This window comes from Rattus rattus, chromosome 16 (assembly GCF_011064425.1).
Source record: "Rattus rattus isolate New Zealand chromosome 16, Rrattus_CSIRO_v1, whole genome shotgun sequence".
NCBI classification, from domain to species: Eukaryota; Metazoa; Chordata; class Mammalia; order Rodentia; family Muridae; genus Rattus; species Rattus rattus.
In genome coordinates this window covers 4545283-4617003 of record NC_046169.1, presented here as the reverse complement: position 1 = coordinate 4617003, position 71721 = coordinate 4545283, and the positions used below count along the sequence as shown (strand labels likewise).

The following is a 71721-nucleotide window of genomic DNA, read 5'->3' as shown; positions in this document are numbered from 1 at the left end:
AGAGAGGGAAGGGACTAGGATCGTAAGCCCCAGGGACTTGAGGGAGGAGACTGTGGTAGGACAGGCTGATCAAGTGACATTGGCATTGAGAAAGAGGAAGTGTCAACATAACACACTGTCCTACAGACCTGACAACAGGGCTTCCTCTGCATGGTACACGGAAGTGAGGCAATGTTGCAACTCCTGTCCTGATACACTGTGACAACCCTGACTCCACAGGTAGATAAATATACTTACCCTCACCCCAGGTAGCAGGGAGGGGAAGGCTGGGGGTAGACAGTGCCCTCAGGAATGGGCAGGCAATGGTGCTCTCACGTGGACACAGAACAGGCAGGTGATGCAGCTCTGGCACAGATCAGGGTGTGGGAGCAAGGGTTCCAGGTACAGAGTAGTTCTGTAGCCCCTCTCTTCAACCTCACCACCACCACCACCATCACCACCACCACAACCACCACAACCATCACCATCACCAACACCACCACCATCAGCACCAACACCATCAGCACTACCACCACCACCACCATCACCATCATCACCACCATCACCACCACCATCACCACCACCACCACCATCACCACCATCACCATCACCACCACCACCATCATGACCACCATCAGCAGCACCATCACCACCATAACCACCACCATGACAACCATCATCATCACCATCACCACCACCACCACCGCCATCATCACCACCATCACCACCATGACAACCATCACCACCACCACCACCATAACAACCATCACTACCACCACCACCACCAGCACCAGCACTACCACTATCACCACCATCACAACCATCAGCACCAGCAGCACCACCACCACCACAACTTGTTGCTGGTTTTTTTCTTTCTCTTCCTCCTTGTCTCACTCCCTTCTCTCCCTGCTCCTCTCGGTCCTCCTCCTTTCGCTCCTGCCTTTTCATTAGTTCTCTGTGAATTCCACTCACTGCACTTCAACCATATCCACCCCTCCCAAAACTCTCCCCAGACCCACCTCTTGCCCTCCTCACTCAACTTTGTCCCCTCTACCCATCAAGATCAATTTGTGATGCCCAAAATCTCTTGGTGTGGCTCCACTGGAGCATGAATGGTGGATTGACTTGTCCTAGGCTACGTCTCCTTTCTTTTTGAGACAGAGCCTTGCTGTAGTCCGAGCTTCCAAGTCATGATTGTCCTACCTGCCTTGGCATGGTGGAATTATAAGCTCGTGCCACCACGCCCAACTGGAAACCTCTGAACCAAGGAAACCTTACACTGAGGAGCCTTGAGGATGCATGAGCCATCGGTGCTGTGATGAGTGGATTGTGTGTGTATATAGATGTGTGTGTGTGTATAGATGTGTGTGTGTGTGTGTGTGTGACATGTGGAAACTGTGTGTGCTTATGCATATACATATTCTACTATGCCTCCTACACAGTCCAGTTCCAAGGCCTCACACAATGGCTCTGAGGGCACACTCTCCCAGCGGCAGCTTTTGCCAGCCGGAATGCCAACAGACCCGTTTCCAACTCAATCTACTTCTGAGCCAGGTTTCTGAATTCTGGGGTCAGACTTCTAGTAAGCAGCCAACCAATTCCTCTCTGTCTTGAAGGAAGTGACAGATCTCACTGAATGCCCCCCGTGGTGTTAGCGCCCTTTTTGACTCTGCAGAGCACACAGGCTGAGTAACCTTGAGATGGGGTGACGGGGTGATGGACATGCTAACCTGCAGGGCAAAGCCCTTTGGCAGGACGTTCAGAATCCCAGCCAGCTTTGAACACCTCTCTGTTTAATGGGAAAAGCTGGCCAATGTTTTCTGCTCCCTTTTGAAAATGACACACGGTCGGGGGAGGGCAGCCCTCAGTCTCCTCATAGTGGGGCTTCCACAAGAGAGCAGATGTAGAGCAGTGTTTACCGATGACACTGAGTCCCTACCGGTGTGAGCAGCACTCACGGTGTTGGTTTTCAGCCCACTGATGGCTCTCACAAGGCTTCCAGTGGGAGAAGTGTGAGGACTGGAAAATGTTGACAAGTGGTTCTTGTCTTTTTTTTTACAAAGATGGCTACTTCTTGCCTCCAAACTTGCCACCAGGCCCTGGGTTTTTGGTGCGATGTCTCCCTGCAGCGTCTGCTGTTCGCTTCCTGTTGGGAGACTCACTTGACTTATTGGGGAACCCCATTCATGGCCACTTGTTGGCCACACATTGAAGTTCTGGGCTTTCACCTCCAGTTGGACTCCTGTCACAGTCAAAAGGGGTCTTCCCTTGCGGGGGGAGGGGATAACACCTGGCAGATCCCTTTGTGATTGGCTCTGGTGTGTAACCATTGTGTGCGGGTGGGCTCCTGGGCTCCTCCCCACATTGCTTTTTATCCAGGTTGCGTGGCATCGGATCAGTCACTTAAACCCCACTCAAGTCTGACAGGTGAGGTGTTGAGGGCCATGCTTTGTAAAGTTGACTGTGACTGTTCCCTAAAGTGGCTGTGTGAGGAAGAGGGTAAGTAAGAGCACCCACCCTACTGAGACTCTGAACTGTGTGACTCTGGCCATAAAGTACTAGGTCCTGGCACATTCACCGTGCTTGGTAGATGTTACCTTTATTATTATTCTAAAGGACGCTCCAGGACCCTGAGAACACAATTCAGTCATATTTCATGGCCAGAAGATAGTGGGCGTCTTCAGGGACGTTGGGAGCCAAGATCTCCTTGCCATTCTTGCGTGTTCCTGAGCTTAGGTAACTGTCAGTTCACTCAGTGTGGGAAGGCGGTACAAACCCAAGATCCACAGGTAGGCTGGAGTGTGTGGGATGTGGCCTAGGACACTAACTATGGTCCTGCACAGAGGTCCCATTCATACTGAAGCCTCGCAGAGGGCACTGTCTAGTTAGGAAGGGTCCTCCCATCACAATGTGTTCAGATGTCTAGAACCTTCTGAAAAATCCTCTGTCCAATGTCCTCACGTGCCTTGGGATCTTAGGGTCTTTCAAGGGTTTCCATTTAAGCAAGTGCCCTTCTGAAACCCAGGGTGATTGGTCCCTCGATGGCCATGAAACTCAGCTTTCAAAATGAAAAGAAAAGAAATATTCATAGTCAGATAAGAGCATCTGTCCTCAAGAGCCTGCTAAGACGTTACTGCAGGCCCGAGTTCGGGATGACTTCTGTCTACTTCTCCTGCCACAGGCAAATCAGCTGACTTTGTCATTCCTCCCTTCACAGTCTTCTTAGGCATGTACAAACCTGTCAAGCCAACCTGTTGTTGGCTTGGATTTTTATTCGAAAATATAGTTTCATGTTGGTCATTGAAACCTGCCCATTCCCAAGCCTTGGTTTACTAAACCCATCAAAGAAACACTAAACCCCAAGCCGCTAGGGCCAAGTCTTTCTTCCTGGTCTATTAGCCTCGGGTGTCTACAGACAGCATTTCTCAAAGTCGTCCACCCATCAGAACCGCCTGAGCAATATTAAACAAGAAGGATGCCTGCGTCCTACGCTTAGATACTCTGATTTGCTACATACGACGTGCAGCTGGGCGTGAGGGTTTGTTTTTTTTTAAAGCCCTCTGGGTGACTTTAACATCCACTGACGTGTGAGAACCATCACCGAGAGTCCTTCCCAGCACATGGGCCCCGCAGAGCAGTGACATCAGTTTATCAGAACCCGCTTTCTGTCAGATCCCATATGGCCACACCACATGCCTCACCCCCCAACAACCATCAAACTGAGACAGTGGTGTCTGTTCACGTACATCTCCAGTGCATCGGGGCCCAAAGAATGGAAGAAGGCAGAGCCATTTTGGATGTAAGTTAAAATGGTGTCTTCAAGTGGATGTCTTTAAGGAGAGTTTCCTGTCTACCCATTTATGCCTATCCCCAAGTAAGCATACCTATGATTAAAACTGGACGTGTTGTGGGAAGAGACATGAGTGAAAAAAAAAATGACCATATTGAGAAAAATGTCCAATCGAGACAAAGAGCCACCCTCGCTAAGCCCCTTAGTTGCCGCCCCACCCCCACTTCCCTTGAATCCCACAGTAGAAAGCTCCAAGCAATAATTGGGTCCAGTCTTGTGGCCTGTTGCCCTCTGGCAGTGTTTTCTGATCTCGCTTTATTTTGACTACAGTTTTCCTTGTTGCTTTCACCAATCTGGGTGTGTTTTTGTTTCATTCTTGAGTAGAGTGCAAGTAGCCTAGAACCATGCAACCCTGACCCCCGCCGTCAGCAACAAGTTCTTTTTGTTCACTTGCTTGTTTTGTTTGTGTGTTTTGAGGCAGAGTTTCTCTGTGTAGCCCTGGCTGTCCTGGAACTAGTTGTGTAGATCAGGCTGGCCTCGAACTCACAGAGATCTGCCTGCCTTTGCCTCTCGATTACTGGGATCAAAGGTGTGTGCCACTGCACCTTTAAAACGTGGCTGCAGGGGTTGGGGATTTAGCTCAGTGGTAGAGCGCTTGCCTAGGAAGTGCAAGGCCCTGGGTTCGGTCCCCAGCTCCGAAAAAAAAAGAACAAAAAAACAAAAACAAAACCAAAAACAAACAAACAAACAAAAAAACACGTGGCTGCAACTTCTTAACCCCGTCGTTTCTTCTTCTAGCTGTGTCCCCCTCCTCCCCACCCTACCCCCTGGGCAGTGCAGGCTTAGTGATCTGTAAGGAACGGAGTCCAAGTTCTCTCTCCCTAGTTAGTTATAGAATGGTACCTAAGGTTTCCGAGCCTCGTGGTACTTGTCTGTGGTGCGGTGCAGTCAGAGGAGCTTGGCTTGAAGACCTATGTAAAAATCAAGGGTTAAAATGGATGTAAGGTGCTCCGTGTATGGCAGGCACAGAAAACATTCCGTGGATGTTAGCGATGGCTGCCACTGCAGTGACGTCACTCTAGGATGTCGGCTTTACCGCATGCTTTGTGTGCTCTCGGCATCCTCCTTTATAAAGTAGGGCCAACCATGGCCTCACACAGGGCTGTTGTCAACATCGAAGCAAAATGTGTAAGATCAACTGCACTCGGTTGGATTCCGTGTACGTTCCCAGTGCTCAAAGCTTTCTGCTTTGTTTCGCCTAAGCTTTTCAAGAACCCATGCTGGTCCCTCACTATTCGTCTTAAGGTCCATATCTCAGTGTGACGGTCCACTTGCATTTGAATTTTAATTTTACTCATGTCTATGCATGTGTGGTGTGTGCACAGGAATGCTGGTGCTCTTGGAGGCTAGAGACAGCTGCTCTCCCTGGGGCTAGGTGGTTGCGAACCATCTGCTATGGGTGCTGGGAACTGAGTTCAGGTCCTCCGAGAGAGCTTTAGGCACTCTTTACTGCCAGGCCACCTCTCCAGCCACCGCATGCTTTTCTTATTTCTCCCACTTTCCAGCTCATCATCGGCTGCAGGTATGGAACTTCTGTTTGCTACAGACCTTTACCCAGTGCTGAGGCTCTTTGGGGCACTTCCAGGAGTCAAATGCTGTTAAGCGTGTTGCGGTAAAAATATAAAAGACAGCGGAACCGGTTCCTGCTTGTACCCTGGTGGTTGTGCTCTCTTGCTAGTTCTGGCTCCAGCGGGCCATTGGAAGTAGGGCTAATTCATCTCGGATTAGAATCTCTCCCGGCAGCTCTCTGGTTCCAGCCACCCGGTAAAATCAAGACTCGACAAACCGTAAGGCAACCATCAAATTTACATGTTAATTTCTCAACCCACAATACATCCACACAATAAACTTACAGCCAATTGGTAAGGATATAAACCTCCCACCTAGATAAGATACAATTTGCCCATCTAGGCACCACAAAATCCTGTACACATCCATCCCTTAAGAATAGTCATAGCAACCTGTAATATGTGCAGAGAGGAATCTTAACATCCACCGCCATGTTCTCTCGGCTGCCTCCTCCTTGCTCCCAGCTTCCTCTGCCGCTCTGAAACTTTTCTCCCGCCCATCCGTCCTTCTCATCCACTGACAGGCCCCGTTCTATCCTGTACTTGCCTCCACCTGCATAGTGACATCATCCTACATTAGTGAATTCTATCTTTAAATAGATTTTGAAAGCACATCTCGATTCCCAGCACTGAAATGTTGCTTCACAACCATCGGTGGCTCTGCTCCAGGGGATCTGATGCCATCTTTGAACATCACAGGCATCAAGCACGAGTGTGGTTACAGAAGGCTGTGAGCTGCCATGTGGGTGCTGGGAATTAAACCCGGGTCTCTGGAGGAACAGGCAAAACATTCGCACACAAAATAAGATAAATACATATAATTTAAAACTCACACACACACAAAGGAAGCTCAGGGCTGTCTTTTGCACAGTTCATCTTGAATAACATAGCTCATTCGTTCTGGATCAGAGCTTCTCAGTCTCTGAGTCATGACCTCTTTGGGGGCGGGGTCAAATGATCCTTTCACAGGGCCATATCAGATATCCTGTCTATCATATGTTTACATTGTGATTTCATAACAGTAGGGAGATTACAGTTACGAAGTAGCAACAGAAATAATGTTATGTTTGGGGGCTCACCACAACACAAGGAACTGTATTAAAGGGGTGCAGCATCAGGCCAGGAGGCAGGTTGACAACCACTGCTCTAGATGGATGTGTTCAATAGAAGTGATGGATAAGCTTGGGGCAGCCGAGGTGACTGCTAGGGGTCTCTGCTGTACACAGGTTCTTGGTATAAAAGCCTGGCTGCTATTTATGATGTAGGCCAGACTGGCCTCAAACTTGCAGCAGCAATTTTTTTGCCTCTGCCTCCCAAGTGTTAAGTATATCACCTCTTGTGGAGTTTGAAAATACTTTTGACGTATATGGTGGCCTTTGGGATTGGGACTGTCACTTCTTTTCAATTCTACGGTGTCATGCACTGCAGGGCTCTGTAGTTCACACCCCCCCACACCCTCCCTGATACCTAGCATAAACCTCAGTGGTTCTTAACAAGCTTCAGGTACAATAAAATCATAGCATCTCTCCAGATATGCAAGAACATCTTCTTTTCTAATGCAGTAAACATACGAGGCCCTCAGGAGACACACTTTAAATAGACCGCACACCATCGAGGAATAACCAACAAACTATAATTACAGGCGTAAAACAATGTGAATGTTCCAGAGTAAAAGCATGGAGACCTCATGTTTAATGCAGTGTCAGAAGTTGACAATTAAGCATGGAGGAACCAGGAAGTTCAAATAAATTATTTCAGTGCTATGAATTTAGCCACATCCTGAATTAGTTATGAAATCCATTAGCACCACAAATGGTGACATCTTCAGCTTATTCAGGAAGAAACTAGGAACAAGAAATGCTTGAATGCTGAATGTATTCTATTCATGTGGTCAGCTTTTTTTTTTTAAGATTATTTTTATAATCTGTGTCTGAGTGTTTTGTTTGTATGTATGTGCACCATGTGTGTGCAGTTCCTGAGGAAGCCAGAAGAGGGCGTAATGTTCCCAGTAACTGAAGTTACAGAGAATTGTGAGCTGCCATACAGGTGCTGGGAATTAAACCTGGGTCCTCTGGAAGAACAGCAGTGCTCTCAATGGCCGAGCCATCTTTCCAGCCCGATCAAGTTAATTTGTCGTATAAGTACCTTGCTAACATCTCTCCTCATTTTCTATGTGCACACAGCCTCCATAGGAGCCGTTGCCTGGTCTGCAGATGAGTCGAGCACGCTGAATCTGTCATTGATAGCTGAGAACTTTTTCCCCCTTTGAGACAGGGTTATTCTGTGTAGCCCTGGCTGTCACCCCATTTGGGGAGAGGGGGGCACTTCAAACCTAACAGTTTTAAATGCAGATTAAATATAATATAGCTGCTAAGAGAAGTTATTAGAATGGGTGTGGGCTTTTTTTTTTTTTTTTTTTTTTTTTTTTTCAGAGCTGGGGACCGAGCCCAGGGCTTTTTTCTTTTTAGGGAAGCGCTCTCCCTCTGTGCTAAATCCCCCACCCCTTTTTTTTTTTTTTTTAAGATTTATTTATTTAATGTGTGAGTACACTGTCACTGTCTTCAGACATACCAGAAGAGGCCACCAGAATAGGGCATCGGATCCCCGTTACAGGTGGTTGTGAACCACCATGTGGTTGCTGGGAATTGAGCTCAGGACCTCTGGAAGAGCAGTCAGTGCTCCTAACCGCTGAGCCATCTCTCCAGCCTGGTGTGAATAAGTTGTATTCAAATGTGTCCACAGCAGCTATACATACGATTTTCATGTAATCCAAAGCTTGCTCCCCCCCCCGTGTGTGTGTCTATTCTCAATAACTGCCAAGCCTTCCAGTGTCTATCCAGCTACCTAACAATTCTTTATTCCCCGTCCTTTTTTGCAGGTACTGTTAGTAAACAAACCTCAAATCCACAAACATCTCCTCAATGACTCTATGTCAATAGACACAGTTTATAGAACTCTAGGAACTCCCTCTCCCACCACCCACCCACCTGGTGTCCGTGCTGCGTCCTTCAATTCTCATTCAGCACCACAGTCTGAGTAATAGACGCCAAGCCACCTGTGAGACACCTTCTCCCAAGTCCTCGGGCTCCTGCTCTTTGCCCCCAAGGGCATTTAGAAACCCCTGCTGTGGTTCTCCAGCTTCCTCTCACACCATACTCTTTGGTTTCCAGCTACATGGAGATTTTTTTAACGCTCCCCAACAGTATCATGATGTTCTTTTACTGAGGATATTTGAATATGTCATTTCCTCATTTCTGACACCCCACTCTCTCCCACTCCCATCCCCCCAGGAAGACTTTCCATTATCTCCTCTGCAGAAAAGTTGGGGACAATTGTTTACCCATTACCCATCGCCATGCACTGCAAACATTACTTGGGCATACTGTGCCTGCCCCGTGGTGAGGTCATAGAGTTCTCTCTGTAGCTAGGGACAACCATGCAACAACATTCTGGACACTAAGAGAGGAATCCCAATAAGAAAGCCTGTGGGTGGTGCCCCCCGTGGGTGGAGCTTCTCATGGGCTTCCTGTGGATGGGGCTTCCAGGGGAGCTCTTTGGAGGGGCAAGTTCCTCTTCTATCTTTTTCTATTTCCTAAAAATGGAACAGAGGGTGAACACTCCAGAACCACCTAGGTCCGTGGGGGTGAAGCTAACACGGAAGGGTCATTTGTGAGGAAGAACAGGAAGAGGAAAAGCCCGTGGGCCATCAATGACCTTGGTATGGTTGTACTATTGGGATGAAGACGCAGTGCCATACAGTCTAGGGCAGCAGTCCAAGAAGTGCCCTTAGTCTTTTAGGGGCCTCCATTCATATTAAAACAACAAATCCTGATCCTTGGATTCACCTCAGAAAAGAATTTCAGGATGTGCCGGTCATTTTAAATAGAGATTTTTAAGCTCGAGTGTTATGACAAGGGGAGGCGTGGGTGACAGGTTAAGACACACCTGAGATCGGGGGTGTGGGCTTCTCTAAGGTACACTCGTCAGGTGAACCTGACTGGATCTCAGTGGACAAGATGGAGTCAGGGGAGCTCCACTGTAAACAAAGTTTATAGTCTGCAGTGCAAGATGCTCAGCTCAGTCAAGCTTTTGAGCTTGACAAAAAAAGCATATATATTCAGGGCTTGAGTCTGTTCTAGCTGGCTTTTCTGTTGCTGTGACAAATACCTTGGCCAAAAAGCCTTGGGAAAGGTGTCAACACAAATGTACACATGCGCTTATACCATGCATGCATGCATACCTGCGCTTGCACCACATGCACACACACGCACACATGCATGCACACACGTGTGCGGGCACGTACACATACGCATGCACCATGCACACACCAATGCATGCATCCCCCACTCACGCACAATGCACCTGTGCCACGCAAGCACTCAGGTACCCACCCACCCAACCCACCCGCACACGCATGCATATGTGCCTGCACCATGTGTGCACCCACGCACACACGTGTGTGTGCATACACACAGGCACATGCACACGCAGCTATGTGCACACCCACACAAGCACAAAGCCTTTATTTCAAATGGTGTAAGAGTATATTTTTGAGCCAAATCTGAGTGACCATGGCCTTGGAACCTATACTCAGCTCTCACGAAATACAACATTCCAATGTGGAAGCAGCTTCATGGAGTTCTTATAGGAACTGAACACAGGAAGCTATAAATCAAGGCATTTTAGACATGTGTGGGTGGGAATGTTAGGACAGACAGAGGAATCTCAGCTCTTGGCCTCAGATGCAGCCAATAGCATTCTTAGCTCTTCTATTGGTGGAGACGAGGGTTTTGTTATTAATATATTCTAAAGGTTTTTTTTTTAAATCTGTTTATATTAGATCTGATACAGATGCGGGCCAGGAATAGCTTCCCCCCCCCCCAAAAAAAAAGTATTTAGGCAATTAGGCTCTCAGGTCAGCAAGATCCCAAACTTTCCATGCTCACCGAAGTTTTTATCGGCCAATCGGACCAACATGAGCCTCAAATTCCAGTCTCCAGAGGAAAAGGTTTATTTTTGCTTATGCTTCTAGGTGACCGTCCATCACCGAGGGAAGTCAGGGCAGGGCAGGAACTCAAGAAACCCGATCTGAGGGGCGTAACACGCAGTATTTCAACAAATATGTACGTTCGTAGTCATCACCAAAGTAACGACGTCGAACATTCCTGTTTTAAAAGATTCGGCGCCGCCACGCCCAGTGACATCACCCCCAGCCCCACCTCCCGAGAGCCACAGAGCTTCCTGCCTCTGCGGACCGCTTTCAGCTTTGGGGCGTCTAGCACATGGAACCCTTTCTTCTTCGGACCGGCACAATGGTTTTGTGGTTTGACTCCTCTACACTGTGACAGCTTCTGGTCTTCTCTGTTTTATTAGTGAACAGCCCCGCTGTAAGAACACACCGCAGTCTGTTTACTTATTTGTTTGCTCACGGATATTCGAGTTGTTCCCACTTTGGGTTATTTTGAATAAAGCTGCTACGAACACAATGTGGGTCTTTGTATGGACGCGGGGTGGATTTGTATCACATTAAAAACTCCGAGGGCTGCTTGTTTTATGAAAATTTTCAGGAATCCAGCAGTCCCGAGAGCCATTGCAAATGATTCCTGCCAAGGTAAAGAACGAGCTCCTGGATCTAGCTCCTCTTACCACAGAGGAAAAGACGTAATTCCTAGGCTCGAGGGGCAGCACGTACTTTATTTGGCCATGACACGGCAATCCAGTTAGTGAGTTACCTAAAAAGGAGCCGGGTTTTTATTGAGAGCCAAAACAATGAGGGCTTCACACACAAGGTCAGATGCTGCGTAGCAGTTGCTACACTCCTTGGGCCTTCTGGACCGAATAGAAACGACCAGACTTGAAGTGTGGTGCACAGCGGGTCTTGGGGTCTTCGGAGGATGACTCTGGAGAAGCTCAGCCTGGCCCCTAAGGATTTTATGACTGAGGCCCTTGAAGAAAGCTGACCTGTGACCCATGATGAACATCTGCTGCTTCACCACGGGCCACTGTCAGCTCCCGAACCTGAGTTTTCCGTGACAGACGCCATCTGACAAAAGCCAGAGATGTGGGTCCACAGAGCAACATTTTAAAATTTTCTTGAGAATTTCATACACAAAGGCTATGAAATATGATCTTATCCCCCTGCTCGCCCCTCTTCTAGCTCCCCCCATGTTCTAACTCACCACCAACATGCCCTCTCACAACTTCATGCTCTTTTTCTTTTTTAAACAAACCAGTGGTTCTCAACCTTCCTAACGCCGTAACTCTGTAAGACAGTTCCTCACGTGGTGGTGACCCCTAACCACAAAGTTATTTCCTTGCTACCTCATAACTGTGACTTCGCGGCTATCGTGAATCATAACGTATGTAAATCTCTGTGTTTTCTTTTTCTTTTGGTTCTTTTTTTCGGAGCTGGGGACCGAACCCAGGGCCTTGCGCTTCCTAGGTAAGCGCTCTACCACTGAGCTAAATCCCCAGCCCCAATCTCTGTGTTTTCTGATGGTCCTAGGCGACCAGGTGACCCAAGGTGGTTGAGACTCACACAGGTTGAGAATCACCGCAGAAAAGCCAGACTGTAGTGCCCATGTGTGCATGAGTGGGCGGCCATCCACTGAAGCGTGGGCTCTGGCACACTCTCCTTCTCCAGCAACTTTGCACAGCCAATAGCTCCTCAGTACAGGGCTTGGCTTGGGATCATCTCCCACAGGATTCTGTCCGGCTTGATCTCGTGTGGGTCTTCTGCAGGTAACCACCACTGCAGTGTAAATTGACATTTGGATTGGTTGTTGGTTGGTTGGTTTTAATGAGACAGGGTTTCTTGGTGTAGCTCTGGCTGTCCTGGAACTTGCTCTGTAGACCAGGCCGACCTCGAACTCACAGAGATCCATCTGCCTCTGCCTCTGCCTCTGCCTCTGCCTCTGCCTCTGCCTCCTGAGTGCTGGGATCAGAGGCATGTGCCATTACTATCCAGCTGGGTTGTTTGTTTGCTTTTTAAAACAACGGGCATGGACTATTTAGAACAAAACGTGTCTGGTCTCTTTTATCTCCTAGATTAGTATTGGTCTGAATATTGAGCAGCTAAAAATGGAAACAAATTATTTCATAACCATATCTAATTTGTACCTATAGATTGAGCCTGTACCTCTCTCCCTACCCTGGGACTGACCCTATCTCCTGTGCCTTGTCCCTCAGGCACACGTGTGTCCCTGTCCATTGTATGCTGGCTGGTGCTTCTTTTAATGAGTGTGGAGGCAGCCTTGCAAGAGAAGTGAAGGGCAGAGATGCCGGAAGATGGCAGCTTGCACCCTGAGGTGCTTGTGGAGGACACATGAACGCTGTTCCCCCGGCAGCCAGGCAGAGCGGGGGCCCCACGTTGCCATGGCGATGGAAGTGCATCGATGCTAAATGTCTGAACAACCCCCACATTTTTAAATAGCAGCTGGTCAGCGCCACCGCCATCCTTGAATTGCTCTCTCTCAAGTCACCGCTTGGCCCCAGCTGTCTTGCTCTCTGTTGACAAATGGTCGTCCTTCACAGTCAAACCACTAACAGCACTCTAATTAATGAATGTGCTAATTACCCTACCCAACTCTCAGGACATTTGTCTAAGTGACCTGTCACACGGAGTGACGCAGCTTAGCGCTGAGTCCCGAGGGTCTGGGAGTAGGGGCTGGGCACGAGGTGGTGGCTTCATAACCTTGGAGCTGTGGGGTACTTCTGGTGAAGTTGTCTGAACCAGAAGGCAGGTGTCTTGGGGACATGATATTTCCTGCAGTGAATGTCTGTTTTCCTTTGAAAAAGAATCTCTCTTCAGAGGCAGAAAGGCATGGCTCAATTGGCGAGCCTCTGAGGAATGCTAAAGCATGGATTCAGAAAGACCAGGAACTCCCATGGTTCCCAAGTGATTCCGCAGCAGTTCTTGGAATTGTTGGACCAAGCATGGTGTGTGTGTGTGTGTGTGTGTGTGTGTGTGTGTGTGTGTGTGTGTGTGTGTGTGTGTGTGGTGTGTCCTTGGTAAAAGTAGGGATTTATTTCTTTTTAATTATGTGTACATCTGGGTGGAGGCGGGTGCACGCGAGGGCTGGAGCTCAGATATCAGATGTGGATGCTGGAGATCAAACTCGGGTCTTCTGCAAAAGCCATCTTTCCAGCCCCTGGCGATAATTTGTTCCCTGGAGGTCTGCAGGGAAGGACAGCTGTGGAAGCTTTTGGCAGAGCTAGGCCTAAACCAGGTCCCGGGACACAGCGGTCCAGTGCCTCGCGCTGCTAGCACTTCAGTACAGACAGCGCGCACGCGCAGCAGCGGTGTGGCCTGCTGCAGGTCACTCTGCCCTACCGGGAATCCAGGACCCGCTCGCTCTCCCTCCTCCCCCCACACCCCTGCCTTTTTGTTCCGTCTCAGCAGCCCTATATTGAGATAAATGGCATTTCCAGAGGCTTCACCTCTGGTAAGTGCTCCTCTGCCGCCCGCAGCCAGAATCTTAATGTGCGCTCTGTGATTTAATGGCTATGTAGGCTGGCTATTAACACACTCTTCTTGGTTGGAGTGGACTTATGTCTCTACCACGGGCTCTTCACGCTCATTTGGTGACTCTGGGGAGCTCAGAGGAGGGCGTTTCTGAGCCACTTACCAAAGGTCTTCTCAGCCTGTTTTAATGTAAGCGGCTTCACGCTCTGTTCCCTGTGTAGGGGTCTGGAAGGTTTAGGAAGCAAGCGCGATCCTCCCTTTCCTGTCTCCCACAGAGCTGGGAAGAGCTCCAGCGAATACTATCCTTGCTGTGGGCACACCGAACGCCCCTTCAAACACAGCGAACGCAGCCACCAGAGCAGCGGAGAGATGAAGGTGAACTTTAAGACAAGGATGGGATATAGAAACATTTAAAATCAGGAAAGCTGGCGGGCTGGAGAGATTGCTCAGCATTTAGGAACGTGTACTGTTCTCACAGAGGACACAGGTTCAGTTGGCAGAACCCACATCTTTCGCTCACAACTGCCTGTAATTCCAACTCCACAGGGATCAACGGTACACACACACACACACACACACACACACACACACACACAGGGAAGGAGGGAGAGGGAGAGAGGGGGAGAGAGAGAGAGAGAGAGAGAGAGAGAGAGAGAGAGAGAGAGAGAGAGAGAGAGGGCCCTCACATGTGCAGGGATAGAACAGATGGTTCAGTGGTTAAGAGCACTGGACGCTCTTGAGGAAGAAGACCTGGGTTCTATTCCCATCACCCACATGGCAGCTCACAACCATCTTTAACTCCATTTCCAGGGCATCTGATGCCCTTCTTCTGTTCTCGGTGGGCACTAGTCATGCCGGTGGTACACAGACACGCACCTACATATAGTCAAAAACCCTATATATATATATATATAATTTTAAAAAATTAATAATAACTCTCCTGGAAATTTGTGGGTTTGGATGTTTCAGTGGGTTCTGTTCTAGTCACATAAAAACCAGGACCCCAATTTGACCCCCATAACAGAAAATCCGGTGTGTTTGATTACTGGCCAGCCAGCTTACTGTAATCATTAAATTCTGGGTCAGTGTGAGGTCACATTACAAAATAAAAAAACAAAATAAGACTTATGGGATAGGGCTGGTATACACCATGCTCTCCCAGAGGATCCGGGTTCGATTTCCAGTACCAACGTCAGGCAGCTTACGGTTGCTCAGGACTTCAGCTCTAGGGGATCCAACACCTCTGGTCCCAGCAGGCATAAACTTGGATACATGTGATCAAAACAAATCTAAAACAAAACCTCAAGGCAGACTGTGTCTGAGGAATGACACCCTAGGTTCTCTTCTGGCTTCTACACGGACACTTCCCCTTCCCCAGTTCCCAAACCTGGAAACTTTTACTTTTCCATTATAAGAGGCTGGCAGTCACAGCCCGAACGTGTGTCACAGCCCTAATGTGTGTCACAGCCCTAATGTGTGTCTGCCAACTTCCTATTGCCTTAGTTTCTAGAGTACGTTGCTCTACCTGGATTGTTCCTCTGCTTGGCATTTGCTTAACTTCCTGGGAAGAGACACCCCACCAGTTTGGAGCATCGAGATTGCCCTAAGAGCACAGAATAGCAGCGTCTGCCCTTGACAGGTGGCAGGTCCTATAAGCTGCCTAAAGTCCCATGTTGAGCCAGGCGTGGGGGTGCTCACCTTTAATCCTAGGATTAGAGAGGTGTAGGCAGGTGGATCTCTGTGAGTTTGAGGCCAGCCTGGTCTACATAGTGAGTTCCAGGAGATCCAGAGCTACACAGTGAGACCCTGTCTCCGGTCTCCCCCACCCCCACTCCAAAACAAACCCAAGAAGTAGGCAGGAATATCTTCCACTGCGTGGAGAGAGATGCTCTACACAGAGAGAGAGAGAGAGTGCAGCGTGCATGGGATGCTGAGGAGACAATGAGTGGAGGAGGGACAGGGTTCCAGGTGAGAAAGCAGGATTTCAGAACGAGCGAGAACCCGGCCAAAGTCCAACCCCATTTCCGTTCTTTTCTAAATCAGTTCTTCAGTCTTTGAGCCTAAATTCTTCCCTTTCCACACAGTTCCTGCAGAGGCCAGCAGAGGGCGACAGATTCCCCGGAACTAGCGTTACAGATGATTTTGAGCTGCTATGCGGGTACTGGGAACTGAACTTGGGTCCTCTGGAAGAGCAACAAAGTGTTCTTAACCACTGAGCTATCTCTCCAGCCCGTGGCTAACACTTTATCTTTACGGGCTCTCAGGTTTGCCCTCTGGGGTCTTACGCACACACAAATCTTGCTGGCATTGAGCCCATAACCAAGTGTGTTGTAACTCTGTGATCGTTTGTTTAGGTACGAGCTCCCTGGCGTAGGGATACCGGGAGAGTTGACAAAACATTGTTTCTGGGTGAGTCTGTGAGGATGTTTCTAGAAGAGCCCACTGAATCATGGGATTAGGTGAAGAAGATCTGCCTTCACTGATTTAGTTGAGATCCAGTCTATTGAGGTCCAAGAAGGACACACAGCGAAAGAATGAATCCGCCCCCTCTAATCTCTGAGCTGCATCTTCTATCCCTGGAGACAGAGCAATTGGTTCTCTGGCCTTGGGACCCAGTCTTGGCCGTGGACCATTGGTATCCGCAATGTCGGGCCTCTGGGCTGTGACTGCAGCACACTGCCAGCTTTCCTGGGTCTCCGGTTGGCATATGGCAGAGATGGGGTTCTTGGGCCTCTGTGCACATCGATTCTCACATTTCATCTTCTCTTACTGAGCTGTACACCGCGGGCTCGCGTGCATCCAAGTCCTGCACTCACCTCTGTGAACACACCTCAGGGTTAACTGAGGACACTCCAGCTGATCTCTGCCACCGTGGGTCTAGGACAATGGCCTCCTCTCCATGCTCAATGACAATGACATTGGCCCGTGTCCCTGTTCACGGGAACAACTCTTGAATATTTGGGACGGAGACGAAAGTAGCAGGCAGTTTGAACTCTCTGCGCAGCTCCTGAGGGCTTGCTGCTTACACAGAGCGCTGTCCTGTTGAGTGGCAAGACACCATGTATCGGTTACCACATACATACGTAACTCGTTGCATGAGTACTGGGTTTACATCCTTCTTCCTCCTCCCTGTAACTCCTGCCGTTTAGCCCCTTCTCAAGTTCATAGCCTCCTTCTCTGTAATTACCTGTTACATGCATTTACACTTACACACATGCATATAAATACATAAATATAACCCGATGAGTTCATTTAATGTTGTGTATCTGTATGTGTTTGTATGTATGTGCTATATATATGTGATATGTGATATATGATATATATATGTATGTATATGCTACAGATTTGGTGTTGGATGACAGGTTGGGGGCTCATCCCCAGGGAGGACTAACCCTCCCACTCTCCGTAGCCATTTATTGCCTGTCTTCTTCTGGGGGTGGGGTCTAGTGAGATTCCCTCAGCCATGTTGGCATGTCAGCTAGTGTCATTGTTCAGTTCTCCTTTAGGTGACCACACATGGGTGTAGCTTCCGCGCCATAGAGGATACAATCTCCCCATACTTCCTGTCACCATGGGGACTACGCTCTTCTCATTGGGCTGGAGATAAATTCAGGGAAGCCAGCTGAGGTGTTTGAGAGTCCTCTCTGGGCACTCTCCTCGGGGGTTAATCTGGTAACACTGTTTCTGGCTCTCTCTCTCTTTTTTACTTCTCTATTTTATTTCCTTTTAAAAAATAATTTATTTTACGTGTATCTGTGTTTTGCACATTTGTTTGTGTGAGGGCGTCAGAGCCCCCCTGGAACTAGAATTACAGACAGGTGGCAGGTCCTCCTATAAGTGTGTGCTAGGAATTGAACTCAGGGCCTCAGAAGGAACAGCCAGTGCTCTTAACTTCTGCGCCATCTCTGCAACCCCCTGTTTCTGACTCTTGCTGTAGTTTTGATTCAGTTTTAACCTCTAGTTGATCTTTAAAATTTATTTCATGACCTTTTCTTGTGTGTGTGTGTGTGTGTGTGTGTGTGTGTGTATGCACACACACACACTATGTGTTTGCACATGCATGTGTCTGTAGAGGGCAGAGGCAAACCTTGGTTCTAGTTTCTTAAATGGCATCCACTCCCTCTTTTGAAGCAGGGTCTTTCCCTGCCTGAGACTCTTTATTAAGCTAGGATAGCTGGCCAGTGAGCCCAAGGAGTCTCCAGCCCCTCCTCCCCTAGTACTGGGGCTATACACGTTCTCCACACTTGGGCTTGCATGGCAAACCTTTTCCAATGAAGCTGCCTCCCTGTTGGTGCCTGCACCGACAGTGTGTGAATATCGGGCATAGGTCTGCAGGATTGAAATAAATCAAGTACACAGGTCATCCGTTTTCAGCGAGTGCCCCCAAGGCTTTACTGAGATCTCCTTATATACCCAAGGCAAAAGCCTTGGAAAACAACAAGGCAGGTGAAAACCCCCAACCAGGAAAACAGGAAAAGTCTGTGTGGTGAAAGTTCTGGCCCAATCAGGGGCATAAACAACTTCTTAACAACAACAAGCAGGAAGGCTCAGTGGGGAGGAAGGGTGCCATGGAGAATCCCAGCCCCAAATCAGGGGCTAAGAGCAGCTCCCAGAGCAGCTCCCAAGGGTGTAAACAATTTCTTGCTATAGCAGGCTAAAAGGCTCAGCGAGGGGGGAGGGAAACACCAAGGTAGGGCCCAACACCTCCCAAGTCCCATAGTTTTATTTTATTGCAGGAAAGGAGGTTGTCATTCACTCCTTCCTTCCTTCACCCATCTATCCATTCACCCATCCCTTCATTCACCCATCCATTCATTCACCCCAGCCTATGTGGCTGCTATCCTGCACCCTGTAATATGTTGAAGGGCATCACCATTAGGAATTCAAAGAACAGTGCTCGCTTCGGCAGCACATATACTAAAGTAGGAATTCAAAGAACAAAAGACATACTCAGGACACATGTCTTTTTGGGGCTGTATTTATCTTTTTTTTTTTTTTTTTTTAAATCATTTCCTCTTTACTTTTTCCAGTGTAAGAAATGGCAGTGGCGGGTTGGGGATTTAGCTCAGTGGTAGAGCGCTTGCCTAGCAGGTGCAAGGCCCTGGGTTCGGTCCCCAGCTCTGAAAAAAAAAAAGCTCCAAAAAAAGAAAGGGCAGTGGCTCCTGGCTCCTCATGCTGGCCAGGATCCAGAATTCATGCTTAAGGCTTCCGGGGCGGCCGCCCATAGTGAGCAACATCAAAGAAAAGGCCACACTTCCTTCTCCCCCGACTCTGCTATTCCTGGAAGGTAACATGGAACCACAGGTCCAGCCACTTTGTTGAATAAAAATTAGAGAAGAAAGAATGAAAAATAAAAGCGGAAGGATGAGGAGGAGCAAGGGTAGGAATGGGAGGAGCAAGAGGTGGAGGGCAAGGGAAGGAAGGAGAACAAGAGAAGAAAGGGGGAGGGGAAGGAAAAGGAGGAGCAAGGGGAGGAGGAGGAGCAAAGGGAGGAGGTAAAGAAAGAGGAGGAGGAGGGAAGGGGCAAGAGGAGGAAGAGCAGGAGGAGGAGCAGGAGGAGGAGCAGGAGGAGGGAGAGGAGCAAGGGGAGGAGGTAGTGCAAGAGGAAGAGGGATGGAAAGGGGGAGGGGAGGAGCAGGAGGGGAGGAACAGGAACAAGGGGAGGGGGAGGGAGGAGAGGGGGAGGAGGGGAGGAGCAGGAGCACTGAGTGACTGTGCTGGGGACCTTTGGAAACCGATGGTAAAAGCCAGAGCGCAGCCTGGTACTTCCCCTTTCTGTGCAGTGAGGCCGAGGTGCTGGGGCCAGACTAGCTGTCTCTGGGGAGCCTGAGCAAGCATGGATCAAGAGGCTGTGGGCAATGTTGTGCTCCTGGCCATCGTCACCCTCATCAGCGTGGTCCAGAACGGTAAGGGAAGCCCTTCCTCAGGGAGAGCAGGGAGCTGGAAGTCAGGCACGCACTGCTCTGTGCTCGTGCATACGTGCATTCGTGTTTACTGCTCTGTCCTTGAGTGTGCAGGGGTGGGTCCCGTTCTGTGTGAGTTCGGGATTTCCTTCTCTCCCTTGAAAGGTGATGTCAGGTTGTGTTTGCAGAGGAAGGAGAGCAGCCTGAAGGGCTGGTGAGAAACTCGGCCCAAGTGTCTTGGTGGAGTGTGGGTGTGAAGGGTGGAAGGCCAGGGCCTGGAGAGAACGCATGGGTGTGCGTTCCCTTGGACGCTGGTCTGAATGCACCAGTCTGCAGCGCGACCGACCGAGGTCATCTGTCATCTGTGTTGGGGGACAGGAGGACCTGAGAGCTGTAAAGGAGAAAGCCCTTATCATCATTTTACTTCAGTACTTAAATAAGTTCTTCTGAAGAAACAGCAAAAAACAATGCATAAGGTTTTTGGCTTTTTGTTTTGTGGTACTGGAGATAGAACTCAGGGCCTTGCCTAGTCTCGGTACATTCTCACCACTCATCTACACCCCAGCCCTTTGGTATACAGCTTTAAACACACACACACACACACACACACACACACACACACACACACACACACCTGCCTGTCTGTCTGTCTGTCACATCTGTCTATCTATCTCAACCTTCCTAATGCTGTAACCCTTTGACACAGTGTCTCATGTTGTGGTGAGCCCCAAACATAAATTATTTTCGTTGCTACTTCATAACTGTAATTTTGCTACTGTTAAAGATGGTAACATAAATATCCCGTGTTTTCTGAGGGACTTAGGTGAATCCTGTGAAGGGTCCTTTGACCTCCCCAAAAGGGTCCCAACCCACAGGTTGAGAACCATCTAGTTGTCTGACTATTTCTCATCTATTTGTATCTAAATCTTATTTATCTATTATCTGTCTGTCTGTCTATGCATTATTATCTACCATCTGTCTATCTGGGGAAATGTTCCTGTTTCTTAGTATTGCCATTTATCACGCACACACACATGCACACACCCGTACATGCATGCACGCACACACACCAATCTTTCTGTTTATCTGTTTGTCTGTCTATCATCTGTCTGTCTGTCTGTCTATCTACCTACCTACCTACCTACCTACCTACCTACCTACCTACCTATCTACCTATAGTTTAAAATAAGTAAAGATCTAAGCAGGACACAGATCTGTGCCAGGCAGACTGTGTAGAGATATTTAAGTTCTGGTGTTTCAGACTGACTTTTGGGGGAAGGGGTAAGGACACCAGTGGCCTTGTGCTTTCCAGTTTAGTAGGAGAAAATCGGGGAGTCATTATAGCAGCAGCCATGGCTTCCTGGTAATTGCTCATGACTACGTACTACCGCACTTGGGATTTGGAACACTGAGTCAGCCACCTTGGGATGCTGTGGTGATCTTGACCCTGAAGATGCTAGGATTTCTCTGGTTGGGCACAGAGCAAAGCTTCCCCTTGGGCCTCCCAAATCAGAGAAACCAGGCTTGGCACATTGTAAGCATGTTTTTCTATGTGCAACAACAGTGTGGAGTGGTCAGACCCAACCATCTTTGTGCTACCTCACAATCAGCTTGCAAGCCCTAGAGGGAACAAGTGGCTTCCCTAAGCCACCAGTTCCTCAAGTCGCCGCTGTCTCTCTCCTGCGTTGCTCTCTTGGTTCTGTGAGTTGACGGGGCAGAGTAAGCTGCACGCACCTGCAGACACCTAGCTTGGCACCAGTGGTGTCCAGAGGCCCTGATGGCGAGACACTAGGCAAGGCCGCCCTCCAGGAACGGTGGCAGAGGTACCCCCAGTCTCATGAGGACAGCTGTGAAGGGCAGGGACAGCCCTGGGTAGGAGCTCCCCTCTAATCCATTCCTTTGTACCCTGGATGGTACCTGATTGGCATCGGTGCTCAGTGGACCGTGCCCTCTCCTCTGCCGGTGCAGTTGGAACCGGCCGTAACAGGAAGTTCAATTCACTTCCACCCTTCTCCTCTCAGTTCAGAAACACATCAGGGGAAGCGGCAAGGCTCCTGGTTAGACTGGAGACCCTTTCTTATTAGGCACTCGAAGGACCAGGTTGTGTCAGCAAAGGCCCCCACACCAATGCTCCTCCTTCCCCAGCCCCCAGGAGCCGGGTAGAACAAGGTGGAGCCAAGTATCGCGGGGTCAGTGATGGCACAGAGCCCTCCTACCTGTGATCAGGGCCGGAGCCACTGCTGCCCTGGAGGATGGCTTCACACAGTGGCATTGATCTGCTCTGCTCTCCTGTCCGGGAGGAGCCTGAGCTCCCCGGTGAGACAGACCATCTCCGAGGGCCTTCTGTAACTGCTGAAGATGCCTGTTTGGGACAACAAGAATCATTTAAATAAGTTCAGACACCGCACCTGTGCTGACCTGTAAATGTGACCTTAGGCCCAAACTAAGTCCTAGGTCCGGCCTCTCTTCCCATTTCTAACAAACCCTGGGTTTTGTCTGTAAACCAGTGTGAGCGCGTTTAAAAGACGTGCCAAAAACAAACAAACAAACAAACAAACAAACCCAAAACAAACAAAAATACTCCTACATCTCCACCCCCAAAAGCACCATTCTGAAAACTTTCTGTTAGTCAAAAAGAAAAAAAAAGTTTATTACCAAGTGTTAATTTATTTGTGTCCCAGGCAATGTGGTGCAGTGGTGGCTTCACACTCGGGGACCCTGAGTTTTCTGAGGATGGGCAGGGCCCAGCCTGCCTGGCGTGACTTCCCCCTCTGCCCTCAAACCCTCTAGTCATCAAGATGACCGACTTACTGCCCTCTTCCAGTTTGAGGCAGCAGGATGCAGATTTGAGAGGACAGAGAAACTCAGAAACCCAGTCCTGAGTCATCATAGACCAGTTGCTTTCTCAGTACAGCTGTCAAGAAACCTCTGCTTTGCAAGGCCCTGGGTTCGGTCCCCAGCTCCGAAAAGAAGAAAAAGAAAAAGAAAAAAAAAAGAAACCTCTGCTTTCTCCTGCCAAGGGATCAACAGCTTTGTCCTGAGGCAAACCTGAAAAAAAAAAAAAATGCAAATCTTCTCTAACTTACTGTCCTGGTTAGTTTTTTTTTTTTTTTCTTTTTTTCGGAGCTGGGGACCGAACCCAGGGCCTTGCGCTTGCTAGGCAAGTGCTCTACCGCTGAGCTAAATCCCCAACCCCGGTTAGTTTTATGTCAACTAGACACAGGCTAGAGTCGTCAGAGAGGAGAGAACCTCAATGGAGAAAATGCCTCCATAAAATCTGGCTATCGGACATTTTCTTGTTAATGATTGATGGGGGCCCCGCCCACTGTGGGTGGAGCCATCCCTGGGCTGGTGGTCCTGGGGTCTATAAGAAAGCAGGCTGAGGAAGCCATGAGGAGCAAGCCAGTAAGCGGCACCTCTCCATAGCCTCTACATCAGATCCTGCCTCCAGGTTCCAGCCCTGTTTGAGTTCCTGTTCTGATTTCCTTTGATGATGAACAGTGATGTAGAATCGTAAGCCAAATAAACCCTTTCCTTCCTAACGTGTCTTTTGGCCGTAGTGTTTCATCGCAGCAACAGAAACCCTGACTATGGTTCCGCTATTGACTTTTTGGTTTTAAGGTGCAAGAAAGATACCTACAAAACCATCCGGCCATTCACTTTTAGTAGAATACACAGTGAATTATGCGAAAGCATTGCAAAATAGGCCTTGTGTGAGACGGCGTCACCTAACCACAGACTGCAGGAAGGTGGTCCGGGCTAAGCTGCCGCACTGAGCAGGTTATTGGATTAAGTGTACTTTTTTTTTTTTTTTTTTTGGTTCTTTTTTTCGGAGCTGGGGACCGAACCCAGGGCCTTGCGCTTCCTAGGTAAGCGCTCTACCACTGAGCTAAATCCCCAGCCCCTTAAGTGTACTTTTTGACTCAAAATATTTCCAATTTAGGATGGATTTATTGGTAAAGCAACTCCATCCAAGTTGAGGGGCATCTGTATATGGGACAAATGACTTTTACGGGCGACTGTAGGAAGCCGGTAGAGCAGAGCTGTCCTGGATAAGGAGACAGCGGAGAAAAGTCACTTTCTGGCGGGAGTGCTGTTCCTACAGCCAGTCAAGGGATGGGAGAAACTGGATGAGTTAGCATCCTTCCTCATCCTCCACCACACAGCCACCTCCTCCCGTCCAGGGGCTCTTTCTGAAATGAAGACCACGGAACACTGGTTCTCAACCTATGAGTCGCGACCCCCACCTAAGCCCGTTGGGGAAACACGGAGATTCACGCGCACGTTACAATTCACAACAGTAGCAAAATTACAGGCATAAAGTAGCAACGAAGATAATTTTATGGTTGGGGGTCACCAGAACAATAGGATCTGTATTAAAGGGGTGCAGCATTAGGAGGTTGAAAACCACCTCCACAGACAAACAGCTTCTGAAATCACCACTGGCTTCTGTTGTATTAAAACGGCTTCATTAAAAGCTATTTGTCTGGTTCTCTGCCGGCTCCCACTTCCTTAGTGATGAACTGAAATTCAGGGTCTTTTTTTATATGACCCCGAGAAGCGTGTTTGATTTCTATGCCTCCTTCCCCCAACGCAGTAGGTGATAATCGTCGGGGCTTTGTAGATGATGGTCCAGGGGTTGTCAGGATCCCCTGTGTGATGAATTCTGAGGAACTGTTTGCAGCCACCGGTGGGTATTTGCCTCTCATTTGCTTGCCGGTTTTGGTTTAATATTAACAACTAGGGGCGGGGGAGGTCTTTGCCTGTGTGGCTTTCGGAATTTACTGGAGGGTTATAAGGATTTAGGGAGATCAGTGAGGAATAAGAAAGGTAAAGGAGGAAGAGGTTGGCCTCCATAGATATCAGACTGAGGAAGACATGGCTGTTTGGGATTACAGGGAGGAAGGATTTGTAGGTGTCTTTAGGTGACCCGAGAAAGGGAGACCTTGAGAGTTAAAGGAGTCAGGATAGCAGAGAACAAACAGACTTGAGAGGGGTAGGTGGGAAGGGTTAGACCTACACAGCAGGGAGAGGCTTTCTCCCTGGAGGAAAAGAAAGGCTTTGCTATTTTGAGAACAAGGAGGTGGACGAGGCTGACAGAGAGGTGTAGCTCAGTCCTGCTCCTCACTGATCACCAGCCTTTGAGTTCCGTGATGCCAGCCTCATCTCTGTGTCTGGAGGCTAGAGAGGTCATCTTGGGTCCTGGGAAAAAGAGATGCCTAGAATTTTCTATGATGTTTTCTGTTAGTGGAGACATTCGGACCGGACAGGTATATGCTTAAATGGCAGCAAGAGGACAGACAGATGGACTTAATGATAGCAAGAGGAGAGGCTCAGCTGGGTTGGAAGGCAGCAGCTCTGAGCCCGAGCTCCACAGCCCCCCATCTGATCCTTGTCTTCAGAGCAGAACGAGACCCCCCTCTTGAGAGAGTTCATGAGGAGTCAGTGAGGGGCTGCCCCAGTGTGGTGAGCTCGCTTCTGTACAAGTAGCCCTTTGGATGTGCTCAGAATGGGCATGTTTCTACAAAAGAGTATTGGGGGGGTGTGTGTGTGGGGGGGGAGGGGGCAGGGAGAGGAAGAGAGAGAGGGAGAGGGAGAGGGAGAGGGGGAGGGAGAGAGGTCAGTAGAGAACTCCCCTAATCTGTCTGGGCAAAGCCCCTCCACATTGTCCCTTCTGACATACCCTCAGGATTCTATGTCATACATGACTATAGCCATGGCTTCGTCAGCTCTTGAGTTCTTCCCGTGCTGAGCCTGCTTTCTCTAAGCACCAGATGCACCAGAGACGAGCATTTGTTCCCACAGATATTCTGCATAAGCCCATAAGTCACTCCTTTTGTCACATAGCTCCCACCAGGACCCTGCAGTTTCTTTAAACAGCAACAGGCATTTTCCAGATACTTAGTTTCTTTGGGTCCTGGCTCAGGGGCTGCCTTCTTCATGAGCCTCACTCTGAGACTCCTATGCTCTGCATGGGTGGATTTTTTATTAGTCTCCCTCTCCCTCTCCCTCTCCCTCTCCCTCTCCTTCTCCCTCTCTCCCTCCTCCCTCCCTCCCCCCTCTCCCTCTCCCTCTCTCCCCTTTTCCCTCCCTCTCCCCCTTACCTCCCCTCCCCCCTCCTCCCTCTCCCTCCCTCCCTCCTCCCCTACCCCTCCTCCTCCCTTCCTTCCCTCCCCCGCCCTTCCCTCTCCCCTCCTCCTGTCCCCTCCCACTCCCTCTCTGAGTCTCACTTATCTCAGTCTGGCCTCAGACTCACTGTATAACTGAGCATGACCCTGAACTCCCCTGCTTTTACCTCCCGATGTGTCTGCAGGTATCAGTCGTCATTGCTCCATCTTATGTGATGCCGGGGATCAAACCCCAGGCTTTGCACAGGTCAGGGGAAGTTTCGTGTGCCGGGCAAGTGCCCTACCACTGGGCCACACCCCAGCTCCCTCCATCTCCTTCGTCCACAGCTCAACGCACTGTAAGGCCGCGTCCTAGATGTTCCGCTCACCTGCTGTCTGTCTCCTCTTCCGCTTTCCTCCGAGTCGGTTTTGTTTTCAGAGGCAAGCTAACCATCTGGTTCACGGTAACAGACAGCAGATACGTTGTTAAGATACTCACTCCCTGGGGCTTGCACAGGTGGTTCAGCTTCTAAGCTACTCTGATAGAGGACAGGAGTTCCCAGCGCCCACATGGTGGCTCACACACACCAGCTGTATCACCAGTTCAGGGGAAGCGATGCCCTCTTCTGGCCTCTATGGGTACTGCACCTTATGTGTGTATGGTGCGTATACTTACATGCAGGAAAAGCACCCACAGACATTAAAAAAAAAAAATAGATAAATCTATATAATTGGGAAGCCATCTTTTAAAAACAACCACCCACCAACCATCTCTTTAGCTTCTCTTGTTGTTCTGCCCGGTCCTGGTTCCCACCTCAGTTCTTCTTCTACCCTGAGCTGGACCTGCTGAGCCACAAACACATGATTCTTGCCTCTGGCCTTTGCATATGCTTCTCTGCTGGAGCGCAGCCGACTCCCCTCTCACCCCCTGCTCCCTAACAGCCAAGTGGCAAATCTCTACCTAGTCCTAGTCTTCAGGTTTTATCCAGGTATCATTTCCTCTGGACACCGTGACATGACCAGTGAATTAAGCTACTGGTCTCGAACCTTCGAAGCCCTGTGTATTCTATCCATCCCCTCGACACAGAACATTCTGCAGAGCCATTTCTACTTTTCTTGGTTGTCAATATTCCTTCCTCTCTCCCCCCTTCTGAGACAGGGTTTCTCTGTGTAGCCCTGGCTGTCCTGGATCTCATCCTGAAGACCAGGCTGGCCTCAAACTCACAGAAATCCACCTGCTTCGCCTCCAGAGTGTTTGGATTAAAGGCGTGCACCACCACCGTGGTTGCCAATATCTTTTAACTTTCTTTTTTTTTTTTTTTTTTTGGTTCTTTTTTTTCCGGAGCTGGGGACCGAACCCAGGGCCTTGCGCTTCTAGGCAAGCGCTCTACCACTGAGCTAAATCCCCAGCCCCTCAACTTTCTTAAGGCAAGGTAGTGCCATCCCCACTCCCCTCCCCCCCCCCCACGTATTAGTGAGGGGGCCGATACATTCTTGGTGAGTGGCATTTCTGGTTGGGAGGATGTGGAAGCCGGTTTGAACAGCAAATCCAGGAAGTATTATGTTTTAGGACAACAAAGAACTGACTCTCTCTTTCTCTCTCTCTCTCTCTCTCTCTCTCTCTCTCTCTCTCTCTCTCTCTCTCTCTCAGCATTCTTTGCCCACAAGGTGGAGCTTGAAAGCAAGGCGCAAAGCGGGAGAAGCTTCCAGAGGACGGGGACTCTTGCCTTCGAGCGTGTCTACACTGCCAAGTGAGTTCAATCTCCGATGCTTCTAAATAATGGTGGGGACATGGGCATGAAGGAATGAGACTATGCCCCATGGCACATCTGCCTCTGCCAACCTTCAGAGTGTCCAGGAAACAGGCTTGGGGATGCCCTTCCTCATCTTGGCGAGCCTCAGTCTTAGAGGAAGGAAGTGGGATGGGGGAGGGGAGGTGTGGTCTCTATGATCCAACAACACCCCGGCAGCCCTTAGTTCCAGCACTGACCAGTTTCCTGTGGGTGTAGAAGCCCTTCAGTTCAAGCCAGCTGTTCACACAGCAGCTCAAGAAGTGTCTTCCACACATCGCACTGGCCTTGCCCAGGGGCAGTCTGGATGATGTCACTGAGTTTGTAGGGGGGGTGGGGCTTGAGTAATCAAAATGGGGACAGAAAGGCAGAGGCTATGAACAAGTCCCCTGCCCTCTTGTCTTGACTTTGGAATAGAAAAGCTGTTGGGAGATACACGAGTGGCCCCGGAAAAGAGGTTTGTGGAGTTCTACTTGGCTTGCAAACCTGAAGAGACATTTCTCAAACCTGATTCTCCTTTAAGTCATCTTGGGGTCAGCTAGGCATGCCTGCCGGTAGTCAGAAGGGCAGGCTCCCCGCTTTGATAGAGGGCTAACTTGAGAGCAGGTATCAGTCCCAACCCCAGGAGTGAATTTGATTCTTCCCAAGATACTTCCAAGGGAAAGTCATGGCCACCCAACAATTGGATTGAACTCAGGGAGTTTCTCTAGGAACATCAGGACGCTCTGTAAGAAGAGGTCCCTTCCGGACGTGCGAGCAGCTTGGTGGGGGGTCCCACTCAGTTATCATTGGCTCTTTGTGGACTGAACTGACTGCAGGAATGAGCGCACCTTCTCTCGAATAGAGGCCATTCACTCTCTCTGTGAGGTGTGTATTCAATCCCAGGTAGGGTCTTCTCCATTGACATTCCCCAGCCTGGGCTCCTTTTGTCCCTAAGCATCTAGGTTGATGCACACCTTGTCTGGAGCACTCACGGTCACCCTAGAAGCCTCTACAGAGGACTCCTGGATGCTCAGTCTCCATCCCGCCCACCCGCTCTTCCTTAGCAGAGGCTCCTACCAGCTTAAGGGCAACTTTTGCTGCAGCATCCACAGGGAGACTTCTTTGTTACCATCCAGACCTTGGCTTCGTTAATTGTCGGTGTCAATTTAAGGCATGAAAGGACTTTAAAAGGCATTATAGACCCATTTGAAGAAGAACAGGGAGACTATGTAGGTTGTCACCAATGTCACTGCACCATCCTTCCGTGGAGATAACACAAAAGGCTCGGTCCCTCGGAAATGTCATGAGCGGGAGATGTGAAGATATCTCTGATCAGGGGTGAGGACAAAATGGCTCAAAGAAAACCACCACAGTCTCCAGCAGTGGGGGTGAGCAGTGTCCCTCTGTGCAGATAATTGCTTCCTCACAGTGACACTGGGGTTTTATGGATTCCACAGTCCTCCAGTGAGAAGCCACAGTGGACCGGCCCCCACACATTCTTAGAAGCTGAGTTTCAACCATGCTGGCATGCACAGGGAGTGGGGCAGCTTGGACAAACCTCTTTCTTTCTTTCTTTCTTTCTTTCTTTCTTTCTTTCTTTCTTTCTTTCTTGGATGCATAGTCTCTTGGTGTAGCCCAGGCTGACCACAAATGTGTGGTCCTCTTGCCTACGCCTTGCCCAAACCTGGGATTCCAGATGTGTACCACCGTGCCAGGTCATAGCCGTTTCATGTCTGTCACTTGCCCCCAGGAGACAAAGAGCTTTGTTTCTGAGTCTGGGGTGTTTACACGTGGCTCCTCTGACTGCTGGCCTCCAAGTTGCAGAAGTATCCTAAGGCTGGTGTTGAGTTGCATGGCCAGGGGGAGTGGTTTAGAAATTCTATGATGGTGTGGGGGTTCCAGGAATATGTGTTGGGTGAGTGCTGAGTGATTGTTGTGTTTGGGGGAGCCAACCATGAGGACACTGCAACCCAGCCGCTCCCCCTCCTCCTCCCCCTCCTCCCTCCTCCTCCTCCTCCTCCTCCTCCTCCTCCTCTTCTTCCTCCTCCTCCTCCTCCTCCTCCTTCTTTGGAAACGAGGTTTTTCTGTGTAGCCCCTGTCTGTCTTGGAACTCACTTTGCAGACCAGGCTGGCCTCAAACTCACAGAGATCCACCTGCCTCTGCCTCCCAAACGTTGGGATTAAAGGCGTGCTCCACCACTGCCTGGCTTGCAGCCCAGTTTTCAAAATCCATGAGTCTTTACCACTCAGCCCTGAGAGGTGAAGGAGACTAGGCAGACAGGGAAGTCGTGTGTGAGAGGTAGGAAGTAATGACTCGGGGAAGAGAGCTTTCTATCAGATAGCGACTGCTCAGACACTGCTGTGGTTCCATTACTGGGACTGCTTCCTCCTTCGGTCAACTAGCACTTGGTCATGCCCACGTAGGCTGCATAAGGGACTGGAGATCTGCATAGCAGGATACTGGCAAAACAGGGGTACTCTGGTTGTCTGCCTATGCCTGGAGCACACCAGGAAGGTGATGATGACATTCTAACAGAAAGGTACACCAGCAGTCTTTTCTCAGGCCCCTCTAAAAGCATCCAGAAGAGGTGGAGAAACAAACAAACAAAAAGAATTATTTAAAGAGTCACCCATTTTTATTTTACGAGCATGAGTGTCTTGCCTGCATGCATGTATGCGCACCATGTGTGTGCAGTGCCTATGCAGACCAGAAGAGGGCGTCAGATCACTGCGCCTGGACTTACAGAGGCTTGTGAGCCTCACACGGGTGCTGGGAACCAAACGTAGGTCCTCTGCAAGAGCAGCTAGTGCTCTTGGCCTCCAAGAGGTCCTTACCCGGAGAGCATGCATTTAATCTTGCTATTTAAAACTTCAGACATGAAGTTGTACCTGTTGTTATAGAATGACAGTTCTGCACACGACTTACTCACAGACATATCTGTCATAAGCTGTAAAACCCAGATTTTGGTAGGATCTTGAATATTTTGAAATCTTGGCTATGAAGGAAAAATAACATGAAGGTCAAGTGATATCTAGTGACGAGCACAAAAACCCCAGACATGTTATCTTAGCATGAGCTATGACTGTCAAGGGATAGAGCTAGCTTGAGGATCTGGGGCCGTGGATTAACAGACACCTCAAACGACATGAGTGTAATTCAGCAGGTCAGGCGCCCTTGACTAACAGCCTGTCTCACCACCTGTCGTGCTCGAGGCTGTGTTGGAACATTTGAGATAAAATGAGCTGGACCTTGACTCTGTCGAGCGCACAGAACGTAGTTCAGTGCTCTGGTCTTGGAGAATAAGCACGGCTAGTGCATCCGTGTCGAAGTTTGGCTTTGGTAGGAAAATGTTGGTTGACCATCGCAGGTTTGTCCTTGTGAGTACGGATTAACATAGCCGTGAGCTGAGGCAGGTATCTGGAGAGCTGTAGTTCCCTAAAGTGCACTCTGTGATTCCAAGTTCATGGTTCATTCACAAATGTTATGGCAGAGAGCAAGTGCTTCCTTGTGGTACCCAAGAGACTCTAACATGCTAGAGACAGTCTACCTCACCAAGACCGGGTGCCATAACCACAGGGCCTCCTCCTTTCTGCTCACTCTTTTGTCAGAACACATGTCACCCCAATGTCGCCATACTCCAGCATCTCTTGGCATCTGCTGTAGGCTCACGTTTTAAGCAGTGTACAGTAAGGGTATAGCAATTTAAGTCTGCAAGGACCCTATTGGCTGGTGTCGACAGTATGATTAGCTTTTATTCATGGTTTCTCCTTACCTTAATCCAAACAAACCAACAGAATTTTAAAGGGTTTCTCTATTGATATATTTCCAAAGGTGGGGAAAATAGGAAAGAAAAGGTAGCCCAGGGTCTCTCCACAAAACAGTCGGATCTTGGGGGTTCAGCTTGAATTCTTGGAGATTTATCATAAGACCGGCTGAGCAGATCCTGTTTAAACCCCAAAGCGAGAGTCAGGATGGGTTTGCCAGCTTTGTTTGGAAAAAGAAAATGAAAGATACAACTATCTCTTCAAAAGGAAAATAAATGCAATAGTAATATTTGGGGGAAAGTTTCATTCAAATGTACCAACTCAACACAGATGCGGTTTCACTGGGAAGCGGGTGATTGCGATACACGCAGGAACAGTGGCGAGCCTGCTCTAGTCACTGGGCATTTCTCCCTAAGGTACAGGTTCCTAGGCAACCAAGGATCCCTTTCCTCTCATTACCTGGCCCAAATGCTACTTCAAGGGCTGTGGAGATGGCTTAAGTTAGAAGCGCTTGCTGGGGACCGGAGTTCAATCCTCAGCCATGGTGTGGAAGAGAGCTGTTAGCACAGAAGCTGGTTAGAGTCCTGCCAAGGACGGAGCGGATCAGCTGTTCTTCACACAGTCTCACGTTGCTCCCCAAATACTTCCCATAGCTTTTGTTCTGTTGCTTTTACATATTTACATATTTATGAATTTGCATATCTACATATTTGCATATTGATTTCATCAGTGGAAGGACTGTAAGCTGTACCCAAGGATACTTACTGTTTACATAGGGAAAGAGCTTGTTCCAAGGTTTGGAGACAAGATGGGCAGGTGTGAATTCTGGCCTTCCTTAGTCTCCACCCTGTAAGCGGGGAGACCCCAGAGAGTTAATCAGCTGCTGGAAGCCTTGGTGTCTCCTCCGAATAGGATTGTAATTGCAGTACGCAGAATAACGGCCCCTACCTAACCTCTTCCTAGAAGGCTGTCATCCCATTAGATGAAAAAATTCAGGTTGGCTTTAAAAAAAAATCTCTTCTCATTTGAATCAGTCTTATTTGTTTCTCTCTCTCCCCCTCCCTCCTCTTCCCTCCCCCTTCCCCCTTCATCCCCCTCCCCCTCTGTGTGTGTGTGTGTGTGTGTGTGTGTGTGTGTGATGTGGATGTAGGTACCCAAAGATGCCAGAAGAGGGCGATACATTCCCTGGAACTGGAGTTGCAGTGGTTGTGAGCCAACAGAGACGGATACTAGGATCTAAAGCTGGGTCCCCTGGAAGAGCATCAAGTGTTCTTAACTACTGAGCCATCTCTCCAGCCCCACAAAGGACATCTTTTAAACAAGCAGAGAGGTTTCATGTCAGAAAGGCTCATTGGGTATCCTGGGCTTTGAGATCAGAAGCGGGCATGAGCCAAGGAATACTGGGGATCCCAGAGTCTGGAGAGTCAAGGCAATAACCCCTACCCCCTTGAGCTTCAGAGAGGATGCAGACCTGTCCACACCCAGATGTTAGCTCAGGGTGATTCACTTCAGACTCTCCTGGCTTCTGGAATAGTGATCACTGAGCTAGTGGTTGCTTGTTACAACAGCTAATGCAAACCCAGAGTCATCTAGCTCAGTTTCAGGAAATGGAGGACCCCTGTAAGGGATGTCAAACACCAGCACAGTGCCTGGTATACAGTGGCAGCTTCCCCTGGGGAATGGGGTCTGTCAGAAACCTTCTCCCATCTGCTTTTGTGAGTGAACCTAGGTTTCTTTAACGCTTTGGGGATCCATGCTTTCGACCTGCCCTGCCCTGCTGCTTTCTATGGGACACACATTCCCTTGGTTGGGCTTCTTTAATCCTGCCGCTCCCGTTCAGACACTGCCGCACCTTGTGTCAGCATTGCTCACTCATTATTTCAAGAAGTGTAAGGGCAACACCCACTGCTGGAGCCCTGCCGAAGTGAGTCCATCAACACACATAGCCTCAGATCTGCTTTACCTGACAGCCGAGTTAATGAATTCTGAGCATGCCTGCTTGTTACCACTCTTCCGGATGCGGCTGCTGTTGCTGCTGGCTGCTGTCTCTCTCCGGGTAGTCTTAAGAGAAGTAAGAGAGAGAGAGGTTTGTGACCCTCACAATGGTAATTGCGAACTGGGGTCTCCAGGTAGTTTTCAAGCCACATTGTAGTCACGTGTTTTCTGATTTTTTTTCCTGCCCTGTTTGCCCCACAGCCAGAACTGCGTAGATGCGTACCCCACTTTCCTTGTGGTACTCTGGACTGCAGGACTACTTTGCAGCCAAGGTAACGGAGACTTCCCTTTGTGAGTTCTCTTGGTATAATGTGTAGCTCTCCGGGGTTCAAAGGGCAGGCATTTTGTTGAATAGCCTTGACCGATCTACAGCTCTTATCCAGGATGCCCTGGAGAGATGAGAGCCCTGGGGAGGTTGGGTTCCGGGCATGCTCAGTGAGGGCGCAGCCCCTGGTGTGGTAATGCATTGCTAATGCTTGCTCCCTGGTGGCTGGTTGAGAGCGCTGCTCTGACAAGGGTGGTTTAAGGCTAAATGTGACTCAGAATCGCAAGCAGTGTTAGCTCAGATACAAGGGCATTGTGAATGAGAGAGCCTGAGGGATCTATTTCGGGACTGCCGCTGCTGGCTTTTCTGTTAATAAGCTCCCAGCATGGTGGCCCTTCTCCGGGCATGCGTCGTCGTCATCTACTGAGCGCGGGCTGGGTTACAACCGAACCTGGGTAATCAATCTGAAGAACGGAGTGATTCCCAGAGATCCTCTGCAATTAACCAGAAACCGGAATCATATGTTTTTGGCTGTCTTTGGAGACTGAGCACCAGAAAGCCCTGGCTAAGACTGGTGTTTGCCTGGTAGTGGCTTGGTGTGATTGGAGCAGCTTTGTGGCCAGCAGGATCCGTACAGAGAGTCCAGAAGCAATCCTGTGACAAACACTGGATTATTATAATTTTCTACACTGTAATATATGTCCACTGGGTAATGAATTTTCCTGGGACCCTTAAGAACAATTTATTTTAGGGGAAAAAAAGGTAGTTTTTCAGGGTTATTCGGTTGATGAGTGCCCTGGGCGAGACCAGAGCCTGGGTCTTTCTAAGCATTCTTTTACTGAAGTAATTTATATTGTAAATACACTTTGAACATTTACTGTACGCCAACTTTGTCCTGAATGTATGAGGATTAATAATATACCAACAGGCTATTAAAAAGTAGGTGGATGAGGGCTAGAGAGTTATCTCAGTGACTTTTTTTTAAAGATTTATTTATTATATTTAAATAAGTAAACTGTCACTGTCTTCGGACACACCAGAAGAGGGCATCGGATCCCATTACAGATGATTGTGAGCCACCATGTGGTTGCTGGGATTTGAACTCAGGACCTCTGGAAGAGCAGTCAGTGCTCTTAACCATTGAGCCATCTCTCCAGCCCATGTCTCAGTGATTTAAGAGCATTTGCTGATCTTGTAAAGGACCAGAGTGCAGTTCGAGGCACCTTCTCTAGGGAGCCTACAACTGCCCGTGGCTCTAGCTCTAGGGGGATCTGACGCCCTCTTCTGACTTCCATGGCTACTGCATATACATATTCTCATATACACCCAGAATTAAAAAGTAATAAAAATGAATTCCTTACTGGCATACACCTTTAATCCCAGCTCTCTGGAGGCAGAGGCAGGCAGCTCTCTGAGTTCAAGGCCAGCCTGGTCCACTGAGCAAGTTCCAGGACAGCCAGGGGCTGAGTATAAAACCAAATCTGTTTGAAAAATGAAGTCAAAGAACACGACTGTGAGGAGTCATGAGTCTTGTTGGGTCTGAATGAAAGGAGAGAAATCTGCTGCTGCCTCTCCAGCTATGTGAACACAGAGGGCCTCTGAGAACGTTTCAGAGCCCGGGAAACACACGTCTGTCGAAGCAAACGTCCATGTTGCCAGGGCTCAAACGCCCCAGTCACTATAGTTCATCACCGCCATGTTTTATGAATACAGTAGATGATACCAACTGTTGGGATAAAGGGAGCCCCAGAGACGATTCTGCTCCAACGTTCTCACTCTGAAGACCATCCCAAGATTCTGGTGGACAAAGAAGGCTTCTTTAATTTCACTGTTTTTTAAAGCAGCTGTTCTTGACCTTCCCAATGCCGTGTCCCTTTAACACAGTTCCTCAGGTTGTAGTGGACCCCGCAACCATAAACTTGTTTATTGCTACTTTATAACTCATTTTCCCACGGTTATGAACCATAGTGTAAATATCTGCGTCTTCTGATGGTCTCAGGTGACCCCCCCTCCAAAGGGTCGCAACCCACAGGTTGAGAACCAGTGCTTTAAAGCCTGCTTTTGCACGTGCTTTGTAAACCCAACGGCTCGAATCGCCCTTAGATTCTGAGGCTTAGAAGACCTCTGCTATTCCCTGCAGAAGGCAGGGGAGATGAGCCCTTTCCATATCTGTTGCCTATTAGCTTATGTCCAGTTGAATTCCAACGTAATGGGAAATGGGTCAACAAGACTCAGAACTGTCCAGCTGGGAAAACTTTATGCAAAGCAAATCACTAATCGTGGCACAATTAACTGTGACAATCTTGTGCCTTTAGGAATTAGGACAAGCCTCAAGAGGTTTTTGTCCCCTCCCCCTTCCTTATTTCTAGGTTGTTTAAAACATGGTTAATTTTATTTTAAATTTTGGGTCTGTGTTTGTGACACGGGTTTGTGCACGTGAATGCAGTTGCCCCTGGAGGCCAGAAGAGGGCATCAGATCCTGGTTGAAAGCAGTGGGCTTGTGTGCTGGGAATCAAACCTTGATCCTCTGGAAGGACGGTAAGAGTTCTAAATGACCAAGCCATCTCTCCAGCCCCTCTTCTTCGGTTATTGATGTTTTCTAAGATGACATTGAGATCATGGTCTCTCCTTAGCCTTTCAAGTGCTGGGATTATGGGTTTGAACCATCAAGACACCACTCCCTGTGTTTTTGTGGGGTGGGGTGGGAGACCTTTGTCCAGGTTTTCTCACTGGAAAATACGACCATTTACTCATGTCAAAGTCCTCTTGTGCATGAAGCCCCCAACAGGGTCTTGGCACGTAACATTTGAGTTTTATTGAGAATGTCATGGTGGTGGTTTGAATATGGTTGGCCCAGACCTTGTTGGAGTAGGTGTGTCACTGTGGGCATGAGCTTTAAGACCCTCATCCTAGCTGTCTAGAAGTCAGTATTCTGCTAGCAGCCTTCAGATGAAGATGTAGAACTCTCAGCTCCTCCTGCACCATGTCTGCCTGGATGCCGCCATGTTCCCACCTTGATAATAGCCTGAACCTCTGAACCTGCAAGCCAGTCCCAATTAAACGTTGTCCTTATAAGAGTTGTCTTGGTTATGGTGTCTGTTCACAGCAGTAAAACCCTAACTAAGACAGTCACTGTTCTGACCCCCTCCCTGACCCAAAAAAAAAAAAAAGTGTTACTTTCATCTTTTTTCTTTTGAGAAAAGGTTTATTTCAGCCACACAATTCTAAGTTATACTCCATTACAGCAGAGAACTCACAGAGCTCCATGGAGCTGGTCACATGGCATCTGTAATCAGGAACAGAGAGCAGCGGTGAACGCACGTGAGGGTTCAGTGTGCTTCCTCTGCTTAGAGGCAGCCAGGATTCCCCTGCCTAGGGAGTCGTTCTGCCTAAAATTAAGACAGATCCTCTCACATCAATTAATGTAAAAGTGACCTCCCACAGGCTAGTCTAAAGTCCTAGAGGCTTACCTCCCAGGCAAGTCTAAAGGGAACAATACCTACCACAACAGAGAAAATTTGTATTCTGACAAGGTGCAAGATGGCATTTATCTGGAGAGGTGGCTCAAGCTAGTAAGAGCACTGGCTGTTCTTGCAGAGGACCCAGGTTCAAGTCCCAGCATCCATATGGCCCTTCACGACTATCTGTAGCTTCAGTTCCAGGGGGAATCTGGCTCCCTCTTCTGACCTCTATAGGTACTGCATGCACATAGTGCACAGACAGACAAATGTTAAATAAAAAGTGTTTCTTCCTTATGGTTCAAGCTAACAATGGGAGCACCATACGTATTACTGATGCTGCTGGTGGCAGCGATAAGGTTTCGAAATCAGAAAGAACTAGAAATGGAAATCAGGGCCACCTCTGTGGCACTTGCGGGCTTTACTAAACATTTATTTGATAAGGCTTTACTAAACATTTATTTGATAAGTATTAATGAAAGCCTGTATGTTCCAGGCACTATGCCAAGTACTGAGATGACCTGGGAAAGGCAATTGCTCTCCGGGACCTTTGTTCTTTGCTTAGAGACTGGAAAGGTACCCCAGTCAGTGGGTAGCTTTGGAGCCAAGGGTGCCTGGCCTGTATGACGTTCTCACTAAGCTACTTTGGTGTTTGAGTAAGGCTGGAGGCTTTCCAAGTGATTTTACTCACACAGTCATATTTTACTCCAACGATCTTTCTTAAAAGATAGGAGAGGGGCTGGAGAGATGGCTTGGTCATTTAGAGCTCTTTATCCTCACATAGTAGGAGAGCTGCGACTAGCCTTTGCCCACACAGAGTAGGGGGACTGTGATCAGGCTTTATCTATACATAGTAGGAGAGCTGTGACAATCCTTTCTATACACATAGTAGGAGAGCTATGACAGGCTTTTATCCTCACGTAGTAGGAGAGTTTTGACCAACCTTTTCCCACATGTAATAGGAGAACTGTGACCAGCCTTTGTCTACAAATAGAAGAGCTGTAACTAGCCTTTGTCTATACATAGTAGGGCAGCCATGGCCAGCCTTTATTTACACATAGTAGGAGAGCTGTGGCCAGTCTTTGCTAACACATAGTAGGAAAACTGTGACCAGCCTTTGTCTACAAATCTTAGAAGAGCTGTAACTAGCTTTTGTCTATATATAGTGCTGCAGCCACGGCCAGCCTTTCTATACACATAGTAGGAGAGCCGTGACCAGTTTTTGTTAACACATAGTAGGAGAGCTGTGTCACACCTTTGTCCACACACAGAACCAGCTAAGCACCTATTCTAGATCATACTACTTATAGGGTACTGGCGTTTTCAGCTCCCGATGCTAAATTTAGGGTTTTATAGGGGTGACTGGGGTGCTGTCTGTAGCTATTTACCCAGAGATTGGAATGCAAAGAAACCTTCTTCCTTAGAAGCTGGAAAGTGTGCTTTGTGTACCAGAAACCCCAGGGGCACAGAGTATCATCTCGAGAAAACCAGACTCAAAACTGGGGTTGTGGTTCAGGGTGGGAACTTTCCCTGCACTCCTTCCCAGCTGACGCCCATGCAAGCCCCTCTGGCTGCCCGAGTCCAACTTCCTGTGTCTACAGCTAGACACGTTAAAGGATTCCCACTAGATGGCACCTAAGCAAATGCCGTGTAGGACGCCACAGAGCGGCTGAGGTAACCTATTCTTTAGGCTCTCTGCTTCCTCCCAGACCTTTGATGCTTTCTTGAACACTGATTGTTTTTACCAGCTCGACACAAACCTAGATGTATCTGGAAAGGGGGAATCCTAATTGAGAAAATGCCTCTGTAACACTGGCCCGGAGGCCCTCCTGTGGAGTGCAGTCTTTACTAAGGATAGATGTCAGAGTGCCCCTCCCACATGGCTGGTGACATCCCTGGGCAGGCGGCCCTAGGTTCTATAAGAAAGCAGGCTGAGCAGGCCAATAAGCATTGCTCCTCCGTGGCCTCTGTGTCAGCTCCTGACTCAAGGTTCCTGCTTTGAGTTCCTGCCCCGACTTCCTACGATGATGGAGTGTGATGTAAAAGTGTAAGCCGAAGGAAAACCCTTTCTTTCCCAAGTAGCCTCTGGTTATAATGTTTTACACGGCAACAGAAACCCTAATGGAGACGGCGTGCTAGCCTCCACTTTCAGAGCCCAAGGTCTCTGCTGGATTTTGTGGTCAAACGCTAATTGCTTAACCACTGTTACTGTTGTGTGAACAACTGTCTGGGAGACCGTGAACCTGACGTGTGTGTTTTCATTTCTCCACTGTAGTCCCCGCCGCCTTCGCTGGGCTGATGTATCTGTTCGTGAGGCAAAAGTACTTTGTCGGCTATCTGGGAGAGAGAACTCAGAGGTAGGTCTCAGGGTGCTATAGAACTTGATGTGACGTTGGCTTCCCAGTAGGAGGGTCCTGAACAACACTCTGACTGCCACTGAGGGCTCAATGGGCTCTCCTTGGATGGAGGACAGGGTAGACGCCCCACCTCCCTGAAGTTTAAGGATTCTGAACAGACAGCGGGAGAGCTGCCTCGTTTTCCCATGAAAGTTTTCCTTTGCGCAGCCTTGATTCATGGCGCGGTTATAGCACGCTGGGCTGTACGCTGCTTGCAACCGCACACCAGCTGTTCTCCGTGGTAGAATCTGGGGCAGCGATAACCTTTTTGGTCTGACTTCCCAGGCCTCTTATGAATTAAGCATCTCATTGTCGAGAGACCTAACGTTTGCCTCTTACCATGGGTTCTCTTGAACCTTAAGGAGTGCTGAGAATACAAGATGTAGTCATCTCCAAACCCTGGGCTACAGATCAGCCAGCCCTTGCACTGTCTAGAGTTGAGCCGCACCCAGCCTTCCTCAGCACTTGCTTTCCTTTGGCTATGCCCCACCCCTCCACACCCCACCCCTTCCCCCTACTCCTGACTCTCCCATCCCATCCCTGCGATTCACATGGTGGGGAGAGTCAAAGTCGTCTTGACAGCACAGGTGCCGTGCCGTGTGCACACACACGTCACCAGACAACGTTAAATAATTTTAAGAGAGGGAGATCTAGTGACCTACATCCCCTGACCGTATCCCACTCCCTAAAAGCCCATTCAGCTGTGATCTGATGAGGCCGGTGCCCTCGTGATCCCAATTATTTGCTAATAGTGCCACCCACTGGAGACCCTTCAACACATGGGCCTTTGGTGACATTTTCTACCCAAGCCATTAAGAGCCAGCTAGCAAGAGTTGGGCTTCTGGGCTTCCATTGTCTGTGTGTCACGCAGGGAGCTTGCTGGAATGCAAGGGCTGCGTCCTGCTTTGAGAAGGACTCGGGGGATTGGGCTTCTGCCAGGCTCCCATCAGATGCTGACGCTCATAGTCTGTGGATGACAGAGTAGGGAGAAAGTTGGTACCCAACAGCAGAGCAACTTCCAAACACTTGCTACGAGAGTTGAGAGCCTCTGGGGTTCCTTTCAGCTAGGTACAATTTCTGGTAAGGCACTTCCGGACTGCAGACGCTGGGTTTGGCGCCCTCCACCCTCTGGGATAGTTTGAAACAGCCCGTGGCAGCGCAGGAGCTCACCTGTCCCGCTGGGTTGACTCTAAGCTCCAAATCAGTGCGGATGGCCTAGTGCCATTGCTGGTTCGTTACTGAAATCTTAACTGGCCCTTCCAGACGTGTCAGCTCATGTCTTCTCATGAAGAATCCTCCTGTCTCCAACAGATGCTATGCCTAAAATGTTTAGGATGGAAAGGAGGAGGGCAAGGGAGGGGGAGATTAAAGTTTCTTTCACTCCTCTGGGATGTTTCCACCACTGGGTGCTTGTCTCTCATTAGGGCAAACCTCACTTCTTCCCAGGCAGCCTCGGGAGGAAAGGTTGAACCCTCAGGGGCTGAAATACCTTCATGCGTATTTAAACCATCTCCCCTAGCACAATGCTCACTACACCCCAGCCTCTAGTGCGAGCCTTATAGGCACTCCTGACAGGGACCACCATGTAGAGGGCTTAATGAGTCCATGGTGCTCCTGAGCCTCAGTAAGATTGTCTGAGCGCTGTTAGGACTTGCCAGCGGCCTGTCATCTGGAGTTAAGGGCGTTGAGAGAACTCAGGGAAGCCAGAGCCACTGAGCCCCGAGGATGGCAGGTCAGAAGGCAGGCTCCTTCACCTGGCTCTGAAACACGTGCAGTGCTTAATTACAGCAGAGGCTCGCCCACCCTGGCCGTGAGGTAAGTGGGTGTCACGAGTAAACGCGGTATAATTTAACTGCCCTGTGTCTGGAAGTGGCCACCCTGTGTCTGGAAGTGGCAGCGTCTTTTGGGTGACACGGGGCGTGGTTTGTGCTGCACCTACCGCCTCCTCCCTTCCCTCGCAGCACCCCTGGCTACATATTCGGCAAGCGGATCATCCTGTTCTTGTTCCTCATGTCCCTCGCGGGCATCCTCAACCATTACCTCATCTTCTTCTTCGGAAGCGACTTCGAGAACTACATTAGAACTATAACCACGACGATCTCCCCGCTGCTTCTCATCCCCTGATGGCTGGATACCGGAGTAGGACGATCGCCAGATCAATAGAGACGCATCCTAACCCACCCCCGCGAAGGCTTCTGCTCCTCCTCAGCTGTAGATGCTGTAAATCTAGCGGCCCTCCGGGCTCCGCGGCATCCGTTAACTTTGCTTTTCCGGGAAGAAAATAATCTTGTGCTAGCTCCACCCCTCGGATGGGGCAGTGGTCCAGGATTTACTGTCTAGATCCATCCTGTACTTCTCCGGGCTTATCCTCTCTCTGAAGGTGTCTTGTGATCAGATATGCGTTTTCCTAAAATAAAGGGCATAGACAAAATTTTGGCCAATGGCTCTGTTTGGGGTGGTTTTTCTGTATTAGCTACTAGTGTTTCTTGAACTTACATGATGATAATTAAAATAACAATATCCATATTATGGACACTAACGTCTTCAAGAGTCTTTTGTTGACTGAGTTCCCTCCCCGACCTCACGTTTGGATTCGGTGGGCATCTTAATTCACCAGCATCATACCCAGCATGCCTCATGCAGTTACAATGTGCTCTAAGAGTTGAAGACAATGCCAGGCCACCAATAAACAAATGAGTGCATGGATTCACAAGTCACTTGCTGGCTATAGTTAATGAAATATATTCTGTAGTCTGGACAGATGATACAACTGTTGTCACCTAGGTGCCTTTGGGACAAAGAGGGAATCTTGGAAGACACAGGTACAGTCAAATGTCCAAGGAAGCTAACAGGAAAAGTGTTCTCTTTGGGGCCATGCAAGGCAAGCTCAGTTTGCTTTTTCCTTATATAACTTAAAATTGTTTTTTTTGGTTCAGATATTAGAGTTCTCTTAAAGGGGCAGTATTGATAGGATATATGTATTATATTTAGTACTAAATATATATATAATATTTAAATTTATTATTTTATATATATTTTATTTCAATATACAAATATTGTATATAGATTATTATATAATATAATATTTATTCAGTACTATGTTATATATTTTATATATGTATTTATTTTATAAATTTATTTACATATATAAACAACACATTTATATGTATATATATTTAGTGCTATATATTATATTTGCATATATTATATATCTGATGTCTGATGTGTGTAATATATAAATACATATGTATGTATATATACGTGTATATATACATATATGTATATATATATATATAAATATATATTAGGTGAGCTTACAGGATTGCATCCGTTGGCTGTCTCACATTGGAATCTGTAGCTGCTTAGTCCACAGGGCTGGATGTCTAAGCAGTCCCAAGCCAGTGCTGGAGTCCTGGAAGATTCCTGGAGAGCTGCTGGTCTTCAGTCTACATTAGAATTCCAAAGAAGTCAGTTCTAATACTAAAAGGGATGGCACAGCCATGAGATAGATGAGCTTGCCAGCAAGAGTGAGAACAAGCAGGCAAAAGGCAAAGGCTTCCATATTCCATATCCTTGTATGTGGGTCTTCCCACCTCAAATGATCCAATCAGGAAAATCCCTCACAGGAGAGCTGGGCAGCTTGGCCGGTTCCAGAACCCGTTAACCACCAAATTGGCTTGTTCGCAAATGGATTTTGTAAGCCTTTCATACACATATGTCACCATGGTCGGGTTTTGTCTGACCACCAGTCTTTGCCATTGCTTAGTCCTTCTTTTTTTTTTTTTCTTTTTTCTTTTTTTTCGGAGCTGGGGACCGAACCCAGGGCCTTGCGCTTGCTAGGCAAGCGCTCTACCACTGAGCTAAATCCCCAACCCTGCTTAGTCCTTCTTACTGATTTTCTTTCTCCCAAAAGTCTCCCCTTTGCATCCATGTCACATAGATCTCATCGTCCCTCCTGTCTATCCTTCCTTTCCACCTCCTCCCTCTCACAATCTCATACCTGTTTTCATGTTGTGCACACATACACAGATGCACAGACACACAGACACACACAAACACATATATCCACAGATACATGCACACACACAAACACATACATGCATATATGCACATGTGTGTGTGCAGGCACACAGACACACACATACATGCACATGTGTACATGTATGTGCACAAACACATGCACAGACACACACAGATATGCACACACAAGTGTACAGACACATGCACATACACAGACAGACACATACATGCACATGCATGTGCACAGACACACACAGAGACACACACAGACAGACACAGACACACACATAACATGCACACATGCACACACACATGAACAGACACATACATGTGTGTGTGCATGTGCACACACGGACATGCAAATCCACATACACACATGCACAAACGCACATGCAAGACACACACAGACATACACAGAAACATACATACACACAGACCCTCCACATGCACATGCATACACACACACACAGACACATATGAACACACACAGACACATGCACGTGTGCACACATGCACACACACACAGACTCAGGCACACACACAGACACATCTATAACCCGAGTACCAGAGAAAATGCATGCTATTGTCTTCCCAAGTTGGCTTATGTTGCTCTAGTTGAATCCTTTGTTCCTGCAAATGACAGTTTCCTCCTTTAAATCATAACAAAATCCCAAGTGTATACGAACTGATTTCCTCTCTCCACTTCTCTGCTGGCTGTGTGTCTTAGCCATTGTGACTGTCACACCAATAAACATGGATCTGCAAGTATTCTGTGGTATGGCAACTCAGGGTCCTTTGGGCATGGACCCACTGGTATCAAATGTCTCATACACACACACACACAAACACATACAAACACACACACACACACACACGACATTATATTACATATATATTACAAAGAAATATTGCATATGTACATATGTGAACACATATAATAAAATATAATATATACACATATACATATGACATTATATTACATATATATTACAGACAAATGTTACATATGTACATACCTGAACACACATAATATATACACATATACACACATGACATTATATTACATATATTACATACAAATATTGCATATGTACATATGCACGTGCGCACATAATAATATATATATATATACTATATTATAAATACAATATACACATGTATATAAATATAATTCTATTTTTAGTTGAAGGAAACATTCATACCGGTTTCCACAGTGCCCGCTCCAGTTTATGGATTCATCAGACAAGGGTTCCTCTTTTTTCTAAATCCCTGCCAGCATTTGTCCTGATTATTTTTCTCAATGATAGGCGTTCTGATGAGGATGAGCAGACTTCTCAAAGCAGTCTTGCCTTTGTTTGTTTTTAAAGGGCACGCACCGCCACACCTGACTTTAAAGCAGTTTTAATTTGCATTTCCCTGATGTACAAGGATGTCGAACACAGTTTCAATTATTTATTGGTCATTTGTATTTGATCCTTTGAGAATGAACAACTGGAGCCTGTATTGATTGGTTTGCTGGTGTTTACTTTTTTACTCCATTATAAATTGCAGATGTTAGTATCATATTAGATATCCGCACAGATTTTCCTCCCATTCTACAGGCTGTGAGTGTTTATTATTGTTGTGTGTGTGTGTGTGTGTGTGTGTGTGTGTGTGAGTGAGTGAGTGGGTGTGCGTGGGGTTGTGTGTGCTTGTGCTGTGGTGCCCTTGTGGAGGGCGGGGCAAATCTGGAGTGTGTTCTTTCTTTTCTTTTTTTCCGGAGCTGGGGACCGAACCCAGGGCCTTGAGCTCGCTAGGCAAGCACTCTACCACCGAGCTAAACCCCCAACCCCGAGTGTGTTCTTTCTTTCTACTTTTATGTGAGTTTTGAAGAGTGGCCTCAGGGAACATCCAGGGCTGATGAAGATTTTATAGTCAGTTCATCGACAAGTAGGGATGGGCTGGAGAGATGGCTCAGTGGTTAAGAGCACTGACTGCATTTCCAGAGGTCCTGAGTTCAAATCCCAGCACCCACATGGTGGCTCACAACCATCTGTAATGGGATCTGATGCTCTCTTCTGGTGTGTCTGAAAACAGTGACAATGTGCTTATATATAATAAATAAGCAAATCTTTTTTAAAAAAAACCCCAAATATGGATAACTTCACTGTATTTTTTCCCTGTTATTTTATTTCTTCCTCTTGTCTTAATGTTCTGTCAAGGACTCCTAATACTATAAAGATGAGGCCTTTTGTTATGGGAGGTTTGAATGAGAGTGGCCCCGCAGGCTTAATTATTTGCATGCTTACTCCTCAGTGAACGAACTGTTTGGAAGAACTAGAAGGTGTGTCCTTTTTGGAGGGGATGTATTGCTGGGCGTGGGCTTTGAGATTTCAAAAAGCCCAGGTCAGGCTCAGGGTCTCTCTCTGGCCGCTGCCTGTGGATCAAGAGGTAAGTAAAGCTCTCAGCTATTTCTCCAGCACCGTGCCTATCTGTTTGCTGTCACGCTCCCCGCCATGATTGTAAGTGTTCCCAGCTTGGACATTAAGGTGTCCTGGCGGTCAGGAGCCAAGGAATACCACAAAATCACACTGCACGACAAACCTCACAGACTGGGAAGGAAAAACCCAGGCGAGTGGCTGCCTCTGCTCAGGTGAGAAACAAGCCAAAGACAGCAGCATTTATATAGGGTTTGGGGGTGGGTGGGTGGAGCTTTCCAGCGCGGCCTGGGATTGGAGCGATTAAGCGCCGGTGTAGGGTGGGACCTGGCCACTCACCCTCTTTGGAGCTAGGAACTGTCATTACAGCTGTTAGTGGTGTCCGGGGGTGGGGGGTGAGGTCCAAGCCTGGCTGGTGGAGCTCCTGGGACAGGGCCTGGCCGCTCCTGTGCCTCAAGGAGTCAGGCCCAGCTTCAAGAGATCCCAATGACCAGAGTAGTCTAGGATCCCGGTGGCCGGAGGTCTCCCGGGGCAGCGCTTACAAGTAGTCTGGCTGGGAAAGCCCTTATGCCAAGTTGGCATGAAGAGCTAATAGTGTTGAAGAAACTGTAAGCAAGCCCTTGATTAAATGCTTTCTTTTATGAGTTGCCTTGGCCATGGGTTCTCTTCCCAGCAACAGAACAGTAACTATAGTCCCAGTTTTATAAGGAATGCTTTCGTTTCTTTCTCCATTCACTGTAGGGTGGGGCATACGTTTATCATATGTAGTCTCTCTCTTTTTTCTTTTTGGAGTATATTTCTCCCATCCCTCGTTTCTTTAAGTTTTGTTTTTTTTTTTTTTTTTTCCACGAGAAGATGATGAATTTTGCCAAGGGCTTTTTCTACGTCTCTTGAGAAGATCATGTGATTTCTGTCTTTAAATCTATTTGTCTGTTGCATTAAATTGATTTATGGTGAAACAGCCTTACACTCCTGGGATGAAACCAATTTGGCTATCATGCGTGATCTTCTAAATGTGTTTCTGAGCTCAGTTTGCAAGGGTTTCCTGAGAACTTTTTGGGTCTACGCTTCCCAATAGAATCGATCTACAATCTGTTTTTGTTTATTTGTTGCTGGTCGTGTTGTGCCCTTATTTGGTTTTGGTATTAGAGCAATACTACCTTCAAAGAATGTGTTTAGCAATGTGTGTCCCCTGCCTATTTTTTGGAACGTTTTGAGGAGTGTTTGCAGTAAGCTCTTCTTTAAACGTTTGGTAGAATTTGCTAGTCACTCTAACCAGTTCCTGGTCTCTCTCCTGGGAGACAATTTTTTTTCCTTTTTTTTTTTCTTTCTTTTTTTTTTTTTTTTTGGAACTGGGGACCGAACCCAGGGTCTTCAGCTTGCTAGGCAAGTGCTCTACCACTGAGCCAAATCCCCAACCCTCTGGGAGACAATTTTAATGATTCAATCTTATTGACCGCCATAGGTGTTTCTCTATTTGATTTTTGCTTAGCCACACTGCCCTTCATGGTGCCCCTCCTACAGAACCCCTGCAGATGTTCTGGTCCATCTAATTCAGCATCTGTCAGCAGGTCTCTGCTCTGGTGGCCTCCCCTGAAGCCCCACGCAGCTAATGGAGCCGCACGCTCATCTCCGCAGGGCCTCTCACCTTTTCTTTTTCTCTTTAGGACTCTCCTCACTTGAAGTCCGGCCATGCGTTCACAGACTGTTATTTGTACTACAGTGGAAGCTTCATAATGGCCGTGGATGGGCTGGCACATAATCGTAACCAACCATGGTTTCGTTGGGTTTTTCCCCTCCTAGTTTAATTAAGAAAGGAGAGTCTGTCATGGCAGGGAAAGGATGGTGGCAGGAGTGTGAGGCGGCTGGTCACATATATCACTTCTGCAGTCTGGAAGGAGGGAGGGAAGGGAGGAAAGGGGAGGGGGGGAGGAGAGGTATGGGGAGGGAGGCGGGAGGGGAAGGGGAGGGGGATGAGGGGGGGTGGGGGGAGGGGAGAGGGAGGGAAGGAAGGGGGAAGGGGAAAGGGAGAGAAGAAAGGGGAGGGGGAGGGGGATGAGAGGGGGAGGGGAGATAGGAGAAGGGGGGAGGGAAGGGAGGGAGGGGGGAGGAGGAGGGAGGGAGGGGAGAGAGAGAGAGAGAGAGAGAGAGAGAGAGACCCCAAGCGCCTCTCCTTCCCCAATTCCATTTGATTTGGTTCTTCCTAAATTTTCCACAGTCTCCAAAAGCACTGTCACCAGCTGGGGATCCAGTGTTCAGACACACGAGCCGATGGGGACATTTCACATTCAAACAACAGCAGATGGTTTCAGATATACCAAGCAAAACACCCGGCTATATTAAGTTGTTTAAAAAATGCAAATTTCCATGCCACTCCAGAGACAGGATTTGGTAGGCTGGGACAGAGCTCCGGCAAATCTCGTTCTATATGAGGAGTCTTGGGTTTTCTTCATGTGGAAGACTGCAGGATCCCTGGATCTCAGAAGAGCTTTGCTTTAGCGCTGCACCACCACACAACAACCGCCCACTGAGTGTCTCTGGGCAGAGATGCACACATGTCGAAATGCACCCTGGATTTAGAAAACACGGAAAAAAAAACGTGTAATGTCCCAGAATGCTTTTGCATCCATCGTCTATTGAAATAGCAGCTCTGTGGACATATTGTTTGAATAAAGTAGATTGCTAGAATTAATTCCATGAGGTTTTTTTTGGTGTTCTTTAACTTTTTTGTTAGATTGTATATTTTGGTTTTTGAGCGTTTGCCTGCACCTATGTGTGTGTGAGCACCGTATTTGTATGATGTGCTCAGGGGCCAGAAAGGACATGAGATCCCCTAGAATTAGAGTTACAGATGGTTGTGAGGCACTGTGTGGGTGCTGGGAACCCACGCAGGGTCTCTGTAGGAGCAGCCGGTTCTGTTAACCGCTGAGCCTTCGCTGGAGGCTGTCTGTAAGTTCTGTGGGAGCTGCCCAAGGCCTTGGGGCTGAGCACTAATTCTCAGGTATGATTTCTTACCCATCTGAACCCTGAAAAGCACTCTTTGCAGCTCGTCATCATGTGATTATCTGAGCCTTTTTTCTGATCACAGTTGACACATTATTAAATTTTTTTTTTTACAGTCACTCAAGAGGCTGGGGTTATCTGCATATGGAGAGAGACAGCTCGGCAGTAAACAAAACCGCTAAAAAGCAATGCACTTGACTGAGGGTTGGCTTGGCTGGGTGGGAGGCTATTCTTACTGAAATGTTTACAGAGGGCCTAACTCCTCAGAGGAACTGCAGAACTGCTCTCCAAACTAAAATTGGTCTTGACACACCAATCCACCCAAACCCAAAGCAGGGTGTGGCCTGCTATTCTCACGGAGCCCCTTGGATACCATGCTGGTAGGCACTACACAGTGTCCAAATGAAGCCTGGGGATTGAAATTGTTTGCTGCTCTGCAACTATGCTTTTATTTCAGTGGAGGGAATTCAGGTTAGTGTTGTGTGACAAAACTTTTCCTGGGGAGATGCTATACACATAGAGGGCTCTGGACAGACCAAAGTATGGACCAACTTGGTAAATGATGCATTGTATTGGGGTTACTTACAGGAGCAGAAATGGCACAAAGAAATGCATAACAAATTCCCTCCCCAGCATGCGTGACAGCTCACCAAGTTTGGAACTCAGAGCTCACACCAGCTTGTAGGTGGCTCAATAGGTTGGAGAATGTCCTATCCAGGCAGCTCGGTTGGTCTAAACCTCTTCCAGGTGGCTCATCAGCTGGCTCCTGCTTCTTCTAGGCAGTGGGTCTTGTGTTAAGAGTCTCCTGTGAAGCTCCACTTGTCTGAGAGTCTACTTTGCAGCTCTGTTTGACTGGCAGGGTCTCTTCGCTTTTATTACTTACTCTGAACTGGGAGGGGCCTAGTGAATCTGGTCAGTTTCAGGGACTTCCTGAAGCTTCTTTGTGCATCTTACCTTTTTGCTTAAGGAGCTTCCCTGAAGGATGGAATGCTTCAATCCCAGGAGAAACTGTTACAGGACAGTTAGGCATCAAATAAATAAATAAGTAAGTAAGTAAATAAATAAAGGTGGTTCACTGCAAGGAAAATAGGTGTTTTTCTTTTAAACATTTTGGGGACAGAATTTGATTTAAAAAAAAAAAAGGCTGAAGTAGCAAATACCAGCTTATTATGGATAGACAGTTGGCTCAAAATTTAGAGACCACAGTTCCTCACAGTAGGGAAGACCTGGCTGCTGGAGTGGCTGTAGCCAGTTGGCTGTGGTAGTGGATATGACTTAGTGGCTCTCACCCTTCCTAATGCTGTGTTCCTTTAATACAGCTCCTCATGTTGTGCTGACCCCCAACCATAAAGTTGGGGTTTTTTTTGTCACTACATCATAACTGTAATTTTGCTGCCATTATGAATCATAATGTAAATATCTGATATGTAGGATGTCTTAGTTTGGGTTTTATTGCTCTGAAAAGACACCATGAGCAAGTAAACTCTTATAGGGGGACAATATTTAACTGGGGCTGGCTTACGAGTTCAGAGTTTCAGTCCATTATTGTCACAGTGGGAAGCACTGCGGCATCCAGGCAGGTACTGAAGGAGCTGAGAGTTCTACATCTTGTTCTGAAGGTAACCAGGAGAAGACTGTCTTCCAAGCAGCTAGGAGGAGGGTTTCAAAGCCCACCCTCACAGTGACACACTTCCTCCAACAATGCCAGTCCCCGGGCCAAGCATATTCAAACACATGAGTCTATGAGGGCCAAACCTATTCAAACCACTGCACAGGATATCCGAGATGTGACTCCTGTGAAAGTGTCATTTGAGCCCTCCCCAGAGGACTCTGAACCCACAGCCTGAGAAGTACTGTCTTAGCTGATTAGGAAGCAGACATCTTGGTCCAGAGCCAAAAGCAGGTATCCCTCTCAAGGTCCTCCCCAGGAACCCAGTTCTGCTAACTAATCCACAGTCTTAAGGATTCTAAAAAATTCCAAAAGCAACACAACTGAGTGGGGGGACCAAGATATCACAGGAGCCTACAAGGGACATTTCACATGCAAAGCATAACAGGAACGATAACGAATGTTCAGGACAATCTTTCCCTAGAGACAACCACTCTTTGATGAAGGGTTAATGAGGAAATCAGATTGCCTTGTGGGATTTGACTTAATCATAGATATAGGAGGGCCCAGTCCACCGTGGGTGGCACCATTCCCTAGGTAGGCAGTCTTTGGCTATGTAAGAAAGTGAGCTAAGCAGGAGTTGGCGAGGGAGTCACCAGTGTTTCTCCATGATTTCTGCTGCATTTCCTTGGCTGTGAGTTCTCTGGTTAGAGGTAACATAGCACTGCATGGGTTGGTATCAGGCCAGCCTTTGGATTTCTGCCTGGACTTCCTTCAGTGATAGACTATAACTTGTAGTCTGAAAAAAAAAAAAAAAAAACCTTTCCTCTCAGAAGCTGCTTTCAGTCGGTGTTTTATCATAGCAACAGAATAATCCCGATATGATTTTCATGCTCAGAAATCTTAAAATCCCAGAAGGATAACCAGTGACTTTAGAATGATCAACCTTTGTTATAAGTGTTGTTAGGTGCATGAACATACCTAGTCCTTAATCTTTAAAACAAACTCACCACCCGGTCCTTACTCATTTACTATAACAAAACACCTGAGCCTAGTGCTTTGCAAAAGAAATAAAAAATAGAAAGGTTAATTTTGGCATACCGATCTGGATGTGACTACATTTGGAGAGGGCCTCAGGCTGGGCCACAGTGGTGGATGACATCATATGAGCGAAGACCATGACAGAAAAACCTTAACAGCTCTGGTTAAACATACAGAGTTGGGGCTGGAGAGATGGCTCAGTGGTTAAGAGCACTGACTGCTCTTCCTGAGATCCTGAGTTCAATTCCCAGCAACCACCTGGTGGCTCACAACCATCTGTAATGGGATCCGATGCCCTCTTCTGGTGTGTCTGAAGACAGCTACAGTGTACTCATATGAATAAAATAAATCTTTATAAATGTACAGAGTGGTTCCACTCGAAATAGCTAGCTTCTCCGGTAACTACCTGTTGGCTGCTTTCAACAGCCAGGCTCAACGTGGTGTCCCTGTGAGGACCTTGTAGGTCCTGTCAACTCTCGCTTCTGCTGCGTCAGAGACCAAGCTTTCAGCCCATGAACTATGGACAAGCCATTTCCGTGTGACTACAGCCAGGCACTGTTACGACCAGGCTCATTCACAGAGGAGCAAAGTGGCCCTTAGAGGAGGAAGATACTTTGCCCTGGGACTCTCTTCGTGTGTGTGTGTGTGTGTGTGTGTGTGTGTGTGTGTGTGTGTGTGTGTAACCGGTCCACGCTGCTTCAGCCGGCGTGGCGTTGGCTCATGATTGACTTCTTCAGCTTCCACCAGACTCTTAAGGACTGGGAGAGTCTAAGCCTGAGGCATCCTCAGAATGCCAGATGCTTTGTGTGACAGTTCCCTGTCATAATTCACCCTCCTAACTGGGGCCCAGAGCAGGATGACTTCTTCTGCTGCAAACAGACACATTGACCCGGACCCGCTTTGGCCTGATTTACAGAAGATGGGTCAGGTAAGGAAAATCCCATTTGGGAGCTGAAGAAATGGCTCAGCAGTTGAGAGCCCTTGCTGCCCTAGCAGAGTGTTTGGGTTTGGCCCCAAGCACCATCATCGTGGTTCATGATGGTTTGACTGTGATTCCATTTACGAAACAAACTTTTCATTAAAGAAAAAAAAAAACAAAACCCTGCAAATAAAAACAGTACTCACCAATGTTAACTCTATCTCCAGTTCCTGTGGATCTGATGCCCTCTTCTGGTCTCTGTGGGCACTGCATGCATGTGGTGCACATACATAAATGCAGGCAAAGCACTCCTAAGGGTTGGCATTCCTTCTAGGCTCCACCCAACAGTTACCTAGCAACAACCAGGTAGGCCTGGCTTGCTATGAAAGGAGCTGTTTGGCTTCTCCCTCTCTAACTGACTTTCTTCTCTCTCTGAACTCTCTCTCTCTCTCTCTCTCTCTCTCTCTCTCTCTCTCTCTCTCTCCCTTCTCCCTCTCCACGTGTTCCTGGCCCCCCTCTCCTCCTCTCCCTCCCCTCCTTCCCCTCTCCTCCTTTCTTCTCCTTCCCCTCTCCCTCCCTCCCTCTCCCTCCCCTTCCCGCCCACCCCCCCCACTGTCCTTCTCTGTCCCCCTCTCTTTCTCTGCCTCTACTCCCTTCTCAACACCCCTTCCCATGCCCCAAATAAACTGTTCTATACTACTCCCGTCATATGACTGGTACCTCAGGGCGGGTTGTCTCACTGAGGTAACCCCTCCCACCGCACCACACCTTGCTCTACAAAACATATCATTGGCTTTATAAAACCTATCAATAACAGGTTTGAAAAAAAAAACTTTAAAAAATGAAAAAAATAAAAATCACATTTGTAAGAAATGAATTGTGTATATTTTTCACTCATTTTTTTCCCATTTCCAGTTCATAACTGAGCCCCCAAGAGAGCAGGATGGCTCCCTGCTCTGACGGAGAAAAGCGTGTTCTCTTTCTTTTTCTTGTCCGTTAAACAAACAAGACTTTAAGGAATTTCCCAGATAACTTTCTTACAAGCCTCCAGGACTTGGCAGTAATTTCCAACTCTACGGTTCTTTCCTAACTGAAAAAGCAATCCAGCTCCATTTGATGTGTGCCAGAGCGAATGTTAGCTTTGGCATGTGTCGACAGAAAGGGTAATTGAAATGTTCATTTTCTTAAAAGACTTTGTCTTTTACCCCTATGGTATCCTGAATTGTAATTGTATTGTATTTTGTGTGTGTGTGTGTGTGTGTGTGTGTGTGTGTGTGTGATATGAGATATATACATATATATATATATGGGGTGTATGTGTTTGTGTATATGTGTGGTATGGTGTGTGTGTATGTGTGTTTGTGTCATGTTATGGTGTGTGGGGTATGTGTGTATGTTATGGTGTGTGTATTTGTGTGTGGTGTATGTGGTGTTTGTGTGTATGGCATGGTGTGTGTTATGTGGTGTGTGTGTATGTCTGTGTGTTATGTGTGGTGTGTGCTGTGGTCTCTGTGCGTGTGTTATATGTGGTATGTTATGTGTGGTGTATGTGTGTAGTATGTATTTATGAGGTGTGGTGTGTGTATGTGTATGTGCGCTGTCGTCTGTGTGTGTGTGCTATGGTCTCTGTGTGTGGTGTGGTGTGGTGTGTGTGTGTGTCTGTGTGTGTTGTGCCTGCTTGTCTGTATGTGCACCAGGTATATACAGGTGCACTGGAGGCCGGAAGAGGGCATTGTACTATCTGGAGTTGGAGTTAATAGATGCTTGTGAACCCTCTGATAGGTGCTGGGCTCTAAATCCAGGTCCTTTGGAAGAGTATCAAGTACTCTTTAATGAACCGTCTCTCCAGCCCTGTTAACAGCCTGCCTTTTACTAGTATTTTTAGAATTAGCACATGGGGAAAAATCGTATGGTTTCTCTTATCTTCAATCATTTGCATCTATCTTAAGCATTGCCAGAGATTTCTGTAGAAAAGGTATATATGTATGCTTCCTCTAACTGCAACAAGTCGCAACATATTGCGCCCACACATACCCAGGAATTTGCTTGAAGTTCTGCCCAGCACATACTTTAGAAATTAGGTTAGAACAAGCGGCCGGTTGTGCTTTACTCATGGCCTTTTCGGGACAGAGTGCCTTTTGAGCACCGAGGCTGTGCTCATGTGATGGTGTGCTTGGTATGTGGAGGCTTAGGAACTGCCCACCCCAAAGCTCGGGCGGGCTTGCGTACAGAGCTGAGAAGCCTTTCTGGTTACACAGCCGAGAAATTCCTGTGGAAGCTGTTTTCCCCAAAGCCTCGACATTTCAAATGCAAAACCCTATTTTATCTGGTTACTTCTCAGGAACCCACTCTCCCAGCTAATGAATAGGAAGAGATGGCGAGGTATCTCCACGTTGTTCTCCGTTCACTTCAGGCTCTGTTCCTTGTAGAAGTTTCCTCTCAAAACTCAGCATCGGTGAAAGCCTTCTCTATGACCCGCAAGTTCCCAGCATGCCCTGCGGGCCAGCCTTCCTGGCACAGTCCCATGATCCATCTGCATACTTTTGTGGAGTCTCCAACGAGCTTGGAACACCCATGTTTCACACCTGCAGATCACAGGCCGAAGAGGCATTTCATCTAGACAGCAATAGGCACCTTGAACAAGAGGGTTCCCCCCCTTTTTTTAATGATCCCCACCCCCTTTTTGCCGCAGGGTCTCACTAGACAACTCTGGAGTTTGCCCTCCTCCCTCGCTCCCCCCTCCCACCCCGACCCCAAATCCTACCTCATGGCTGGAGTTACAGGTGTGCACCGTCGCATCTGACAGTTTCCTGTTTTTTTTTTTTTTTTAAAAACACCCAGTGCATTTGCTCTGTACCAGGGCTACTTAAACTTTTTCCACTCTTTTTGCTCAAGACATTTTTATTAGATCCTTGGAGCATAGGTAATATTAAATAGGTATACACAACAAACATTTATGGATACCTCAGACTGAAATTTATTTTGAAAAGAATCCTTTGGTAGACGTATACTTTTACAAATTGTTAAAGACAAAACAAGTCCACGCCATAATGAGATGGACGTGCTTGTTTATTTTGACCTGGAGAATAACATCTTGGCAGGGTATTCGGTGGTGTAGCGTGTGGGAGCATCTTCCACGTTTTGATTTTTGTAATTGGTAACTTTGAGGATGACATTTTGCACAAGTATTTGGTTCAAAATGGCAGACATGTGTTTAGGGCCATTTCTGACATTGTTGGAAATTCTGTCCTAACCTCAAGCCAAGATTCATTTACAGTAGTTTATGAGACTCAAGCCAGCAACTCAAAAGGCAGTTTTTAAATTCTAACACAACACCATCCAAGGATATGCTAATTTTGTATTTACATGCAGAGGAATGACAGAGGAAAAGGCTACAGTCTTTGCTTTCTGTAGTTAAACTGTCACGTGTGCCTAGGACTAGAAAGCATCCTATGTACCACAAAAATATAAAACTTCGTAATATCCAGTAGTCTTGAATCTGAGCCGAGGTGTTTGGGGGCAGGTCTGTTGACATGTGTGATGTCACGATGGCATGCATGTTGCAAGGTGCTCATGCTGTGTGTTCAGGATGGCTGCAGTGAAGTTTCTAGACTCCACGTGGGCACAGGTTGGAAAGCGTGTACCATGGAGACACAGACACAACTATGAGGACTGCAGCAGGAGTTGAGGGAGAGCGCCCCCCTGTGAGAAGCAAGTGAGCGATGTTTGAATCGAGCTGCAGCCTCTGCATGGGAGGCAGCACAGGCCAGCCAGGGTGGGGACGGGTGACTGATCAGACTGTCCTCTGCCCCTGGAAGTTGGATGTAACAGCTTAGCCCTTTTGCTAGTTTTTGCTCTGTGGAGATTCTAACGTTAACTTGCAATATGATTCATGTAGGAGGGCAGGGTGAGACAGAATTCCTTTCATTCTCCCTCCCCCTTCCCCACTCCCATGGTTCCTGGAGCTATCAAGAAAACAAACCAACGTAGTTTGAATCTAAAGGAAAGGAGAGTCACTTACGCCCGAAGGTAGACACATCTTGAGGCAATGGCGCATGTCTACAACCCCAGAGGAAAAGGATCATGGGGTCAAACCTGAGCTACATTGACAGCTCCAGGCCAGCCTGAGCTGTGAGAACCCGTCTCAAAGCCAAGCCAAGCCAAACAAACAGGGATGGGAAACAAGACCCTGACTTAGGTCTGCTGCTGTGAAGAGGTGCCATGACCTAAGCAACTCTTAGAAGAGAAAGCATTTAGCGGGGCCTTGCTTAGAGTTTCAGAAGTTCAGTCCACTATCATGCAGAAAGCATGGTGGTAGCCAGGCCGGGAGACATGTTGCTGGACCAGTAACTGAGAGTTTTATAACTTAATCCACAGGCAGGTGGCAGAGAGGGGTGTGTGGCTCCTGAAACCTCACAGTCAATCCCCTAGTGACACACCTCCTCCAACAAGACCACACCTCCTAATCCTTCCCAAACAGTTCCACCAACTGGGGTCTAAGCACACAGCTATGTGAGCAGGTGAGGGCCGTTCTCATTCAAACCACCACATGCATGAGCCCAAACTAAACAGGCCCCTGTGAAGACAACAGACTGCTTTTCCATCAGCTTCTCCAGAGTGACAGGAACTACCTACAGCTCATGACTTTTATGGGATCTTGGAAAGAACGCATAGACTCCCTTCAAACATGGAAGAAGAGAGGTCTCCTGGGCTCCATTTTGTAAGTCCTACTGTGAATGAGATCTTATGCTGCACAGTAAAACAACTGTCTGCGGCTTGGATGCACATCTTTATTTTGGACTTGGTGGACTAAAAGGCAAAGGTTGGATTCTGCGGCTCTAACGATCATTACTATTTATGGATTCACCGTGCTTTGAACTTAGAGTACTTTCCACAAAGCAGGAAAGAGGCCAAATGAGGTTTCCAGAGGTCTCTTCCCTCCTGCTGGTTAAGAGGCAAACCACACTGGGTAATAGGACATGAGTCTCAACAGCAGTGGCCCTTGGTGAGCACAAGCTCGTGTCTGCGCCTTAGTCTGGCCGCGTGGTGCTGCTATCTGTGAATTTATTGCAATAAAGTGACTGTGATTAAAAAGTGTCCATAGTATTACATGGATAGATATTCAAATATTTGAGATTCAAATCTCGCTGTATATTTTTATTTATTGAAGTGGCCATTCTAGTTCTGCTTGGGAGGAGTGGGAAGTGTTTCTAACGGCAAGAGCTGCTGAAACCCCAGTCTTCCATCTTCTTCCCTTTTCTGCTTTTCTAATCCTTCTCTGTGACTGGAATTGCCAGCATATAGAAAGAGGGTATTGCCACTGACACGAGCCATCTTCTGGATTTACCTTCTTCATTAGCGTCTTGATTAGAGTCTACCAACTCTATTTAGAGCATCCTGTGCTTTCTTGCTTTGTAGTAGGAACTGTTATTCTTCTATCTGTCCACTTATTTGCCAACTAAGCCTTCTTCCCATCTGTTCATATATCCATCTATTCATCCATGCATCCACCTATCTATCCACCCGTCCATCCATGCATACATACATGCATGAATGAATGCATCCATCCATCCATCTACTTACACATCCGTTAATCTATTTATCACCGATCCATTCATATATCTTTTTACCCATCTTCTCACCCATAGACAAGTATTTATACAACACTCTGTAGTAAATTTATAACCTCCCTGAGGATGTGTCATTCTATATTGGAGACAATTTTTTTTTTGGCCCTGTCTCCAGACCGTAGGAAGGAAACAACAGTCATAATGATCAAAGCATCTCAGATACCTTCGGATTTTCGTATCTGTCCAACTTTAACACATACCTTAGATGTTACCAGTTGCCTGGAAACCAACTCCAAAGTCTGAAATAAAGTACAGGGAAGCTGAAAGCTAGACAGGACTCTCCTCATGTTCCAGTCAGGGAGTCCTGACTGTAGAAACAAATAGACCCAGATTGCATATCATCACATCGCAAGTTTTTTCTACTTAGGGAAGAGGTGAATGGGGCGTGTAGCAGGGAGTGGGGAGGGACAGTCTTTCCCATTAGAAACACACAAGGGGTTCAGACTGGACGGGGTTCTACTATCTTCCCCAGGTTACTTCTATGACCCCCGGGGCCATTGCCATTTCAGCCAGGAAAGATGAGAATGTGGTAGCATGTGAAGTGATTAAGACTAGGCCTGGAAGTGGTCTTCATGGCTTCCTCTCACCAGAAAGCTAGTAGGTAGCTCTCTACTAGAGAAAACACACTACCCAAGTGGCTAAGCACAGGGCCACTCTCAGTCATAAAGGAGGCAGGCTCTGCATTCCCAGGAAGAAGGTGTCGGGATGGTGGATTTGGGTAACTTACTTGGTTAGCTGTTTCCTTTATTCGTGAAGTGTGCTACTGATAGCATCTCAAGGCAATTGGGGAAATCCTGAATTCTTCTCATCCTCCATAGGGACTGGCACTATTAGGAGGTGTGGCCTTGTTGGAAGGGGTGTGGCCTTGTGGGAGGGGTGTGGTCTTTTGGAAGGGGTGTGGCCTTGTGGGAGGGGTGTGGCCTTGTTGGAGGGGTGTGGCCTTGTTAGGGGAAGTGTGTCACTGTTGGGTGGGCTTTGAGGTCTCCTCTGCTCCTGCTCTGCTGGTGTGGCACACAGTCTCCTTCTGCTGCCTACAAATCCAGATAAACTCTCAGCTTTCACTCCAGCACCATGTCTGCCTGCATGCCGTCTTGCTTCCTGCCATGATGATAACGGACTGAACCTCTGAACTGTAAGCCAGCTCCAATTAAATGTTGCCCTTCATAAGAGTGGCCACGGTCGGGGTTGGGGATTTAGCTCAGTGGTAGAGCGCTTGCCTAGGAAGCGCAAGGCCCTGGGTTCGGTCCCCAGCTCTGAAAAAAAGAACCAAAAAAAAAAAAGAGTGGCCACGGTCTTGGTGATTCTTCACAGCAATGAAACCCTAACTACGACAGAGACCTTACTAGCTACTTTTCTGCTTCTGTCGGAAAGTACCATGACCAAAAGTAACTTAAGGGAGCAAGGTTTTATTTTAGCTTATGCTTCTAGAGTCCTCATGGCCGGGGAAGGAATGTCATGATGGCTTGAACAGGAAGCTGATATTTCATCTGCACAGGAAGCAGAGCGTGTGGAGGAGGAAGTGGGGGGGAAGGGCTATAAACTCCCGAGCCCACTCTCACTGTTGTACTTTATCCAGCGGGGCTGCACCACCTCCGCAAATAGTGCCACCATCTGGGGACCAAGTTTTCAAATACCTGAGTCTATGAGACGCACTTATTCAAACCAGCACAGATTCTAATCTCTCCTGTTACAGATGAATGGATAGCTATAGTCCGAGGGAGATGGCTGCTTTCAGGAAATGGAAGCTCAGTATTTAGGACACGCCAGTACTAAAAATACCACCCTGGAAAGGTGTTCTGCTGCAGGTTGCAGCCACAGACATTCTAGATTTTCAAGGCTGACCTAGCCTTGGTTACAGGTTCCTGGCTGTTCAGAGGCACGCTGCAGTTGCCATGGGAACCAGCCACTCACAAAGTGTTCTTCTCTCGGGTCCTCTGAACTCTGCCCCAGCTGCCGTGCTAGCATCTTCTCAGATGCTGCCATGGGAACCACAGAAATGTTAGCATCTCCCTCTAGCCCACCAGCCCACCCAGCAGAGAGAGCCTGGGGGGCCACCCAGTAGTGGCTGGGCTTCTAGAGCACGAAGTTACCCCATTTCAGCTGCTTCCGTGGAGTAGTACACTGAAGTTCAAAGTGGCCAACTAGGACATGGGCTACAGGCAGCACACATCCCAGTTAACTGGAGAGGAGTGAGAATCCCTTCCCCCCCAAAACAAGCAGCAGAAGAAAATGGACGGCAGATCCACTCTTTATTCTCCAAAGGGCTTCTGGGGTTGTGAACAAAGACTCTGATTCCATCCACAGGGAGGGACGCACATCCTGAAACGTTCTCAGGGAAGTGAATGTTCAGAAATTAAATCCTGTAGACCTGTGGGAATGCTCAAAACACTCATCTAGTTTGAGATTTCTTGGTCTCACAGAAAGAAGAAAAACTAGGCGTCCCTCTAATCTCTAGTGACAAATCTTGTCCTCCAACCAAGCCTGTCTACTCCTCTATGACCCGCACTGGGTCCTGGCTTGAAAACTAAAGCCAGGTTTTTCTGACCATGGGAAGACTTTATAGTTACTCTCACCATATGTGAGGAAATAAATTCCTGCGTGACTCCTTTCCCTGCTCCTTCCTGGAGCCAGGTCTGCAGCGTGGCTTGTTCTTGTGTGAAAGAGATGTTCGAGGTCTCCATTGTGACTCCATGGGCTAGCCCTCCTTCAAGGGCTAGCCACTTGGGCTCCATTTTAACATTGAAAGTCCAGCCTTCCAGGATGCTCAGCCATTATGAAGCAAACCTAGGACAAATATCTTCAGGTTTGGCCAGCCCAGCCTTGACCCTGTGATTGACTGAGGATACATACATTGTTTCCTTGCCTATTACAGGGAAAAATAAGCACCTGTCTTATGGGATGGAAAAGAATATAAATCCTTTTGCATAGGAAGGGCTCGATCGATGCTAGTTATTGTCTCTGAGTGGGCATTTCGATAGCAGTGACGTAACTGTTCAAAGCTCCACTGTGCTTTTATAGCCAATGCTGAGGTCCCAGAGGATGGTTAGCCAGGAGAGGACTTGTGACAGTTCCCAGGTAGGGATGGTGTGCCTACCCCATCTGCTGTGGGTCGTGAATGAACACTGAAGGAAAAGGCATGGCAGAGCGAGAATCTACCGACTATCAGGTGACCCTGAGCAGAGCCAGCCGTAGGTACAAAGTCTGGCTTGTGAACTCTAATCCAATTCGGGGAGAAAGAGACAGGAGGTTCCGAAGCCTGAAGTGTCTTGGAGGAGACAGCTGGGCAGCCTAATGGGAAGATCTCTGTAGCCACCCCTGAGTCCTCAGGAAGTTCTGGACTATTTTGATCGACTCTATAATATATCTGTGTATGTAAATCCAGGGGGCAGGGAACAGCACACAGGATTCTCTCCGTGAGGAGCAATGGCGATGTCTGAGGTGTCTCCAAGGTTGTCTTCGAGGTATCTTGCAACTGTACTTGGAGGATCCACCCCCTTCCAAAGAGGTGCAGACTCAAGGCAAAAGGAACTTCCTCCCACAGAGGGGCCAGTACCCCTTCCTACTGTGAATTCTTCCGTAGAAGGTCTGCCTACATTCACAGAGGAGCCAGGACCTTCCTCCCTTCTCCCTCCATGGGGATGTGTCCTTTTGGGCTGCAACTGTGAGAAAGCCTTTTTCCCCCTTTTTTCTTTTTCCATGCTTATGAATTGCAATTCTTTGACTTCTTGGTCATGACAAGGTTGCCTAGAAGTAAGCCCTGTGTACAGAGGTCACAACACCGAGGATAACACTGAGCAAGGGAAATGACAGAAAGGTCCCCAACTGCTCAAGACACCTTGGGATCCGTGGTCCTTTCTATGGTGAATACATGGGGCATGTGTGTGTGTGTTGGGGAGGGGGCTTTCAATGTACAGGTAGGCTTAGTGTTGCTAAAATCACTTCCTCAGGGAGGTAAAAACAATGTCTACCCTCCTCCTAAGGTCCCAATGGTGAAGAAAGGCAGATTCCACAGAAGTTCCCTGTGGGGAACCAATGACTTTATTGGCCTTACCTACAGGGCAGAGATAATGGGTTATCTACAAGTGTCAGTGTGAGCATTCCTCCTAGGCTCCGCCCCACAGTTACCTGGCAACAGCCAGAGATGCCTGGCTTACTATTAAAGGGGCTGCTTGTCCCCTCCTCTCCCTTACTCTCTGTCCCTTCTCTTCCTGAACCTCCCCTCAACCCCTGTTTCCTGCCCCCCTCCCCTTTCCAACTCCATTTCCCATGCCCTAAATAAACTCTATTCCATCGTATGGCAGCTACCTTAGGGGGAAGGAATGTCTCAGGATAGACCCACAGAGGTACTGCCTTCCATCTCCCCATACCTGGCTATACCAAAACATACATACACACACACACACACACACACACACACACACCCACACACATATATATACACACACACATACACACACATTTACACACACACACACACACATACACACACACACATATATACACACACACACTACACACACACACACACACACACACACACACACACACACACACACACACACACACACACACACATATAATAAAATCCAACAGTCGGATGCTCTCTTCCCCAAAGGCTGCCCCGGAAGTCTTTATCCAGTAGGAATGACGGGTTTCCCATGGCTACGGGGGTGGAGCACCACCCTTCTCCTAGTCTCCAGCCTCCACACGAGCCCCTCTGGGCCACATGCAACTACAATGGTTCCATAGAACAGGTACGGGGCAGCTGAACAAACAGCCAGTAAGCTCAGATGGGATGATCTTTTACAAGCGGAGAGCACTGAGTTCCTGGAGAGGACCCTCCGTACAACATTCCGCATCTCCCATCTCAAACACAGGGAACCCAGTACCAGGCGCTCAGCTCCGTCTCGGAAGAGTGCAGGGAGGCAGCCATCAAAAAGGGTGAGACCAGAATAAACAAGCCACCCTTACTGTTACTTCTCCCATTCACCTCACATGGAGCTGAATGGCACCACTTGGGTATCATGGATCCCCCTTAACTGCTGCCCTCCACTTTAAAGGCCGCTGACCTCTAAAATCTGTACTCCTTATGGCTCAACTGCTGTTAGTAACTGTGCCTCCTCAGAATTCCTCCTCATGAAGGGGGTTGCTCTATATGTAAGTTCTTAGTAAATATTGTGCATTCATAAACAGAAGCCAAAACCATCTGACGTTATGCTGTTAGGGGCGTCAGCATTTACCAAGCACAGAGAATAAAGCCGATCCTCACTGTGGATGTGGACCGTGGGAGGGTGGGAAAGGAGGTAGCCTGTGGTTTCGTCTGGGAAAGAGGCCCTGGGAAAAGCTTCGATGAGCTACCCTTATCCTTCACACAAGCAAGGCTCAAGTATGAGGATCAGGCTGACTCTGGTGCATAGTTATGGAGCCCTAGGGTCAGATGATGTGTGTGGGAGGGGGGGGGGGGGAGGGAATGCTAAACCTCCAGGCTGAGGCAGGGAGCCCTTCAGAAGAGTGCCTGCTCTGCTTCCCCTGAGGCCTGCCAGAGAGCCCTGCAAGGACTCTGGATCTCATTACAGCTGCGCCTGGCCTCCGCACGGGTCTGGTTTCTATCACTTGACTGTTGATTTGACCCGCAATCATCACCAGAGGGCACATTCCTGGCCCGTGGTTTAAGAGAAAAGCATACTTTTGCCTGCAGCTGCAGCGCGCTCTGTTCAGAGCTGCGGAGTACAGTTCCGAGGCTCTCAGCGCTCCTCCTTCTGTCTGCATCTGGCTGGGCTCTGTAGCTTTGATTTCAGAGGCGAGGCGAGCAGGCAGGATGCGGGAGGGCATGTGCGCCCCTCCCCCCAGTCAGGATCTGCCTGAGAGCTGAAAAGTGCAAACGCAGCCAGATGAATGTGTGCTGGGGTATTTGTGGTGGAGGCCCCCCCTGGGAGTCCTAGGACTCTGTGTCTTTACTGGAAACACCCAATAAATTGCTGGCCTCGAGGCCTCCTACTGTTTTAGTGTTGGGCTTTAAATGCCTTCTCCAGGCTGTGGAGAAGGCTTCTTGGACCACACTCTGCTTGCAGTCCCACAGCAAACATGGCTTTCCCAAACCCAGCCTACTTGGAGCTAGTCTAGGCTCGAGGGATGGGGGCTACTTCTTGGATACAGGGGTCATTGCTCAGTGTATGTGCCCACTCTCTGTACATCAGGGTGCTAGGTGTTAGCGGTTCCTCCAGGATCTGCGCAACAGTTACCTAGCAACAGCCAGGTAGGAGCCTGGCTCCCTATAAAAGGACTGCTTGGGTCCTCTGTGTGTGTGTGTGTGTGTGTGCTCTCTCTGTCTCTCTTTCTGTGTGTCTCTTTCCCTCCCTCCCTCTCTCTCTCCCTCCCTTCCTCCCCAAGTGTCCCCTCCCAGCTTCCTATTCCCCTCTTTCTCTTTCTGTCCTTCTCTGTCCCCTTTCTTTCTCTGCCTACTCCCTTCTCCAGACCCCCTTCCCGTGTTCCAAATAAACTTTCTTTTATACTAGGTTGATACATGGGGGGTGGGGGGTGGCTCAGCATGGGCCCACTGAGGTCCCCCTCCCACCACATCATAAAATACAACACTAGGGACCCCTCGGGAGTGAGGGATCAGCTTGGGCCCTAGTACTGTGACGATAAAGGTGTGGCTGGATTTCTACTGGCCAGGCAACCAGAATATTGTGTGAAACAGCTTCATGGAGAAAAGACACACTTTAGCTTCAAGGTTGGCCGGTTGTTGAAGGCTGGAGTCAGCAGGCTCTTTGGTGGCTGAGCTAACACAGAATTCAGTGGCTGTGCATCGAGGACCGTCATCGAGGACCATCGCTAGCTGTAGAAACCAGTGCTGAGCAAACCAGGCCCTGGCACTTAGGAATCTGGGCTCAGCTAGGGAGTTGGTGGTGCCCAAGGAGTTAAACCGTTGCTCCAGTAGGTCAGGCTTGGCTGGTTCCCACAGTGGAAAACACAGCAAACAGAAGACCACACTGGCCCCTCCCTCTACCCATAACAAAACCTTGTGGTCAACAAAAGGCCGAGGTCAAGCCACTATAGAGACGAAAGCCAATGGCTGATGACCTACCCTTGACCCAGGGGGGGAATGAACCAAAGAACTTCTGATGAACGATTGACTCTAACCTAATCTGATTTTGCCTCTACCTCACCTGTTTTAAGCAGCAGGCTTCCTTACGACTGACTGACAAGAATGTTAGGTCTCTAGATACTTGTCTCATCAGCTCCCATTGTTGTGTCTGCCTGACACAATGCTCACTTGATGAATGGTTTAATTTTTAACTGCAGACATCTGTGACTTCAGAGGACCCAGCAGAGAGGGGAGGGAGTGGGAAATTACTCAAGGAGGGGAAGGGGAAACTATGGGCTGTCAGGAATTGTAAGGCATGCCACCAGATGGGCATGGGACAGGCGGGGTGGAACATGCTCAAACCCCGGGAATCTCAGAGATGTGAGATGGCAGGAGTAGAACTGCTCTCTTCCTGCCTCTGTACCTCCTCTCAAGCACATAACCTCGATCCTCAAGGAGTGGTCAACTAGGTGGTCACCGGCAGTCAGTCACCAAGCACAGCGCCTGTAATCCTTCCCCGTGCAAATAGAGCTTTGCCAGCGTCTTAGCCTCAGCCAATAGAATGCATTCACCCCCAAATCCCATTCTGCTCCCCAAGGTTCATATAATCCTTGTCTACATGGAATAGATCATAGATCATACAAGTTATCTCACCAAGGATGCCTGAGACTGGCTGTTTCCACTGAGTTGTAATACCTGGGGGGAGGACTCCCTCCCCCAAGCTCTCACTGTTGGACCTTGGACCTGCCTGCCTGGCCAGGCTCCTGTGGCTCACAGAGGCTGGCATCAGAGCGCTGGCTGCCGACATAGCTGCCATCACAGCCGCGTGGTACCCAGGACCCTGGCCACCTGCCCGTGCTGCCTTCTGGAACCTCTTTATTCCTTTTCTAAGAGCTGTAACACTCCAGGCATTCCTGGCTGGACCAGAGCCCTGTGGAACCTATTCATTCCAGACTGGGTTTCTCCCTCCTTGGTTCAGCCTACAGCAATGTCTGATGCCTCAGAGGGAAAGGGGCAGACTTCAGACTCCACCGATCCTGACCTTACCCTCCCCCACTCCCTGCTGGTGTATGGGTGGTGCCTCCCACCTGAAGAGGCAGGACTCGGAACCACAAGGCATTAGAGGCAGTGCAAGGCAGGGACCCAGAAACCAGTCAGGGACACTGCGGTGGCCTAGTGTTTACTGTCAACTTGGCTGGATTTAGAATTGTTCTGAAAACATTGCATCTCAATACGGTGGTTGTGTAAGCTGATGACACGACCACTCCACGGTATGGTTAAGAGGAAGGTTTTTATTATAGATGAGAGCGAGAGCGAGAGCGAGAGCGAGAGCGAGAGAGAGAGAGAGAGAGAGAGAGAGAGAGAGAGAGAGAGAGAGAGAGAGAGAGAGAGAATGAGATTGGTCGTATTCAGGTAAAGGAGGAGGTAGGAAGAGCATGGACTGATAGCAACAGAGGACTGGTTGCTGATGCTGAGGGCGCCTGGAGGTCTGCATGTGCTTTGATATGCTAATACGTTAATAAGCATTTGTCCCTTCCACCTTTGGGAATTTGGGGAAATGGAGATTCCTGTCCCAGACTAAATAACAGGAGGGTCAGCTGAGCACCGCATCCACGGGCCTCTCTGCTTCCTGCAGACAGATGATGACAGTCTCCCTGCTTCCATGACCACCACGGGATGGACCCTCAGACCTGGAGTCAATCAAATCCTTCCTTCTTTCAGATGCTTTTGTAGGGTACTTTGTCACAGCAACAAGAAAGACAAGGATCTGAGGCAGGCTCGCAGGAAGAGGCAGACGCTTCAGGGCACACCTCACCTCTGCCACCACGCTCACGATTGGCTTCTTCCGTGCTCTAACGGGAATGTTTTTTGGTCCCTTGGCTCCAGGTGGGCCGTCGCCTGGATGCGTTCATCCTTCACATCTCTAATTCCTTGACTTCAGTTCCCTAGATGAGGATACATAGTCTGCCACTGCCAGCCAGGGTCTCTCTTTGAGATCCCTGTGAACTGTCTTGGGTCCATTTCCTGGGGTGGAGGAGGATGCTTTGATGGCTGTGTTAGGTTGCTGTCCCTATAGGGCACCTGAGGCAATCAGCTTATAGACGGAGACATTCCCTTTGATACACACTCTTGGACGTTCCAGCCATGGTCAGTGGCTCCTGTTGACTGTCGTGCCTGTCACACCGCAGTGGGAGTGCGTGGCAGACCAGACTCTCACATTATGGCCAAGTCAAAAGAGAGGGAGGAAAGAGTCCCACTGGTTCTTACAGAAGCATCCTCCAATGACCTGGAGTGAAGGGGGAGACGCGCGAGAGTCAGTTACAGCCGTGGTCATGTTTGCTGTCTTCGGTTGTCTTAGGGTTACAATTGTGGTGACAAAACACAGTGACCAAAAAGCAAGCAGGGGAGGAAAGGGTTTAGCCAGCTTACACTTCCACATTGCTCTTCCTCACTGAAGAAGTCAGGACAGGAACTCAGACAGGGCAGGAACCTGGAGGCAGGAGCTGATGCAGAGGCCATGGAAGGGTGCTGCTTACTGGCTTGGTCCCCATGGCTTGCTTGGACTGCTTTCATATAGAACCCAGGACCAGCAGCCCAGGGGTGGCACCACCTACAATGGGCTGGGCCCTCTCCTGTCAATCACTTATCTTAAAAATGAGATCACTTATCAGATCTCATGGAGACAGCTTCTCTGTTGAGCTTCTGTCCTTTAGAAAACCCTAGTTTGTGTGTCCAGATGACACACGACTAGCTAGCAGAGTGGATTTCCCTAAGATGGCTAATCTTCATTGTCTACCCCACAGGATTTAAAGTCACTATGGAAACCCACCATTGGGGGTGCCTGTGAGGGCGTGTCCAGGGAGGTTTGACTGAGGATGGAATACCCATTGCGAGGAGAGTGGGTCTTCACGCTGTGTTATCTTTGGACAGAAAGCAGAAGGCTAGAGAGAGTAGGCGATGGCCAAACTCCCCAACAAGGACCTTGTTCCTGGCATCTGTCTCACAACAACAACACTCATCTAAATGAGGGTCCTGTGACCGAATAATCAGGCTTTCTCTCAGCATTGTTGTTTTGGGGATCGGTGAACCTTGCAGGACACGTGTAGGCATTCTCAGAATGAAAGTTGCGAGTGAAGCATCTGTCAGGTCCCCATGTCCCTGTCCCTGGCACTTCTCATCCCAGACCTACCCAGCTTCTGCACCATGAAAGTTCTCCTGTGAGTCCATCCCACCCACATCCTTCCGGGTCCCTCCTCCTCACCTCCGTCTCCAAGGGCAACCCTTATACACCTTTTTGGTACAATTTCCCTATCATTTCTGTCTAAGCTTGCTTGAATAGTGATTTCTGTGATTGCTTTAAACTACATGGACCTCCTGTCCCCATGTAGTTGGCACATTCCTCACGTCTTGCAGCAATTCGACCAAGTGTGGAGACACGGAAAGGGTGAGCGACTGAAGGGCTGGGTGGCAGCACAGGCTGGGGCCCTGGGCTGGCTGCTCCATCCTAACGACTGCAGTGGCTGTGAGGGTCTGCCTATGTGCCTGCTACCTCTGCTGTTCGCTTGTCTCTGCTCCAGGACGGCCTCCCTAGAGGACTTCTCCTCACCTAGACTGCCCATAGGCTTCCTCTGGATTCCCTCCCAATGCCAGTGAACTGCCTCTGACCCCTTTCTTGAGGAGCTCCTAATGTCAGGGTAGCCACTTCCTCCTGGCTCCCAGCAACTCCATCATTAAAAGTGTGTCTTAACACGTTGATTACACCCAAGCTGAGTTGATTAAAGACTATGCAGATGAAGCGAGCCGTTTACACGCTCCAAGGCAAGATCCTTCTAGCAAGTAACGGTAGAACAACAATTCTATGAGAACAAGTGGTGCCACTTACTGCTGGCCAAGTCTGTTCTGTGGGCTCCCTCCTCTAACAGCAGCCCAGGAGGGAAGGCCACTGTCATGTCTGTTCCCAGAGGCCAGCATGCCATCCACCACATTATGGAACATTTTGCTATTACCTCCGTCTCTAAGAAGAGTATATTAGGCCACCATCATGGCCTGGATAAACAATCACAAGTGGACAGATTAAAATGGCACAAACTCTATGCCTCACTGTTCTGAAAAATTACAGTCCCGGTGTCAATGGGGATGCATGCTTTCCACGGTGCCAGGGGGAGCCCTGCCCCTGGTCTTTTGGAGCTTCCAGAAGCTTCCTGCTCTCTCTGGCTCTTGGGTGTATCTCTTCCTTCATGACATATCTTAAAACTCCATATGCCTTCTGGAGGTCTACCAGATAACCCAGGAAACTCTTCCCCTGAAGGTGCTTAATTGAGTCGTATCTGCCAAGGTTCCTGGGATTGGCACATTGGCATCTTTGTGGTGGAGGTGATGGGGATAGTCTACAGGGAACTACCCTGAACACACCTGATCTCATCAGTGGGTGAGGGGCATTATTCGGTTTCTTGTTACGAAGAAACCAAGGAAGGAGAGACAAAGAACTCACACTGTTGCTAGCTCTTTGTAGCTGCTCAATTAATACTTCCTGGGGTAATGTGGTTCTTTAAAAGTGAGACGAATTGTCCCAACTGTTCTTTAGAACAACCTTCCTGGAGACTTGGGGACAGTTCTCGGAGGTCACTAATGGTTTCTCGATTCTGGTGTCCCGGTTGCCGTTTTCTCAAAAGCTTGCGAACACTGAGTCGTCCTTGAGTGCTTGGTAGTTCCTAAGTAGAGTGCTGTGAGGTAGATTTTCCTACCACCATCAGAGGAAGCCATGCCACAGAGGAGTTCCATCACAAAGGACAGGATTACGTATGCTTCCGGTCACAGAATGTGGAGTTGGCATACAAGGATTTCATTCTTTAGTTCCTCAGCCATCTGGCTGGCACCGGGAGCATGTCCTCTGTGTGCATCCTGGGTACATCCTAGAAAATCAGGGCCGGACCTCTTGATGGGCCTGAGAGTCACGGAAGCCCTAATGCTCTGCCTTGTCAGGGGGTGTGGAGAGAGGAAAGGGGCCCGAACTGGAAAGCCTCTCGGGTCATTTCACTTTTGATGGGAACCGTTGGACAGAAACATGGTTGAAGAGCTAATAGGGGGATCAGGATACCCCAGGGCACACAGGGTGGAAAGACTGGCTCTGCTGAGCCTGAAGCTGGTCAAGTTCAGAGATCAGAGAAAAATGACCACCTGGGGAGGATCGTGGGAAGGCGGAGTTTTCTCTCTTCAGAGGCAGCAGAGCCCCATCACCCTACACTGCTCTGTCTGCATCTGCCTCTGGGATCTCGATGTTTCTGGTGGTTTTAGAGACAGGCTTTCAGTAGGTAGATCTGGCTGACCTAGAACTTGTGACATAGGCTCAGCTGGCCTCAAACTTGTGATCCTCCTGCTTCTGCCTCCCAAGGGCTGAGACTGCAGGTTTGCGCCACCAGGCCTGACCCTTGGGTCTGAATAAATACACGATTTGAAAGAAGACAGGAAGTACTTCCCACTGGGCATCTGTAACACTCAGGATGTGGCCAAACATGTGGAATATCTTTGCGGTGCCAGGATTCGCCAGCCGCTCATGCCCATAGCCTTGTGTCTCTAGCTGGCATCTAAGCAAAGCCCCTGACAGGGCTCCAGGGTCACATGGGAGTGGCCTGGCTTGCCTGTGTCAGAAGGCAGATGCATTTCCTGACTCCAATTGCAGTCCCTCAGTTCTGACACCAAATAACGGTAGAATTGGAGCGAATCGCTTTACTGTTCCCAGTCTCCCTCTCAGAGTGACAATAGCCTCTTCTCTGGCTGTCATCTGGGTTAGAGGAGCCAGAGGATGTGAAGTAACAAGCCAATTGCCCTTGCTGGGAAATTCTGCCCAAGGGAAGCTTTAATTACAGGCCCTTTCTCTTTCTCTCCATTCCCTGGTTTGCTTCCAAGATAATTAACAGACCAGAGAGCTCTGTTACCTATCAGCCACTGGTGGCCAACAGACTCCCCATGCTGGCAGAAACAGTGCCTCTAGAAGCCGGACCACTTATGCAGGTGCCAGCCTGCTGCTCCATCGCTCCCAGTACGGTTGGATCGGTGATAGTTACGCAAGACACTCGCTTAAATATTTACCTTGCTTAGAGCCGCCCTAGTGTGGCAGGGCAGGGAAGGAAACCCGAGAAGCAGGGCGGTTTGGCATCCTCTGCTCCTGGCCTGCTGGAGCCTATGTCTTGATGGGATGTATCTTGACAGACAAGCTAGCTCGTTGCTTTAAAAAAAAAAAAAAACAAAAACCAACAACATAACAGTTATGATCTTTGCTAAGACTTGGATGGAATCAGAAGTGTCAGATCCCTAGCCAAACCTGAGAAGTTTGAACAGTTCCTGCCTACTGCTTCCCCATGAGTTTGGGTTCAGACCCACATCTACCACGACATGAACTCCAGGGGTGGAGGGTGGGGGGGGTGGGGGAGTGGGGAATGGGGGGTGGGGGGTGGCATGTCTGGGAGGGTGGA

The 71721-nt window shown here is 48.4% G+C and overlaps 1 protein-coding gene across 1 annotated transcript; it reads left to right on the top strand.

Moving 5' to 3' along the window:
- Nucleotides 1-19602: 19602 nt before the first annotated feature.
- Nucleotides 19603-42057, top strand: Alox5ap (arachidonate 5-lipoxygenase activating protein). Its single transcript, XM_032886725.1, has 5 exons — nt 19603-19767; nt 27523-27622; nt 33605-33675; nt 39402-39483; nt 41484-42057. Exons 1-5 carry the CDS (start codon nt 19698-19700, stop codon nt 41644-41646), a joined length of 486 nt encoding a protein of 161 aa, XP_032742616.1. The 5' UTR covers nt 19603-19697; the 3' UTR covers nt 41647-42057.
- The last annotated feature ends 29664 nt before the right edge of the window (nt 42058-71721 follow it).

Excerpts from the sequence above, each read along its gene's own strand:
- Alox5ap (XM_032886725.1), top strand. The coding sequence starts at position 19,698 with ATGGATCAAGAGGCTGTGGGCAATGTTGTGCTCCTGGCCATCGTCACC. Across the intron at positions 19,768-27,522 it reads CATCAGCGTGGTCCAGAACG|CATTCTTTGCCCACAAGGTG; the intron begins GTAAGGGAAGCC and ends TCTCTCTCTCAG. Across the intron at positions 39,484-41,483 it reads CTGGGAGAGAGAACTCAGAG|CACCCCTGGCTACATATTCG; the intron begins GTAGGTCTCAGG and ends CTTCCCTCGCAG.